General features: G+C 33.3%; 3 protein-coding genes across 3 annotated transcripts in view; all 3 read right to left on the bottom strand.

Moving 5' to 3' along the window:
- Positions 1-16,377: 16,377 nt before the first annotated feature.
- Positions 16,378-17,652, bottom strand: LOC145030815 (putative F-box protein PP2-B12). The gene is made up of 3 exons (XM_078979237.1): positions 17,347-17,652; positions 17,066-17,184; positions 16,378-16,981 (listed from the first exon to the last, which is right to left on the bottom strand). The coding sequence occupies exons 1-3, from the start codon at positions 17,599-17,601 to the stop codon at positions 16,504-16,506; spliced, it is 852 nt and encodes a 283-aa protein (XP_078835363.1). The 5' UTR covers positions 17,602-17,652; the 3' UTR covers positions 16,378-16,503.
- Positions 17,653-42,695: 25,043 nt separating this feature from the next.
- LOC145028818 (TMV resistance protein N-like) lies at positions 42,696-46,786 on the bottom strand. Its single transcript, XM_078977547.1, has 5 exons — positions 46,308-46,786; positions 45,058-46,159; positions 44,215-44,529; positions 43,953-44,098; positions 42,696-43,599 (listed from the first exon to the last, which is right to left on the bottom strand). Exons 1-5 carry the CDS (start codon positions 46,784-46,786, stop codon positions 42,786-42,788), a joined length of 2,856 nt encoding a protein of 951 aa, XP_078833673.1. The 3' UTR covers positions 42,696-42,785.
- A 25,174-nt stretch (positions 46,787-71,960) lies between these two features.
- The window catches only part of LOC145030814 (putative F-box protein PP2-B12), a 1,340-nt gene continuing 1,211 nt past the window's right edge, over positions 71,961-72,089 (bottom strand). Inside the window, exon 3 of the mRNA XM_078979236.1 lies at positions 71,961-72,089. This exon is cut by the window's right edge and continues 509 nt beyond it. The gene's annotated coding sequence lies outside the window, so the exon portion shown is untranslated.

Raw genomic sequence — 72,089 nt, 5'->3', positions numbered from 1 at the left:
TAACCGATATACTATACAGTGTGTAATATGAGTCATTATCGATGCATTTTTAAATAAACATATCAACCGGAAACCGTAATTAGTGCAAGCACGTTTCATCTAAAACTCTAATGACTCTTGTAGGTTTATTCTAGACACATTATGTCCAAAATATGAGGAAATGAAAAAAAATACTATTTGACATGACGACTTTTTTAGATGTTTTCCCGATATGCGGTGATTTTTTAGAGTTCTTTACCGAATATAATTGACCTACACAAACACAATGAAAGAATCCACAAGTTAAAATGTAAGAATGTAAACTATGAAACCCAAAGTTGAAAGAAAAATCTTGAAATATATATTTGAAATGGTACAATTCGAGGTCATGCTACTAAATAAAAACTTTTTAGTAAAGCGAATGTTATATAACTATGAAACATAAATAATGTCCTTTTAGGCTACAAACATTGACAAAATACATTACAGAGTCCATGATTCAAAGAACATCACTAAAATAAATGTTTAAAATTGTCCAATCAAGGAGCATACTACTAAATAGTTACTTTTTTGTATATCGAATGAAATATAACAAGCTGAGGAACATATATGGTGTTATTTTATACTAGTTTCTTTTGGAAACAACAAATATTATTAAAAATAGACCCCGTGACTGGCAAGTAACTATCGAGGGAGTAAAACAAAAATAGAGAACAAAGTATAGATGTTATTAGATACAAAAGGGAGACTTAGACCACTCATCCCATGAACAATAACCACCTTTACCCCTACATTTAACCCACAAGTACAATACATATTTTAATTTGCTCTACACCAAGTGAGGGGTTGATGAAAACCTGTCTGAACATCCGATCATTACGATATTTCCAAAGGTTCCAGAAAATACCGTAACAAATGGTATGTAGTCGGGCTTTCATTGGGACTTCTTCCCCAATTTGCAGCAAATCCAAACAAATCACCGATGTTGTTGAACGGATAATTTTGAAGGCCACACCAGTTTATAATTTTGTCTCTTACAACTTTAGCAAATGGACACGTCACCAAAATATGATCAACATCTTCTTCTTCATTGATACATGCACCACAAAAGGTAGTTTGGGTGTCCATACCTCTTGCTCTAAGGCTTACCATTAAAGCAATCTTTTGGTGGATATCTCACCATAGGAAACAGTTGACCTTGATTGGTGCTTCTTTGCTCCATTTGATTATGGGAATATTTTTGAGATATTCCAAGATGACACTCGAATTTCCTTCTCAAATCACATACTTTGAATAGCCTATATTTATCTAAGGAAGACACCCAAGTATCAATTCCATTGACCAGTGGCACCGAAGACAAATCGTACTAAAGGTTGTTGACATTTGTTGTGAGGCCAACGTCATGAGTGTTGGTGATTTTAGTGTCACCATGTCATTTTAAGTAACTGGAACTAACATGTGAGCTAAATGACTTCATGATTTGTACTCTAATACATGTACGGGGTTGTGCGGAGTGCACGCATGTATAAGATCGAGTTAGAAGCCAATTCAATGACTAGTCGGGGTTCCGGGGGCAGCGCCCCTTTGGCGGGGTCTAGGGGCAACGCTCCTAGCGGGGTCCAAAGCAACTAATGATGGCCCAACCCTAATGAAACCCTAATTGTGTTTAGTATATAAACAACTCTTTCTTTCCAGAAGGGGGACGTTCTTTAGCTCTCATTTTTCATCACACATTCAAAGAACCCTTTAGCATATTAGCTTATGTTTTCTGTGCCTAGAAACGTAAGTGTCCGCTTGGATTATCCTAGGCTGAATTTCTTGTAACCTAGGAATATGGTAGAAATATTAGTTCGGAAAGTGATATCACGATCCAAGCTAGTATCCAGAACTCCACCGCAAACCCTAATATTCCCAACATTAGAACTGATATTCACTATTTCTGGAGATGGGTGACTCAATCCGCGAGATGAACACTAAGTTTGCCAAGTTGGAGAAGTTTGAAGGCGTCGATTTCAGGCGTTGGAAGAAAAGGATGCACTTCATGCTGACCACTCTGAAAGCAGCATACGTGCTGACAACTCCAAGACCAGCAGAGCCTGAGGAAGTTGTTGTTGAGACGGCTGAAGAGACAAGAAAGAGACATAAGTGGGACAATGATGACTACATCTGCAAATGTCACATTTTGAACGGTATGTCTGATGCTTTATTTGATATCCATAGTGAAGCCTTGTGTGTAAGGAGTTGTGGGATACCCTTGAACTGAAATACATTACTGAGGATGCTTCTAGCAAGAAGTTTCTGGTTAGTGATTTTAATAATTATAAGATGGAAGATTCAAGGTCTGTCACTGAACAGTACAATGAACTCCTTGGCATATATGGACAGTTTATACTGCATAAAATGAATATGGATGAATCCATAGTTGTGTCCACTATCATTGACAAACTGCCTCCATTCTGGAAAGACTTCAAACATAACTTGAAACATCAAAAGGAGGAATGGTCATTGACAAAATTACTAGTCACATCCGTATTGAAGAATCTCTTTGTGCGAAGGAAGTGACAAATCTGAAAAATCCAAAGGAAAAGTTGAACCTGGACAACCCTCGGTTCATATGGTTGAAAACAAACCAAGGAACCAGAACCACAAAGGACATGGCAAACGCAAGTAGGAACATGTCCCAGGCAACTCCAACAAAAAGAGAAAGGATTTAATTTGTTGGAGGTGCAATCAAGTTGGGCATTGCAAGCATGATTGTTGTGTGAATTTGGGCAACAATGGTGATGGAAACAGTGGAGCCAATGGGAAAGTGAACGGGTCTTCGGCCCAAGTTAAAGGAGGTCAGTTTTTGACTAAGATTCTAATCAGAACTATGTTTACTATGTTTCATTTATCCCTTAATCATTCTATGTGTAGGATGATGATGTTGCTTGGTGGATCGACTCCGGAGCAACGAACCATGTATGTAAGGATAAACGGATGTTTGAAACATTAACTCCACTTGAAGATGGCTTGGTGCTGAAAATGGGAGACGATTCTTTTATTCCTATTTGTGGTTTAGGTGTCGTGTGTCTTGAATTTACTTCTGGAAAGACAATTTGGTTATTTGATGTTTTGTTTGTTCCCAAGATTCGCAAGAATCTTGTTAGCACTAGTTGTTTGAATTCTGATGGTTTTAAACAAGTTATTGAGTCGGATAAGTTTGTTTTGTCTAAGGGTGGAATGTTTGTTGGCTTTGGATATTTAAATAATAAAATGTTTCGTTTAAATACTGTTGACAAATTATTACCTGTTCAGAATTCTGCATTTGTATCTTCTGCTTCTAATGTTAATAAATCTATGCTTTGGCATGTAAGATTAGGTCATGTCAACTTTAGAAGGATGCATGAGATGTCAAAAGATGGATTAATTCCAGCCTTTGATATGACATCTGATAAATGTAAAACATGCATGCTTATAAAAGTGACAAAACAACCCTTTCCTAGTGTCACTGGAAATTCAGTTGTTTTGGAACTTGTACACAGTGACTTGTGTGGTTTTCATTCCACTGCTTCTTTAGGGAATAAAAAGTATGTAGTCACTTTTATTGATGACTGCACTCGGTTTTGCTATGTGTATTTGTTGCACTCTAAGGATGAAGCCTTAGATAAATTCAAAATATACAAAATCGAGGTGGAATTGCAATTGGGCATTCCGGTTAAATGTCTCAGAACTGATAGGGGAGGTGAATATATGGATCTCATATACTTCCAATCAGTGGGTATCATTCATGAGACTACAACACCTTACACGCCTCAACAGAATGTCATTGTTGAACACAAAAATCGAGTTTTAAAGAAAATGATAAACTCGATGCTGTCTTACTCGGGATTGAGTGAAGGATTCTGGGGAGAGGCCATGTTAACGGCCTGCTATTTGTTAAATAGGGTTCTAAATAAAAGAAACAAAACAGTCCCATATGAACTTTCGTTCAAGAAAAATCCAGATTTGAGTTATTTTTGGGTTTGGGATGTCGAGCAGTTCTAAAACTTACCGAGCCCAAAAAGAAAATTTTGGGAGAACGTGGAATTGATTACATATTCATTGGATATGCTGAACATTCCAAGGCATATAGGTTTTATGTAATAGAACCTAATGATTCGGTTTCAATTAACACTGTTATCAAATCGCGGGACGCAATTTTTGATGAGATGAGGTTTCATCGATTCAAAGGTCTAAGGATCTGACTTTTGATGCTAATAAAGAGAAAAATTCAGAAAGTCAAGATGGTGGTATCGTGCAAGAACCAAAAGATATTCGTAGAAGCAAAAGAGGTCAAGTTGCGAAAAATTTCGGATCCAACTTCCAATAGTACTTGGTGGAAGGTTCAAGGTATGAAATTAATCTTGAATACTCTTATTGCTACAGTATTGAAGATGATCCTAAGACTTATCAAGAGGCCATAGAGTCTCGTGATAGTGCCTTTTGGAAGGAAGTAATTGATGATGAAATGTCATCAATTCTTGAGAACAATACATGGGTGTTGTCTGATTTGCCTCTGGGTTCTAAACCTCTTGGTTGCAAATGGATTTTCAAAACAAAATGAATGTTAATGGGACTATTGACAAATTCAAATCCCGGTTAGTCATTCAAGGTTTTAGAAAAAAAACCGGTATTGACTATTTTGATATGTATGCTCTAGTTGCATGTATTTCTACTATTAGATTGTTGGTTACCTTGGCAAGTATCCACAATATGGTTATTCACCAAATGGATGTGAAAACAACCTTTTTAAATGGTGATCTTGACGAATAAGTTTACATGAAACAACCATAAGGTTTCATTATGCCCGGTAAAGAGCATATGGTTTGTAAACTTGTCAAATCTTTGTATGGGTTGAAACAAGCGCCTAAACAATGGCATCAAAAATTTGATGAGTTGATTTTGTCTTTTGGTTTTAAAACAAACCAATGTGATAAATGTGTTTATAGTAGATTTGATGATGCTAATAGAGTTGGAGTGATCATTTGCTTATATGTAGATGACATGTTGATTTTTGGTACCGACCAAAATCAAGTGGATGAAACAAAGAAATTGTTGTCATCCAAGTTTTCCATGAAAGATTTAGCAGAGGCTAATGTAATTCTTGGAATAAGAATTAAGAGGATGAACAAAGGATTGGTAATGACTCAAAGTCATTATATTGAGAAAATTCTCAAGCGGTTTAATTTTGCAGAGTGTTCTCCTGTGAGCAAGGTTGTCAAGATCGGGATCCTACCTAGGATTGTTTTGGGGTTTGAAAGATCGGGATCGTAAGATCGGGATCGAGATCCTAAGATCCCACAAAATATAATATACATTATATTTATAATATTTAATCATGAAATATATTTCAAACATTTAATTTTTCGTTTAAAAATTATAAAAACTTCAAAATATTAGTCATAAGTCACAATAAAAAATGATAATGATAGATTGGTAAAGAGTAAAAGACATAAAGTGGTAAAAAATAATCAAAGGAAGATAGGATCGGCTCGGATCTCGATCCTACGGTCTTACAATCCTACCTGCGATCCTACCCCAAATACGATCCTTTTATGATCCGGATCGTTTTTCATACCTAGGATCGTAGGATCGTAAGATCCTACGATTAGGATCGCGATTTTGACAACCATGCCTGTGAGTACTCCTATGGACCCAAGTGTGAAATTAATGCCAAATAATGGTATTTCCATTTCACAGTTGGAATACTCTAAGGCTATTGGTAGCTTGATGTATGCCATGACAAGTACCAAACCTGATATTGTGTTTGCTGTGGGTAAGTTGAGTAGGTACACTAGCAATCCTAGTGCTCAACATTGGTAAGCAGTGAATAGAGTGTTTAAGTATCTCAAGGGAACCATGAATTATGGTTTGTGTTATTTGGGGAGTCCTTCGGTTTTAGAAGGTCATTCATATGCAAGTTGGATTACCAACATGGAGGACTATTCCTCAACTTCTGGTTGGGTATTCTTGCTTGTGGGAGGTGCCATTTCTTGGGCTTCCAAGAAGCAATCTTGCATTACAAAATCGACAATGGAATCTGAGTTTGTTGCGTTAGCAGCTGCTGGTAAAGAAGCAGAGTGGCTAAGGAATTTGGTCTATGAGATTCCTTTGTGGTCTAAACCGATAGAACTTATTTCTATCCTTTGTGATAGTACTGCCGCTTTGGCTAAAGCATATAGCCAGGTTTATAATGGAAAGTCTAGACACCTAGGTGTTAGACATAATATGATTATAGAACTAATCATGAATGATGTGATTTCGGTTGAGTTTGTGAAATCGCAACAAAATTTGGCAGATCACTTGACTAAAGGTCTGACAAGAGACTTAGTGCACAAGTCTGTAATCAGAATGGGATTAAAGTCCATTTAATTCTATAATGATGAGACACTCAATTCCCTCCTAATATAATGTTAGGAGTTGAATTCAATGTGGAAAGCTCATACTTATAGATTGGAACACATGAAGTATTCATCTCAGGTATGTGTTCGGTTCTACAAGTTAGCCAAGTTGAAGTTTAACTTCTTAATAATTCCTTTGATAAATGTATGTGCAGATACATGGAAAGGAGTTACCTACGTGATTATGAAGTGTAGCCGCATTTCAAGAGGTTGTGGACTTGACCTTGATACGATCATGAGAGGATTGGGACACACGACTTTATAATAGTGTCAAGTTGTATTATGCTAGAAATTCAATAAACTAGTATGTATTTTACTTTCTGGTATTCAAATAGGTTGATGGGTTCAATTCTTAGAACACCCTGATTCTCGAGTATTTGCAAGTGTATGATACTAAGTAGAAATTCAATCGTTTCGATATTTTCATTATGTACTAGTTTGGTTTGTTGTTGATAAGGTTATGTTGGTTCAAGGGTTACACTAAAATGGGGGAGGATTGTTGGTGATTTTAGTGTCATCATGTCATTTTAAGTAACTGGAACTAACACGTGAGCTAAGGGGCTTCATGATTTGTATTATAATACATGTACGGGGTTGTACGGAGTGCGCACATGTATAAGATCGAGTCAGAAGTTGGTTCAACGACTAGTCGGGGGTCCGGGGGCAGCGCCCTCGGGTCTGGGGTTTCTAAAGGGGCAACGCCCCTAGTGGGGTCCAAGGGACAGAGCCCCTGGCTGGGGTCCCGTTGAAACCCTAATCTGGATTAATATTACTTGCTTCCAAAGAAACTAATGATGCCCCAACCCTAACGAAACCCTAATCGTGTTTAGTATATAAACAACTCTTTCTTTCCAGAAGGGGGATGTTCTTTAGCTCTTGTTTTTCATCACACATTCACAGAACCCTTTAGCATATTAGCTTATGTTTTTTTTGCCTAGAAACGTAAATGTCCGCTTGGATTATCCTAAACTGAATTTCTTGTAACCCAGATATAGGGTAGAAATATCAGTTCGGAAAGTGATATCACGATCCAAGCTGGTATCCAGATCTCCACCGCAAACCCTAATATTCCCAACAATGAGGACATGATCACCATTGAATTAAAAAAACGCTCAAAAAATCTTTCAGCCACCGTGCATTTTTTTCCTAATATCAAGAGCATAGAGAAAAGGATATTTGTTTTTTAGTTCTATCGATCCAATCCATTTATTTGACTAGAATTGGGATTTGTCTCCGGATTTAATTTGCAGTTTAGATATGCCATCGAGTTCCATTCCGTATTTATATAAATCCTTCTTTGTTGCCACAATGTTATTCCATAACCCGTTGATCTTTCTGTTTGCTAGATAATTGTGAGGTTTATCGTTCACATTATGGATGCTTTTTATAATTCTGCCCCAAGTGTGTCTCCCTCCGCCTTTAAACGCCACCACAATTTAGTAATTAAACCAATGTTTAACTCCCTGATTGGGCCCACACCTAATCCACCAGCTAATTTTGGAGTCGTGAGTTTAACCCAGGATACCCAGTGGATCTTCATCTTGTCTTCAAGTACCCCCCACACATTGATACTTTCTGCAAATTCATTCCAATGTTTCCATAACAGCCGTGGGTGCTATGAATAGAGAAAATGTGCTTTCATGCCGTTAGGGCTGTCAAATCGGGCAGTCATGTCGTGTTTTTATCTGACACGACACGACACGACAAGGTTTTGTATAACACGAACACGATACGATATGATGTCGTGTTTTTTTTCATTAACACGAAAACGAACCAATTAAAACACGACAATATGACATAACACGATAAAGATAATATTACATAATTATTAGTGTGTTTCATTCATACTTAAAGATATATAACACAATAAAAACGACAAACACGAAAAAACCCGACAACCACATGCTTAATCGTGTTAATTTTGTGTCGATTTATTAACACGAACACGAATTCGAATTTTGATTTCGTTCAAATTTCGTTTCGTTTCGTGTATTTTTGTCGTGTCGTGTCATAATTTGATACCCTACATGCCGCATCCGGTCTAAAGGTAAACTTTCATAAGTCGAGAGTGTTTGGAATTGACGCATCAATAAACGAGACCCTGAATTGGGCCAATATCTTTGGCTATGAAGTGGGATCCTTTCCCTTCAAATATCTTGGGTTCTAGTGAGTGTGAATATGAACCTTATAAAAAATTGGAAACTAATTATCGATAAGTTTCGTGCCAAAATGTCTTCTTCGAAGTCTAAAACACTGTCATTCGGTGGGTGAGGGGCACTAATCTCTTCGGTGCTAGGAAACTTAACCACCTATTTTATACTAGTAACGCTAAAAATACTCAATTTGGACATCGAACCTCGAAGAACAGTTATGAAATGTAGAAGTGATGCTATACAAATTAAAAAAATTCATCATATTTAAGTGCATTATGATACAAGGACATACAACAATAGTTTCATTAAATGATTGTTCATTTAAACATCACATAGGCACAACACATGGGGATATATACTTTTTAAAGTTGCAAATAAAAATGATGTGCGGTGTATCTGTGAAATCTGAAATGATCACATTTTGAACTAAAGTGGTCATTCCGATAAATAGTAAAAAATAAAATACCCATATATAGAATAATAACATGTAGTTACTTTTGTGATTGTCAACAAAATGTTTATTGGAAGAATGGTATCAATGTGAATATTTATTTAGGAGGTTGATTGTTTAAGAATAAATAGTTTAGAAGTAGGATTTAATAGGTATATCAGTATATGGTTAACTTGTTAAGAAAGAATACTAAATGAGAAGTGATAGTTATGGTTCATGAAAATTTGATAACTTGTTAAAAAAGAATGCTAAATGAGAAGTGATAGTTATGGTTTTTGACAAATTGATAACTACAGGGCAATCTATATTTTGGAATTCATATTTAACTGATCTCACTAACGGGCTGTTTGGTAGGATCTGAATTATTAAGAGATCTGAACTTCTAAGAGGGTCTAAAATTTTAAGAGCTGAATGTTTAACATGCTGTTTGGTTTGAACCTCTGAATTGTTGTGCTGAATTATTAAAATGATCATTTTACCTTTCTGTTTTAATTTTTATTGAATTCAAGTGTTTGTTTAGAAAATAACCTAATAAATTTCTTCAATACGTATTAAAAAATTTAAACACCATATAAAATCCAAATTTAGCATAAATCAAAATCAAACATAAATATTTTTAAATCCACAAAATCATACTAAAATCCAAATAAAATCCTACATATTTAATTTGGCCCCAATTGATTCGTAATCTGATCACGTAAATTATCCATGTATTCATTGCCTTGTAAATCTCATTCCATATCGTCTACGTTTTGGCCATCATTCTCTCCCCCTTGTAAACCCGACCATTAACTGTAATTTCTTGCAAACATGCTTCCAGAAATGCTCTTTCAATAGCTTCTACTTTCCAACTAATCATAGGCTTCTTTTGTGACATGTTGTAATTTCAATAACAAATCAGCATATAGCAACACAAATCAGCACATGATAGTACAAATCAGCACATAAAAACAAAAGTTAATGCATAAACAACAAAAGTTAACGCATAATCAACACATAACAACAAAAATCAATACATAAACAGCAAAAATTAGCACAAAAACAACACAAATCATCAAAATTAGCACAAATCAGCAAACAACAACACATAAACAGCAAAATCAGCAACTTATTTCAGCAAATGGACAAATATATTTCATCACATATCAATAAACACATTATTAACAAGTTTCACCAATAGATTTCAGTTATGAATCAACAAAATCAACAACTTATTTTCAGAAATCAACAACTTATAATCAACATCACAACATATTTTGGAAATCAACAAGAAATCAACCCATGATTTTGGAAATCAACAAGAACAATATATTTCAGCACATGATTTTGAAGAACAACAGGAAAAAAACGAAACAAAAGAAAAAAAATTGATGATGATGGGAGGAAAATAGGAGTCAATGATAAACCCGGTTGCAGGAGTCGGCTAAAGAACATCAGGAAAAAAAAGAGAAGAAAAGAGATGAAAAGCCAAACCTGATGATGCTGCTGAAGTCGGTGATGGTGAAGCAACGGCATGAGATGGTGCTAGGAAGGGTGGCTACAGCGGCAGGAGATGGCGCTTGGAAGGGAGGCGACGACGGCAGATGAAGATGGGAGGAATGCCTTCTTCGGTTGGAGACAGTATAACCCGGAAGCGAGAAAGCAAGCTAAAGCGAACAAAGAGAAGAGAGAGCTAGGGCGTCTTTTTTTTTTCTTTACAGATGGGCTTCTAAGTCTGATTCGGTAAGTGGTAAAATTCATATTAAGACCACAAAGTAAGAGGTAAACAAACAGTCTAAATCTTAACGATTCAGACCTGTCCCTTATTAAGTGGTATTAAGATGCAAACAAACGGGGCCTAAGGCTAGAGTGTGTATCTATCTTTCACCACTTACTTTAGAGTGACACATCAACTTTTCATTCATCACATTTCACTTACCAAAAAAAGGAAATGATCATCGTTCACTTTTTTTAAAAATAAAAATAATCTAAATTTAAGGTTTATAAATTCAAAAAATAAATATAATTCCTTATTGTCTAAATTTGATGTGCCTTCTTCTATAATTGCCTGACCTGCAGAGTGAACTCCTTCTATTTCGGTCTTGTATGGGTATTGCTAAACTTTTTTTGGACTAAGGATGTGCCAACCCGTTCACATGGAGGAGGCGGCGTTGGTCTTCGATAATGGTTTGCACGGGGCGATTTAGGATATTGTGGTTTGTGGTGACCATTTCTTTGGTGACATACAGTGGCGAATTGCTTCCCTACCTATCCTGTTTGGTGGTTTGGGTTTATACTCTGCAGTAGAGTCTACCTCATATGTTTTTGTTTCCTCAAGGGCGCAATCTTGGGTATTGCAAAACCACATCTTATGGGATAGCGACATTTATGGTACAAATATTGATTATGCTTATGCCTTAGCTTCTCTTCATAACAAGCATCTGGACATTGACCTTAGCAATTTTACTACTAAGGACACCCCCCCTAAATCCCAGAATACACTGGCGAGTGCCCTTTTCAGTAAAATTGTCCAAATATGGAAGTGCATTTCAACATGATGGCTCGGCAGAAATCTGTTTCCCAGTGTTTACGTGCACCACATGCTTAACATTTTCTTCTAGCTATCGCTATAGATGGGCTTGGCCAACATATGTCTCTTGTGGCATATCGTACCATCCTCAAATATCGACTCATGATTCCAATATTCCCAGTCGATAAGATATGTCCTATGTGCCGCAAGGCATGTTTGGACTCTTTTGGAGAGCATGGAATTCATTGCAAAGAACTCTCGGGGTTCAAATATAGGGACGATATGGTTAGGGATGTTTTGGTCGACATATTTAAGCATGTTGGGGTTTCTGCGAAGAAAAAGGCTCTTGTGAATTTCCTGACTAACCTGACAGAAGGAAGGTCAACCCTTAGACTGACAGACGTTCTGATTTTTGGATGGGTTGGAGGGAAACATGCATGTGTGGACATTACATGGGTATCTTCTCTCGTAGGCTTGAAGGTCGTAGGTTTCACGGCGGGACAAGCTGCATTAAAAGCTGCTACATGCAAGGTCACCAACACATGAGAAATCGTGCATGGAAAATCAACACATGTTCATACCATTTGCATTTGATACGTTTGGTTTCCTTGCGGTGGGGCTTCTTATTAGAGTACAACAGATCATGCATATCAATTTTATATCCCCTAGATCTATGGATGTAGTCTTCAAAAGAATTGGTTTTACCATACAAAAAAGCTTAGCGGCGCAAGTTGTTGACCATTTGCCTTCTCATTCGTTCTACGATGATAACTAAGATGTATTAATTACAAAAGATTTGTTTAAAAAAAATAAATTAAAAATACTTCATTACTTAAAAAAATCAAAAAAAAAAAAACTAGAAAACAACGAAGATTAAAAAACACAACCTAGATTAAAAAAACGATCTAGAAAACATAATTAAAAATTACATAATATCCGAATTTGAAAAAGAACGTCACTCTGAATCCTTTCCTGACTCCTCGACATCATCCTCACCTTTATCATCCAAATCCTCACCCGAGTCCTCGATGAACATATCTGAATCTTCATCTGATTTGTTAAACAAATTATCATGTCAATACTATGTCTGGGGCTGTATGCGAGTTGTGTATATGTGCTCCACCAAATCCGCACGAAGGGCGTGATGAATGTCATGGTCATGTATTTCTCTTCTATTTGCCATATACTCTTGCATACCAAGAACTACTCCTTCGACGTTTGGTAAAACTTTGTTTTTGTTGTACCAACATATCGTTATTCGTTCATCTTCTAGAATCATATTATGTAATATGATACACGTGTACATTATGTGTTGCAACCTTTTCACTTCATATGATTGTACCCCAGCTTGTAGTACTTACCAACGCCTTTTGAGTACACCAAATTTTCTCTCCATGTCCTTCCTAGCTAACTCTAGTGTTTTCTTAAACTTTTTTCTTTTTGTTGTTCGGACATATGAACGATTTCACAAAAACAAATAAGGTAGGATATATGTCGTTAGTAAGATAGTACCCACACTTATATGATACCTCATTTGCTTCAAACGATACATCGTGCGACTTTCCAAGGTAAATGTCGTTAAATACTGGCGACTGTTCTATAACATTGATGTCGTTGTTTGCACTAGATGGACCAAAGAATTCATGTCATATCCAAATATCATGTGATGTTATTGCTTCTAGAATAATCGCCAACTCTCTATGATCGTCTCGCATGTATTGACCAAGCCATTCATTTGGGCACAATGCCCAAGACCAGTGCATGCAATTGATACTACCTAGCATTGCCGGGAACCCATGCTTATTTTCATGCACCATGTATAATTGGTGGACATCGTTGATGGTTGGTTTGCGCAAATATTAGTGTCCGTAAACCAAAGTAATATCTTTCGCAAACTTGTACGCACTATCCCGCGTGTTACACTCGAACATCCTCAAATAATCGTCCCATTTGTGTGCTCCTATGTCGTATGCTAACTGGCGAATTGTGGCTATGTATTTTTGAACGTGAACGTGAACTTTGACCTTGTCAGTTTCGGAAATATACCACTGTTTTTCCATGACAAAATCGACAAATAATGTCTCTACTTAAACCATCGAATCGGAGGACGAAGATGACGATGAAGACATTGTGTTTAAGTGAGTCTTTTGAGAGAATATATAAAATAAATGTGAAAATTATGTTAGGTTTGTTTGGTATTTATAGAGTGGTACATGTATTAAATTGTTTTGAAAATTTCTAGTTTATAGCCTTTAAAGGCATAAAAAAAGAAATTATTTATTTATTTAATGTAACCGTTGGAAGAAGAAAAAGAAAAATTAAAATTCAGCCAATGAGGTGAAGAAAGAGGTGTGGGGTAGCCTCCCTTCCCGCACCCCTAAACCGCGGTGGCATAATAGTGTTCCGGTCGTGTTTCCAGTTCCTCACACCTCTTCCCGCCATATACCCTCCAACCTAATAAGTGTGAATTATAATAAAATAAAATTTAATTAAGGAATATGAATATTTGATTTTACCAAATTTTAACAATAAATATAAAGGTTTTTAAAATCTGTTTTAACCTAATTTAATAAAAGCCTACTTATTAAGAAGCATAATTATTTAATATATTATAATTATTGAATATTGTCAGTGCTTTACGATTTTTCAATGGAAACCATGACTTTTCGAATAGATCTTATAAAGAAGGGTAAATTATACAAATAATCCCTGTGATTTTGGGGCAATCTACGAGCTTAATCCCTAAGATTTTTTTTTAACCCGGATAGTTCATAGAATGTATTTTTGTTGCATGTTGGATCGTTGATAGACCTAAAATGACTATATTACCCTTTTGCTTTATTTTTTTATTTCTTAATTGTTTAATAATAAGGTGGTCCCATCCCATCACAGCCCACCCATTCTCGTCCTTCTCACTACCCCTATGGTTTCCAATCTCATGACAAACCTCTGACCAGACAACCACTAGGAACTATCCCTTCCTCCGGCAAGCTTAAATACAAAACCAAATTCAATCACATTTTCAATCACACTGTCTTATGATGAAACCCATAAATTGAGAAATCAAAATTGAAATTGAAATCAGAATACCACTATGATCACCTGGTGTTATAGTTTTTGCATCTGAAACCACAAAAACTAAAATGTTTGAAACCCAATAAATAATGAATCCTAGAAATTGACTATGGTCTCAAAGACAAAGATAAATCTTCGTGAAGATGAAGAAGATCAATGATGTGAAATGGATGTTTGAAACCCAAAAACCTAGTTCCATGTGAGAGAAGAACATTAATGATGACGAAACCCATATGAGAAGAAGATCTACAAAGAAGATGATATCTGAAACAACATCGGATGGATCTGGTTCGTCGAAAGGTGACTGTAAGTACCACTGGTGAAACAAATGATGCAATCAATCAACCGCCCGATGCAAATCGATTTCCAAAACCAAATCGATGAGGTTAAATTCAACCACTAAACTAAAACTCAATCTCAAACTGAAATCAAACTCAAAAATTGACTCTGAAACTCAAAATAAACCTCAAACTAAATTCAAACTTGAAAACAAACGTAATGGGTGATAGATGGTTTGTTTGGGACACCGACAAAGGAAAAGGGCGGCGTTCGGAGGATGCTTCACCTCCGCCTTCTCCGACGAACGGCGAACATCATCAATATGCTCTTATATTTTTGTTGGTGAACCGGTTGGCCTTGAAGGAAGAACATGAGGGAACCACCATCATTAGACGCCTATGGCGGTGGTCGATGAAGGAAGACCACATGGATAAACCTTTAACGAAAAAGACAATAGGCGGGACTTGGGAGAAAATGTGTGAGGGGGAATTAAGGACGTGCGATCACTAGCTTTAGTTTAGGATTTTTTTTAATAAGTATTTTATATAATAATAGATCGGAAAAGTAAAAGGGAAAATAAAATAAGGGTAATACAATTATTTCAGTGACCCAAACGTGCAGCAAAAATACATTTTAGGAACCATCCGAACCGTCCAAGCTAAAAAAAAAATGTTAGAGGCCAAATGCGCACATTGTCCCAAAACACAGGGACTATTCGTATAATTTACCCTGTAAAGAAATTGATGTGTACGGTGTACCGTCCAAATTATTGATCCTGAGTAGGGCTGTAAACGAACTGAACATTCGGCGAACCGTTCGTAAACTATTCGGCGGGAAGTTCGTTTATGTTCGTTTATTTAATAAATGAACGAACATGAACAAAAATTATCGTTCGTTTAGTTAAATGAACGAACATCAACAATAGTCTCGTTCGTTCATTTATGTTCGTGAACGTTCGTTTATGATGTTCATTTATGTTCGTTCGTTTAAGTTTATTTATATTCATCTATATTCAATTATTTTTTATTATATTGCTATATTATATGTTCGTTTATGTTCATATAAGTTCAATTGTGTTTTTTTATCTTTGTTCGTTTATGTTTGTTCGTTTATATTCGTTTAGCATGTTCACGAACATAAATAAACGAACATGAACAAAATAATTTGTTAAACGAATGAACATGAACAAGAAAATCTCGTTCGTTTATCCGTTCATGTTCGTTTGTTGTTCGGCTAACTTAAACGGACAAACATGAACAAGCCTTTATTCGTGTTCGTTTGGTTCGTTTACAGCCCTAATCCTGAGAGAGATAACTACAACTTCTATTTTAATTTCTCCAAAGAAAAATACATTTAACTTTTTCCCTATCCTGCATGGCATCCGTGATCAGTCTCAATCTTGACAGGTGTTTCTTATTTCTAGAAGTATTTCGAATTTTTTTAATGTAAATCTAGAGTTTTTAGAACTATTTACAAAATTTACAAAGAGTAATAATAAAACTTCAAATATAATTCTAAAAAAATTCATTCTTACTTATATATTTTATAATTAGGGAAATATCAAATCAATAAGATACAAACAATACTTTACGAAAAAGTAAATTGCTTTCCAACTAGTTTCTTATTTACAGTTCTTTACTTCTTTGGCCTGAACTCGATACCTTGAATAACAAGACCAGTCTTCCAATTCCCTCCGTTGACCTCCGCCACACTCAACTCCATCTCCGCCGCATCACCACCGCCATTAAAGTACTCCCCGATCTCAATCTCAAACCATCCATCTTCTCTTTGTTTCGGACCATTCTCTTTAGAAGGCGAAGGCACATCCCAATTCGCAAATCCTCCTTTGCTAAACATCCCAATCCCTCTCCTTGATCGGAGTCCTCGTCTCCGCCCTGCTTCAGGGTCGAGATACACCATCCGGGTTTGACTCCGGTCGCCGTGAAAACCAATACAGACCTCCACCGGTTGGTACTCAAACCCATAAGCTTTCGGTGTTGTTTTGAACACGAGAAGAGCAACGTAAGTTGTATCAGGGGAGAAGATTGAAGTATCGATTTTACCGATGATTTCAAGTAAACTCACACTGATCAGTTCTGCTACCTCTCTGAATCTGTAATTCGAGATTCGAGGAGTTAAAAGAGGGAAAAGGATTTTTGAGGTGTTGATATCTTATAAGCGAGTAGCATAATATTACCTTGATTCTGTTGTTGGCGTCCATATCCAACAATTTGGGGAATCGGAAGAAGCGATTGATAGCTGTCTCGCAGCCAACATGTAACATTTCTTCCCGCTACTTTTATCCAACCAAAAACTCTGTTGAAATTGGATTCAGATAATCAGATCGATACATTTCATACGAGATCTCAGAACTTAATTTGTTTTAATCATTTTTCGTGTTTACGAGGATTTGTAGAAGAATATGAAATTAACGAAGAGTCAAATGAAATGAAATAGGATAATTATTCAGAAGTTTACTTTGTTTCCTTCGTCTATGATGACTGGATGATCGCAGAGACGCAGATAAATCTCCTTCTTCGATGCGACTGAACCACCGTCCCCCGTCTCCGGCAGGTACTCCGGCGGCGTGAAACTCTCCCAAACGCTGTCCCACCGTGCCGCGGAACGGAAAACGGAATTGACGGAGGACAACCGGGAAGCATCTCGAGGGCTGGTGAGTGCCAATGCTTCAGCTACGAATCCTTCCGGCAACCTCTCGAAGAAATCCTCCATAGCTATTTCAGCTTTTGACCAAAGTTTCAGAGATTAGTGTTTATAACGTGGGTGGGGATCTATGTTTATACTTAGACACGTAACGTCAATGGATGACGTGTTTAAAATAAAATATGGTTCATCTGAAAATTTATTATTTATTTATAATTTATAATTTATAATTTATAATTTATAATTTATAATTTATAAAGTATATGGGTGGTATGTATAATCTTTAAAAATGGGGTTTGAAATTTCATTTTATATATTTTCGTGCTTGTTTTATGTGTATGGTCTTTCTTTAACAATGATATATATTTAAACCGTTATCTCCGATATGTGGCTTCATATCATTATATGTGATTGTCACGTAGATATTATTAATTTATTATACATGATTATTGCCATCCACCAACAACTAGCGTTACACTTATGGTTGTTATGTATTTATTATTCCACGACATTTTGTAATTCTTCCAATTTTTAATAGTTAGTTGACAAATATAACCTTTTAATGGGGAACCAAAGAGAATTAAAGAAGGTATTGTTGACCTAGATTGGATAAAGGAAAAGAAAGAGTTTGAAAGAAACAAAGTATATATTGCAACAAGAAGAACAATATATTGCAAGAAATTGATGGGTTTTGAAAAATAAGAAGGATGAAAATGGATTATGATCCGAAATCAGATCGTTTTGGATTATAATCAACTAGAATTTTTTTTTTCCGCAGTAATAAGAATTAACAAGAATCGATGCAATCAGATTTTTGTTATGGCTTATGCAGCTCACATGAAATTTTTATTATGGGTCATTAACCTCCATTTTTCATAGATTTTATTTTAATAGGCTACTGTTATGAAGTATCAAAACAAAAAATTATGGTGTTAACCAAGCTCCACATGTCTGATATGAAACTCTTTCAAAATAAACTGATAATTCAATGTTAATGCAACTCATTTAACCACACTTATATAAAAGATTTGTTGTTGGTACAAATATATGTTGATGTTATTGTTTAATTCTCAACCCATGCTCTGATCTAAACCCTAATTATCCAAAAAATTATCATGGTGGATCAATTTCATCAATGATGACCGATTATATGTATGTTGAAGAACACCAAGTAAGCCATTCAAAAAACGTAGTTTACAAAGTATTAAGAAAGAAATAAAATTTGTGGAAAATGAATATTATATTCCAATACGGTGAGTTCTCTACTTGTCCAAGAAGTGGACCACATTTATATACATATTTAAAGCATAATACCGTTATGAAGAGTAAATTTATAGCTTTTTTTTTTTACTCTTTTGCCTCTTTTGTTTTATCTCTTGTCATTTCCCTAAGTTTTTGTTTGTGACTTTATTGGTTCAATTCTTTCACTCGCTTTAAACAATTTCCATTTCTTTTATTTTACATAGAAGGTCTTTGGGTTTTGTTAAATATAACTTTTTTTTTTTTTTTTTTTTTTTTTTTTTTTTTTTTTTGTCTATTTTTGTTTTTTGATACATATTAAAGATTTTTGTAGTGTTCCCTGTGACAGAATTGATTTATTTTAAATAAATGGTCTTTTAGGTTTTGCTGAATTCGACATTTTTGATCCATTTTTGTTTTTTTATATATCTTAAAGATTTTTTTTATGGAAATGGTTTAATTTACATGAATGGCCCCTAGATTTTGTTGAACTTGACACTTTTGATCTGATTTTTGTTTAAAAAAACGGTTTTGAGCGAAGCCCGAATCACCTACTAGTTGAAGATTATATACGCACTAATAAAAAAGTTCATATTTTGCTGTTGGCTTGAACAAAATTTGGTTATATGATGACATGATTAGTATTAACAAATAGATATTGATAACATTAGTAATCATCATTGATTTGTAGCATAATACTGGAAATGTGATTATACAATAACATGATTAGCATTTAAAAATATATATTGATAACATCATCACATAAATTGACAAAAGAGATCAATAATATAGATAATTTTATCCCTTCATCCATTGTCTTCAATGATTTATAGCATCTCCTGATATGTTTTGATAAGTTTTTGAATGAGACGCATGCATTTGAGAACGGTGAGGTCTGAATCTTGGGATTCTAATAACAATTGTTACAAGAGAGATTATCATCACATGTACGAAATTCAAGCACCAATATGTCCATAAAAAATGATTAGTAGGTTATAGTGGTTGACACAGAAAAAAAGTGTCAAATTTAGTTGGTTTTCATTGACGAAACTGAAATATAGTGGTTAAACCACAAAAATTACCAAAATATAATGATACATCCAAAAATTATGACCCAAAAATTTTATTTTTAATTTAAGTAAAAATAGTATTTCAAAAACATTGTTCATACATCACGATCAAATAAATATGTCAATCATCATATAAATCAGAGTATGTCCCATAAACAGAATCCATATGGTGTATGCGATGCAGTCAACCTGAACTCTTCCCCTTGGAACCGGAGTACCTAAAACATAAACTAAAAACCATAAGCACAAAGCTAAGTGAGTTCCCCAAGATACCGTATACAAAACATATCATATAACGGACCACACCCACACTCGCATAACGAGCCCCACCTAATGAGATACGGGTCCCGCTCAAACTCGCAATACGGGCCCCGCCCAAATAAACATATATATACAAGTAACACACATACATGAAGTATATCAACATAACCACTCAAGGATCGACCTAGGTCTCTTAGACCCGCTAAACCCAATGAGGAAACTCACCTTGAAAAGCTGAATAAAACGAATGATCCCTAACTGCTGGTCCTACAACTTCCCGAGTTATCAATTGCCAAATAAAAGCTAATTAACATTTGGGATCTACATCATAACCTGTTGGGCTATACATAGTGGTTTATGCTTTGTTTTGAAAGTATTGTATGGTTTTCGGTGGGCTTAATGTGTTTTCGGTGGGCCTTTTATGTTTGGGCTTTAGGGGTGTGTGTGTGTGTGTGTGTGTATATATATATATATATATATATATAGTGTGTGTGTGTGTGTATAGTCTTTTAAGGCTAATGTGTTTTTGGAGAGCTGGAGTTATTCACGGCTAGAGAGTGATTAAATGTACTTGACAATTATTAAATAGAATTGTGTGCATTCATTTGAAACGTGTTCTTGATATATTTTATTCCTTGTTTCGTATCATTGTTTGATTAACATTTTGCATTAATCAAACTATTGCGTTGGTACCTTGATAGATCCGAGTACACGGACTTACAAGTAGTATTAGAGCCTTAAAATCAAATTAAGGCTGTTTTGGTATCAATTGATTTCAAAACAATAATTTACTTGTGGTGTTTTTGGGTTGTGTTGGGAAAAAAGAATTTGCTATTCTTCGTGCTCATCATTTCCTTAGTGTTCTTCACTTATTTTGGAGGATATTGCATTGCAAAATCATTTTTGGCAATTTACCAAATTTGAGATTCATTGAATAAGGAAATTCGATCAAAACCTCGATGACTTTGGCTAGGTCTCATCGTTTTTGGTGGCTAATAAACGTTCTCGGTAATAAGGAAGAGTTCTCAGCCAAGACATGTAGTTCTCGGCCAACTATTTTCACTCAAACACTTGACTTTCATGGTTTTTGGTCAAACTAGTTGACTTTCAAGGTTTTCGGTCAAAGAGCATTTATCATGGTTTTCGGTCAAAATCAATCTACACAATCATATTCCTCTTTTTGTTGTTAATAATGAGTTCTTACAACAATACTAAAGAGGTTAGTAAAGCCTCGTGTTCTCAGTTGTGTGAAGGTAAAATAAATAAATATCGTGAACAAAATGAATTTTTAGTTAGAGAGGTTTTTCACCTTAAAAATGAAATATATGAAATTAAGAAAGTAAATAAACCGCTTAAAGAAAAACTAGAAGCACAAACTAAATATTTAAGCAGGCTTAAAGAAGAATACAACACTAAATGTGTTCACTATCGTTTTTCCGAAGAGAAAATTGCAAACTTAACTGCCAAACTTGATGCATTAAAGGTTAAATTTAAGGATGCTGACTTTAATTTTAAGAAATTCGATGTGTCAAGTGAGATTGTTGAGTCAATGATAGAAAAATAATTAAAGTGGAAAGACAAACAGGGTGAGGGTCTAGGGTATCATAGTGTACCACCTCCCTTCAATGATAACTATACTCTACCTCCTGAAACCAAAGAGATAGAGACACCTGCACAATATGGCCAGCCCCCTGTAACTGCCTCAATTAAGAATGAACAATATGCCCCAACTGTGAGTATTAATGTGAACAATACTATTGTTTCTACTTCATGTGCAGATAAAGTAACAGTGTATGATGGATGCGAGAAAAACAAAGATAATGCTAGTTTTAATGAAAACTATTCAAAAACTAACTCTTTATATTCTGTTGCATCAAAGGCTTGTGATAACACTGTTAACAATCTTAGGCCACATAAAGTTGTGAAACAATGTGTTTGTACTTGTAGAAATTCAGTTGGATGGGCACGAAGTTTTGAGCGTATTCTTCTTAAAAGACAAACCTGTTTTAACCGTGGAATTCCTGGTCACATTGCTATAAATTGTCCAAATCGTGCATATATCCCATATTTTTTCCAAGGTAAGAGGAATGTATCATGAGGAAGATCTTTCAAGAGAAACTCATCAATATCACGTGATGCTGACTGGAATACTGCCAAGACCAAAAATCAGACTCTTAAGAACAAAAAGGTCATGTTTGACAAGATATCTAATTTGAGAAATAGTTTAGTCAAACCAAGATCAGTAAGGTCAAAGTCATCTTAGCGATCGGTCTCAAGCTCCAAAACTAGTGCTGAAACATTCATTTGTTTAAACAAGAAAATTGTTAAACCTAACTACAGATGTGTAGCAAAAGTTTCCACTCCCAAATCACCTAAAAATTCTAACATCTCTTCATTTTATATGTTTGATAAACCGGGTATGACTTAGGAACGTGTATCATGCGTAGATGGCAAAGTTCAACCTAGTTTCAAAATGAACTGAGTTCCAAAACCAAGTAATCCTGCACTCTGTGTCAGAGCATGTATGGAAGAATATCATCATACTTCGGTATGTTGATAGTGGTTGTTCCATGCACATGATAAGGGACATCTCTCTTCTGTAGGCCATTCAGAATTTTAATGGAGAGTATGTGTCCTTTGCGGGAAAGGAAAAGGAAAGATCACAAATAGGGATTTCTTCAATTGCTGAATTACGGTTTGAATTTTCTGACTCTTCTATTCTTTGTGACAATAATGTTGATTTTCAATCATCCGAAATCCTATTTTTTTTTTTCTAAAATCAAACTCATGCTTGTGGGATTTGTTAAGATGATACGTTTCGAAGACTGAAATTTATTTTTATTTTAATTTAGTATTTCTTATTTTCTTCCATATTTTAGTAAAAGAAATTTTGTGACAATCTCTTGGGAAGTGATATGAGTTAGTGGCAAAGGGCAAACGAAATATGTGTAAAGCGGTAAAGCTGAATTGTCTAAACTCTGTGTTCAATGTGTTGGTAGGCATAAAAGACTGAGACTAATGGACTAGACAATGTGGACTTATTTGAACCTAGAAAACTTCATTTGGACTGACAATACGACGCTTGGATAGATTTAACAGTAAAATAGACAAGGAGGCCTATGACTTAAATTTAAGCTAACTATCATTTGGATCTGTGGATCAACACTTCATTGGCGTATGGATTTGTGTCCTTAATTCTTGTATTGACAGGGGATGACTAAGGGGTTCTAATAAATTGGGTCTGTTAGAATCATTATTCTTTCTATCTTAGTCAGCTATATGTTGTCCCCTCTGTGTGATCGGAAGATACTGTAACTCTCGTATTTCGGGGCTAAGCATTAATGATGGTGTAGTAGTATAGGTCAACCTTTGTAACTCATTTTGAAGTATTAAAGAGGAATTATATGAATATTATGTGAATTATGTGCTTATTTGCTTAATTGTTATGATTAATGAATTAAGGATAAAAATAAGTGTCAAAAATAAATATTAAATAAAGTCGATATCTAAGGATAAAGTTGTAGTGGTTGAAACAAGGGTTCCAGAAGTATAAAGAATACCAAAATTTGAGTTATAACGAAGAAGTTATGACCTATCGAAGTTTCGCGATAGAACCAACACGACTCTGTATGACGTAAAAAGTGAATTTACGATAATGTGCTCTTTGGTAATACTGATCTAAACAAAATTCGTAGTGTTTGTTAAACCGAAAGCATGCATAAAAAGAATGTCTAAATCTGACTTCGTATGAGGAAGTTATGATTTTTTAAGTTTCGACTTAGCAGTATGCAGCCAAAAACTTGAATTTTAGATCAAGTGATTTTTAGCTGAAACAATCTAGACAAGAATCAAAGATTTCGTTGATAGTAGTTCAACGGAAAAAAGACAGACAAAATCGGACAACAGATGAAGAAGTTATCTATTTTTAACGGACTTTTACTGTCCGAGCCTGTTAAAAATATAACTTTAAAAATAAAGTCAAAATTAGCCAACGGGTTCTAAAAGAAAGTTGTAGAGCTTAATTTCACCTATACGTGGATATAAAGAACATCAAAAATGGAGTTCATATGTGAAAGTTATGAATTTTTGAAGTTTTGGGCACAAACTTCGAGGTTGGTCCGGGGGAGTACGCCCAACGTAATCGTGTGAGTGTCCACGATCCGAGATTCACCATGTAGCCCTACTCCATCGCATGAATGCCACGTGTCATAGCCTTGATGAGTTCAAGCTAATCCGCCCAGTACGCCCAGCATACGAGCGTACGCCAAGCATACTCATTAAAGAGGCGTTACGCCCCGAGTACTTGAGCACTAGGCCCAACATACTAAGGAGCTTCAGCCTCCTATAAATAGGAACCGAGGCCATCCGGATTTGTGTTACAATTTTTTGCTTCTTTCACCCTATACTTTCTTTAATATTGCAAGAAATACCCCTCAAAGTCCTAGTATCATTACTAACACCTGAAGTAAGTTCCGAAGCCCCGAAGATCCCGAGAAAAAGAGTTTTCGAGTCGAAACTTTACCCGCGTGAAGCCTGGCTTTTGGGAAACATCTCGGTTTTATTGGAAACGATTGTTTTAAGAGACAAGGTGTTGTCCAATCATCGTCTTATCAAGTGAGTGTATAGTCACTTTCACCATACACATAGATATGAAGTATTTTATATAAAATACATGTTATGTGTAGGTATGCTGTTTGTTGATTTGAGATGATGTTGAATGAATGTCTTATACATGTTTAAAATGGTTTAAACTGTATATGTATTTTATATCTACAAATATATTGGGTAAAACATGGGTTGATAAAGAATGAAGGATGAAAGATGATATTGATGTTGTTGGCAGTTGCGCCTAATGAATAACATTGGCAGCTGTGCCTAATAGAAAATAAAGGATGTTATCGTCTTGTCAGCTATGCCTAAATGATGTTATCGACAGCTGCGTCTAATAAATAACATTGGCAGATGTGCTAATTAGAAAATAAATTATGTTGTTGGTAGTTGCGCCTAATATATAACATTGGCAGTTGTGGCATAGGCACAGATGGACTTCGTGCCTATTCCTTAGGTTAATCCTTAGGAATGAATGAATAAGGAATAGCTGATTATTTAGGGTGAATCCTTAAGAGTAAAGAAGATGATGGGGAATTGGGTTGATTGTTTGATGTTTAAACATAATAAATTTATTTATTGTGGGCTGATCAGTTTATTGTTGATTGATGAAATTAATAAATTTATCGTTGGTTGATAAAAATGAATGAATTTATTATTTATGGGTTGAAAACGCTATATGCTCACTAGGCTCCCAAGCCTGACCCACTAGTTTCTTGTATTACAGGTAGTAGCAAGAGCATAGTTGGATGACTTGACGAGAGATTTTGGATTATAGGCCAGTAGATGTAAATATCTTTTGTAAGGCCTATATTGTACTGTTTATACTTTTGATCTATATAAAACATGACATCCCGAGGTTTTAATAAAATGAAACGCATTTCTTCGAAAATGCTTTGATAAATCTTTATCATGTTTTGTCTTGGGGACAAATTCCACAACACCTTTTGAAAGATTACTCTGATTTTATTTTAAAAAGCATAAATGAAATCGGTCTTTTCTGGCTGAGAGATTTGGGGATGTCACACTTGGTACCAAAGCATTAGTTTAAGCGAACTAGGAATTTGTAGGATTTCTAGACGTAAACTTAGAATGCTAGGTGATGATCGTGAGATGAGTGTCTACCATATTTTAGATACGAGCACTAGATTATTTTAGGAAAAATGCCTAAAATGATTTTACGTGCTAAATGTTATATGTTTGTCATATATGATATGATTTGTTCGAATCTATGGTGTGTTGTCGACCAGATCTGGAAACTTTATGTGTTTAGGATTCTAAGCGTACGACTATGATATTAGAACTAGCATGTAAACGTTTCGGAGTGATAATGAAGATTTGAACGTCTATAGTGAATAAAGATCTAAATTCGCCTAAATTGGTGTATAGATCAAAATGGAAAGAACCCGAAGTGGAGTCGGAAATGCCAATGTAAATGGCAATCAGCAGCCTCAACCCAAAGTGATTGAACAAGTGCCTGTAGTAGCAGCTGCACCTGAGCCAATTACAATGGCTAGAGGTACAAGCCATGATTCGGACTATGATGGCCGAACAGAGGGAAGAGATGAGGCAAATATTGCAAGAAAATAGAAATGAAACCACAATGCCTATTGAACAACCCGAGCTGAATGAAGGACAGTCAGAATGAGGGATCTATAGTGGGACTGTTGGTCAAGCCAACCCACTGATAGTTAGATGAAACAACCAGAATAGAGGAAATGATGGACGTGGATGCAAATACAAGGATTTCATGGCATCCAAACCATCATGTCTATATGGAAGCCCGACACCGGTGCATGTTATGGAGTGAATCTCCGAAAAAGAGACAATGTTCAAGAGTTGCAAATGCAACAATATATAGAAGACCGCTCTTGCGATTATTTTGTTAAAGTTGGGTGTTCTAAGCTGGTGGAAGCTACTAGCTGATTTGGTGCCCAAAGAAGAAGCTAGCAAGATGTCTTGGGAAGATTTTGTGGTGCAAATAAAAATGCAATACTGCACTGAGCAGGATCTTCTAGAAATCAACAATGAGTTTTAGAACTTAAAGAAAGGGAGAATGAGCATCACTGAATACGCTGTTAGTTTTAAAGAAAAGATGAAGCTTGTTCCTTATTTAGTTCCAACTGAACTCTCCAAGGTTAAGAAGTCTACCCACGGATTATGAGCGGACTTTGGTCCAATGGTCAAACAAGCAACCACTCTAAAAGCCGCCATCTGGCCTGCTAAGAATGTTGAGAGCTAGATAAGAAAGAAGGGTCTAGAGAGGGCGAAGGCTGGTGAGAAAAGGAAGTTCAATGGATCTTCGAGGTCTAATGAGAAGAGAAAATTCACGAAAGTCTGGAGGAGGAGGAGAAGGAGGAAGTGAAACAAGATGGTGTGAAAAGTGTAAAAAGAAACTTGTTGGGAAATGTGGCGAGGACGTTACATGTTTCAAGTGTGGGAAGTATGAGCATTATGCTATTGAGTGTACATTCAACAAAAGGGTGTGTTACAGATGTAATTAAGAAGGGCACTACAAGCATGACTTCCCAAAGAGGGAATGAGCTACAAAGCTAAATTCACAACTAAAGCAAAGGGCATTCCACATGATCCTCGATGAAGCATATAACAACATGAGGAATCAAGGATGAGGACTTCATATCCGAAGATCAAGTTATCAAGTAGGAATGTGAATAGTAACATGTGGTATAGCCTATTAGAGGCATAGTATAGGTTAAACTTGAACATCTGTGTAATCGTGTCAAGAAGTAATATAAAACTTGGTTTTGTTATCTGGTGTGTTAAGTGATTATTTGATTTTCTTGTATGGTGACTTGGAAAATTGCGAGACAATACTTGGGACAAGTATGAGTAGGTGTGAATAGTAGTAGAGGCCTATACTGCTGGAAACACAAGACTCACACTTGGATCAGGGAAAGTCACAAGGTTACCAACATTACTGGATATCTCATGGATCCATTTGCTACTCATCAATATTTAAAATCCATGATTGTAGATTTGAACAACTGCAGGATTTCTCAAGCCCTCCGTGCTAATCCAGTCATCCACTATAACACCCGATTCCTGGTATCTATTTAATTCAAAATTTTATTCACTTTTGTATAGAAACTCGACGAGTTGGAGGCCCCAAACTCATCGAGTAGGAACGTAATTGAATGCGGGTGGTAAAGTCTACTCGACGAGTTGAGAGCTTCAACTCGACAAGTAGGATTAGAAAAATGAAACACTAATTTTCAGGGTTTTGTACCCTATTTAAACACCTTAACCTCTATAGGATGGTCTTATTTACAGCCTCCATTATCCCAAACCCTAGCCACGAAACCTTACTTCACTTTTGAGAGTTTTGAGCCATTCTTGGTGCATTCTTTGTGGTTTTGAAGAAGTAGCTACTTCACTACAAGAAAAAAGGGCATTTGTGACTAAAATATTAAAGACTGATTAATTAGTCTTGGACACCATGTATCTGGGATTGATTAATTAGTATCAGATACTATCTAGGACTGATTTTAATATGTGAATCATTAGAGACCGACCAAACTTATTCGACACTAATATTCAGTCCCTAATTTGTTTGCATGATTTAGGTTTGATGGGAAACACATTGGGGACAAAATTTTAGTCTCAAACAGTTTAGTGCCAACTTTAACTTTGGAGGGAAAGTTATCTGGGACTGAATCTCACTCATTGATAGACTTTGTGCTAATTTTGGTTGTGTATGGAACTTATTAGCGACTGAAGTTCAATTATTGATACAACTGCATCGTTTTGTCATTTGGATAAGAAACTTTTTAACGACTGAATTTCAAACCCTAATAAACATGCATTATTTGACATTCGAATGAGCACTTATAATTTGACTGGATTTTAATATCTAAAACTGATTATTTAATCATATATGAGATATATTAGAGAATGATGAATCAATCTTGAATACTATTTTGAATGAAGCTTATTAGGGACTAAAGTTTAGTCTTAGATAGACTAGCTATTTTTGACTTCCAAGGGAAATCAATATGGACAGAAGATTAAATAATATCTATAAAAGATAATTATTATGTATAGGGTTAAATATATATGAATAATTATGTAAAAGAATTTATTATCAATGATATAGCGTTAATATATATATATATATATATATATATATATATATATATATATATATATATATATGAATAATTATGTAAAAGAAGTTATTATCCAAGATAGACTAAGCAAGCAAACCGAAAAACGAAAATCATACTTAAGATTAAGAAACACATGTTAGTGAGTTGGTATTATTTATCCTATAACCTGATTAAATTCGGTCCCGAACATATAATCGTTATCTATATGTGGCTGACACCCCCACCTGCGACTGTTAGCTACAATCATGGCAAGACAACTTTCTTAAGTATAAAAGTAATATTATTCGATGTTCGATGAAGTGTCATGTGGGATATATATCGGTCCACATCTTCAATTCTAGGGTCTCATGGTAATACTATTTGGAAAATCTTAACCTAACTGCCTAGAGGGACACCTTGAAGTAGTTGTATAATTCGATTCGATAAAGATTATAAAATTTTAGGATAGAAAATATATCCTAAAAGAAAGAAAGATCTCTAAGGAAAGAATATTCAAAAATATTAGGATAGATAGTACTTCCTAAGGATAAGAATCATGAAACGAGAATAGAATTCTATAGATGTTCTAAAATTAAAAACCTAGGAAATAAGGAACTTATGAAAGAATAATATATTCATAAACAAAAATCCTAAAAGTTTTCATAGAGTTTATCGATATTTATAAAACCTGTGAAATCACCAATATCAAGTTCACATTTTTAAAAATCGAATGTGTTCCGAAGATGAAGGGAAGCTTAACGCAAGGAAGAGCAAGATGCACGAAGATAGATAGGTTTTAGTTTAGTCAATGTAGTTGAAATTTTTAATAAAATACTGAAATTTTATGTTCTGGGATTGGTAACAAAGGTCAGCCCCCGACGCTTCCGTGACTAGCCGAGGGTGTGAGAAATAAGGTTGTAGGTAACATATTTCCAAGTTTTTTATGTTGAAATCATAACTAGGTGATTAAATTTGAAGATTTGATCATAAACCCTAAAATTTAGATATTGTTAAATGATGAAGTTGTTGACGAATTATTGAAAAATGGATGTTAATTACTTGCTTGTTTATGTAAATTCCTAAGTAAAATCTTGAAATACTTTGATTGTGTAAATTGGATTAAGTAGAAGACTTTTTGAAGGAGCATACTTGGATTTGGTGCAAATTAATGGTTAGGGTGTTAAGATATTCTTAAAGGATTTTTACTTTGGGCTTTGGTATTTAAGTTGACAAAATGGTGAATGGATTTGATATCTAGGGTTATAATATTCAAGGATTGATACGTAAATTTGACAGTTTATGGAATGAGAGCAGTGACGGGATTACAATAGTTGTAATAATTATTTCTAGGTGAGTAACTATACACTTTTTCTAAATGATTGATATCTAGATATGTGATAATTATTGTATTATATGGAAAGTATAATCGTTAAATTATTGGTATTTATTGTTGTGGAGTAAAATTATATTTGTAGCTGAAAATGATGGTAAATAATGGTGATTTGTTGTATTTAACGTATATAGTTAAAATTATAGCTAGTAGGTGTTAAATAATAATGAGGATGTCTAATAGTTTTGTTATCTTTATGGTATCAACTGAATATATATATATATATATATATATATATATATATATATATATATATATATATATATATATATATATATATATATATATATATATATATATATATATATATATATATATATATATAGAGAGAGAGAGAGAGAGAGAGAGAGAGAGAGAAATGGAGGATTAAATGAGAACACCAAAAATGTTGATAACACGAGAATAAATCAAGTACATTAAAATTACTAAATCTAAGGCTATCATTAATCATTAATTTAAAAATAAAATTAAATGATTTTAAATTGTTTTTAAATGAAAAAAAATAGAAAAGGGTATTCAAGTAATTTTATGATGTCATCCATTTTGAATATATCAGGTAAGTGATACAATTAAAAGAAACTATTCCAATGTTTTAGTAATCACATATAAGCTCTTATCTTTTGGAGGATTCGATCACATCTACACCTGCAATGAAAAATAATCTCAAAATTAAACATTTATACAATAGTTGATTGTTACTGTTCTTCCGTAAACACTTTTGTGTATTCTAGAGTATGTGTAAGGTTGAAGGTGAAGGAATGTCGTTGATTATGAACCGAAGTGGAAGAAGTAAGCTTTCTAATCTATTATGAATGGGGTATAATTAGAAAAGGAGTATAATCGTCGGTTTCATTTTTCTAATTCTTTACATTTTAAACGATACTAAAACCCCTAGAAGTAGGTTTTTTGATTTTTTTTTGTTATATCATCTTGTATGAAGTGTAGTGATGCAAAATCATAAATGAATATTGTTTAAAAGATTAAATTTCGAAAAAAAAATGATATTGTCTCTGAACGTGTTGAAATTGATAATCGTAGCTGTTTTTCAATTTTTCAATCATCTGATATCAAATGTACTTATGAATAATCGTTTATGGTTATGTTTGAAAGTTGGTTTTGTCGATGAATGTGTATTCGTAGTTGACTTTCAATTTAAGCACGATTGTGAAAACCCTAAAATTAGGGTTTTTTAAATTTTCTTTTAAACTCTGTTGTTGAAGTTCAAAGGAAGTAGTTGATGATTACCAGAACAGGAATAATTAATTTTACTAATCAAGTTTGAATGGTGTTTAAGTGCAAAAGAATGACATTGATAACATCTGTTATGTGTTTTATATGCATTAATGATTTTTAATTTAAAAATGATTTTTGTCATCGACATATGAAAGGAACTAAATGGATTCAATATTGAATAAGTTTAAAGTATGATTGTTTGTAGTTTTAGTATTATTCCTTGTTTAGGTTGTATTTAGTTTTGATTGTTAAAGACATTTTCTCCTGTGATTGTGTACTTGATTGAGTAAATATGTGCTTATGATCCTATAAATGATGTAGTAACTAATGAATAATGGTGTATGTGACCAAATGGATTACACCGTTTCTTAAGTGTTGATAATCATTGTTGGTTACGTTTAACAAATGTATATATACTTTGATATTCAGTTGTAATTGTTACATACATTGGTGATTAAGCAATGAAAGTAAGCGATTTTTAATAGTGTTTAAGTATACTAGCATTACATTGATAACATCTATTATGCCTTTTGTATTCGTTTATAATTTATTTATTCAATAATATGTATTTAATATTGATTGATGGGAAAGTATGATTTTATATAGTATTATTCATTCAGTAGGTTGATTTTAGTTTTGATTTTTGTAGACATTACTTTGTCATTGAGTATTTGTTTGATTGAATATGTGTTTATTAGTGTTCATGTATAATTGATTTAGTTATTAATGATTCATTGGTATGGAAGATGAAGAATCCAATCCAATGCTTATTGATATGGAAGATGAAGATCATCAAGGAAACGAAATAGGACAACCTCATATTAAAAGACAAATACAAAAGAAATATTCAACACCTAAGAAGAAAATTAAAAAACAAACAGGTAGTAATGATGATTACATGAGATTGAAAATGTTAATTAACAATTCTAATTTATATTGATTGTGTTACTTATTATCTTGACATGTTTCGATGAACACGTAAACTGCACACCGGATAATTTGATACAAAGGGAAAATGGAACGTGAACAAAAAAAAAATTGTTTGACATTTGTAAAAGAAAGGGCCTTAAAGTTGTAGTTTTGAACTCAGACTCAAGTAATTAATTAGTTAAAAATTAAATTTATTTGAAGTTTATTTTGGTATTTAGTTATAATCGTTTATATTGTTTTATATGTATTAACAGAAGAAACTATGAAAACCAAAGTGAAGCTGAAGATTATATTATCTACATCTTAACAGGTTGGAATAAAATGTTGACACGACAACAGAAAATGAAATACATAGGGAAAATGATTATACCCCCCCCCCCCTTAAAAGCATTTAAAATAGTTTAAAAGATTGATTATAGGAGTATGAACTCACCTTATATGGGTGAGTCAATTGCAGATTCGTGTAAGGATGAAAAGTTCCATAAGTGAATTCCTGAGAGACAAACGAGTCCTAAATGACATATAATGGCATATATATAGGCATGGAATTAGTGTTTTAAACAACTAACATGCTAGGAAACACCCTCAAGGACTAGAAAACACTTGAACTAAGTGTTATAATCACATGTTATTGACTAAAAGGGGTGTACGACCACACAAGGGAGTGTACAACCAAGGGGTGTACGATTAAGGAGTGTACGACCGTACAATCATGGTAAAACATGCAAAAGAGGTTGTTTGATCCATGAGGAAACTAGTGTGTCAAGTGTACAACAAGATGATGAACAAAGCTCTCATTTTTGGAAGGTCTTGAGGTGTGCATGACCATGCAAGGGTGTACGACCATACACTCTTGTTGTTCATGCATAATGGTCATTTCTAGGGTGTTAAATCAAGAGTTTCTAATGTATACTAATTGTATGGAAGGATACTTACGATTTGGAAGCTTTAAGAGGGTTCACGGACACCAAGAACAAGTGTACGTTCTTGGTGTTCTTGGTGAAAGATGACGATCTTGAAGATCTAGACAAAAGGAGGTGATTTCACGGATGAAATCAAGAGACTTTACTAGATTATGAAAGGTATTAACTAATAAATGGAAGAATCACTTACAATTTGATGGGAAATCGAAGTGATCTTGATGATACTTGAGAGATAAATAAGAGTTCTTGAGTTGAAAGTATAACAAATGGAGAACAATAAAGGAGATCTATAATTATGAGCATGAGTTCACGGCCACCTTGGGTGTACGGCCGTACACTCCTCTTGAAGGAGTGTATGGATTGAATATAACTCGATGAACTTAAGATAACATAACCCTACACCCAGTCCTTAAGTGTACTAGGCTTAGAACTCATAAAATGATCCTTAATAATGCTAAAAGATAGTAGAAACGAGTCTGACTCTCGATTGATTGGCTGGACTTACAAGACAAAATTTTTTGGGTTGTCACACCATCCTATCAAATTGCACTGGTGAAGGCAACCCGAAAGGACCATGCTACTATCGGGTCAAGTACATACCAATTATGGTTATGGGCTTAGACACTTAATCCAATATAAAGTTCATCGGAAACGGACTTAGAACGAAGAAGTTATAGTACTTCAAAGTTGTTGGCAGAATTGGTCCCTGAATGGAAAAGTTTGCATTTTAGCCCATGCATTCAAGGTGGCAGCCAGGTGAGTACGCCCAGCATAAGCTGGGGTATGCCCAACATAGGGGTGTAAAGTGGATGCAGGTGTTGGAGGCGTACGCCTAGCGTACGATCATAATTTATAAACCCTAATTTTAGGGCTATGCCACTATAAAAGGAATAATATGCCTCATTGGTCAGCCTCCATTAGATCTTTAGGCAGTCACCATGAAACCCTAATCCTCACATGACTGTTCTTGGAGCTTTGGAGGCCATTAGGGGCATTATGGTGTTGTGCATCTATTTCCCAAGCAAGTGAAGAGCAAAGCAAAGTGGTGGTTCAAAGGAGAAGTTGTAGATCCGAAATTGTTGCTTCATTTCAGATCATCTTGAGGTATAAAGACTTAAACTTGTCCCTCAAATGCTCAGATCTATTATGATGAGTTTTTGGACCTTTTTGGTCCTAAGGATGGAGCTTTATGGTTGAAATCTGATTCTTAGGCTTAGAGTTGCCACTCTTAGTGTTAAAAGAGTCTATAAGGTAGAAAGTTGCCATCTTGGAGGTCTTTATTGGTTCATGCATGAGTTAAGACCATTTCCATGGAAGTAGTTTATCATTTTTGGAGTTTGAGCTTATATGGGTCATGCAAAGTCATCAAGTAAGAAACTTTATGGTTTAAGACGTTAAAGAGGACTTGGATCTGTAATTGTAGTTTCTGTAGTAGATTATTAAGCACTTTTTGGAAAAGTGGCTTAATAGAGGAGTATGCTAGGTGTACATGCAAGTACGCGCAACGTATACCACCTTCAGCCAGTACGCTTAGCGTACAAAGGAGTATTCCCCGCGTACTCATCAATGATGGGCTTGGAGTTTTTTGGGCCTTGGGTGGGCCAGGTAGTGGACTTTGGGCCTTTGGTCCTTAGTGGACCATCAGAATGCCAACTACTTGGACTAGAATAATTGGTTGGGTCTTAAAATAAATCCATGTAGATGTTTGGGCCCAATTTGGAAAATTGGGCCATATATTGGGCCTTGGTTGACTTTGGGGCTTTTAGGCCTTCAGGGTGTGAGTTTGGGCCTTGGTTTTGAACCAAGCCAGGTTAGGGATAAAATGGTCCATTTACCCCAAGTGTAGATTATGGTTTGTATTGTAACCAAATTATTAATTGGGTTTCGTTTGATGATTGATAGTTTGGGAACCTATCAACCAGAAGCTAGAGTTTATCCACGAGACATCAGCAGTGCGAGGTGAGTCTTCGCACCATACCAATGGGTCTAAGACGCCAAGGTCGGCCCATTTTATGATAGTTGGTATACTTGTTGTGTGGAGGTGTGTGGCATATTTATGTAGTGATATGTGGTAGAGATAGCCTTTACCGCCAATGGTAGAGATAGCCTTTATGGCCAAGGGTAGAGATAGCCTTTGTGGCTAATAGTAGAGATAGCCTTTAAGAATAATGTAAGAGATAGCCTTTATGGCTAAGGGTAGAGATAGCCATTATGGCTAGGTGTAGAGATAGCCTTGTGGCTAATGGTAGAGATAACTTTTATAGCTGATTGATATGTGATATATGGTAGAGGTAGCTTTTATAGCTAATTGACATGTATTATGTGGTAGAGATAACTTTTATAGTTGATTGATATGTGATATGTGGTAGAGGTAGCTTTTATAGCTAATTGATATGTATTATGTGGTAGAGGTAGCTTTTATAGCTAACATTATATGATATGTGATATGTGGATTGTGTGTGTGGTATGCTCTGGGGAACTCACTAAGCTTCGTGCTTACATCTTTCTTTATGGTTTCAGGTATCATTATTTTGGAAAGGAAGGGCTCAGCTTGGCCGCAGTGAACACACCCATATTTCCACAATATATGATTTTGGGACAAACTCTTATCAATGTTTTACTTAATGATGATTTGAAATGTTTAGGACAAATGGTATCAATGTTTTAGCTATACTAAAAATGAAATTTTTACCCTTGATTTTTGAGTCGTTAAAAGTCTCCCACACAAGATGATCAACTTGCTAAGTTGAGGACAAAATAGTTATACAAAATCATCACTCATGAATATAATGTGCATAAGGATTATATGCTTCAAAAGGTTGATGAATTCCACAAGATTCCTCCAAGACAACGCTCTGAACTATTGAGTATTGCAAAGGAACAAATTCACACAAGATTTGATGGTTTCTTTTGGATATCTTTAAAACAATGGTTTTGCATGTTAAGAATATTAACTTTGCTTGTAGAACGTACAATGGTTCCTTTTGGTTTGCTAATTTAGTAATGGAATGATAAGTAATATTTTCAACTTTTTATTTATAGTTAGGATTTTACATTAATTTTTGAATAATTAAATAAGAAATATATTATGTCAAACCATTATGATGAACATGATTGATATCATGTGCAAATTATTGTTAGTTTATGATGTGTTGTTTTAAAGTACATTGAATAATGTTATTCATTTGTGATTATAATATTTATCCAGTTATGATTCTTACTAACAAACATTTGTTAATATGATATACTACTAACTAAATACAATAAATCTTTTTATAACTGAAATGAGTATATCAATAGTCTACAATGATTGATGTTAATATTATATTTTCCAGAATGGAAAAATCAATCTATTGTAAACCAAAACTGCTTTGACATAATAACAGAGTATTTCACAATTTTTATAGCATTAATCTATTATGATTCATTGATGTATTTTTAATAGTATTCATTATTGAATATAACAAAGGGTTAAAAGCTGAATGTTGTTAAACTTATGACTAAAATATATCTAAAAACAAACATGAAATAGTATATCAACAATCAAACATGTAAAATAAATCAATAAATGATATGAAAGTGTTTTAAAATAACAAAATGAATCATAGAAACATCTTATTGTTCATAAATATAATAGAAATAAGAAAATCAATTGGGCAAATCTATCAACCATTTTAAGGTAGTTTTGACTCTTGTGCAAGTCTGACTTTACAAGTCCTCCAATTATGGTTAACATATTGATTGCAACCTGTGCAAATTCTAGTTTTTTCTTTGCAGTTGCAATAGCTTTATCAGTGGCACTAACCATTCTTTTTTTAGTTCCACTCCCTTTGGTACGTATTTATGAAGGTGGATGCATATTTATTTCTTCAGAAATATTGCGTATTCCTAGCCTTCGAATAATTTCTTCTTCTTCATTATCAGATGATGATTGGTTTGAACAACCAAATTCCATTGTTGCCTGCTTCAAGATACGTGTGTTCTAAACAAAAGCCAACAATTTCTACTTACTTCTTTTGAAATGATCCAAGCAATATTCAGTATTACTGTAAGCCTATGTTAGAAGTTTAAATGTGTCATCTTTTGTTTCCATGGCAACATGTTTCATGGCTGGAAATTGCATCCATTCTCCATCTTCTGAGAATATACTACTCTGGAATCTCTTCAATATGTTTTTTTTTTCAAGACAACAAAAATATGTCGACACAAAATGCCAGTTCGTATAAAATGATTGCATGAACATTAACTTCTTTTTCAGGCAATTTTAGTTCAACCTACATTGTAGATGAATAATAATGTATGTCAGTAAGTGGTTGAATTAACATATTAGTTGGTGGTTATTACATAATATTTAAACAAGTACTATTTATTTAAATTCAAATGATATTATATACTTGTGTAATCATCAATGAATATGGTGTCAAATATGAATAATACCTTGTAGTTTATCTTCAACTGTTTGCTCTTATCCGTTTGTCTAATCATAACAACTTGCCACCCATCAATCATTTCAACGCTGTCAATTGAACAGTACTAGGCTTCTTTAAATGTTTCATTTTTGACCTCATAGAAAACGGTTTTAGTGTAAACTGCAACTACATGTTCTAGTAATCCAGTTGGAAGCGTTATTTCATGTTTTGAATTTTTTGTATCATGTTCTAGTTTCTGTTGACCATTTTGTTTCTCCAATTGCGGTGTCGTAGTTCATGATGAAATTAATAAGAAAATTACTTGAGTTAGAGTATTCATTAAAACACGAGTTTACATTTTCAGACCTTGAAGTAGTTTTCATCAGACCATGTAGTGGCATGTCTTTAAAATAGGCTGGAATCCAAAGCTTTCGATCCTTGTACATGTCTTTGAACCATCTTTTGTCTGGTAGTTTGAATTTTCTCATAAGAAGTTTCCAACTTGATTCAAAGACTTTAGGCTCTATATAGACATTCCAAACAAGCTTAGTAAAACGCTTTCGAAAATCAGTGTTTTTTAGAAAATCCATTGAAACCTAAAAAAACATTACAAGATGATAAGATGATCTATGAATAAACAGGATCTATGCTAATCATTTTTGAGAAAACATAAACTATTGAAATCATTGTTGAATAAAACATGTTATGTGTTAACTATGAATTAAATATACACACCTTAGCTTGTAGTATTTTCATAATGTGCCACATACATAATTGGTGATTAGAATTAGGAAATATTACTTCTACCTCCTGTAGAACCGCTGGATCTTGGTCCATTAACACTAATTGAGGGTGTTTTCCATGTGCTTTCAAAAAAGCTTCAAGCAACCAATGATAAGATTCTATTTACTCGTTGCTTAACAAACCTGCTCCAATGTTTATTGAACGTTTGTGGTTATCAATGGCTGTAAACAACACAAAAATCATTCCATACATGTATTAAAAAGTTAATTAAAAACAAATTCAACAGTTATTATAAACTAAAAAAACAACAATATTCATATTTAAAGTAAAAAATATAAAACTATAAGATCATACTTATTTGTTCGGAATGTAGCATCAAATGAGATCACATCTCTAAACTCCTTGTAATATAACTTATCGGTTTCATCCGCCCAAAACATTGCGTTTAGCACACTATCAACAAATTTATACTAAAATTTGTAGTTAGGTAACTCATCTTTCCTCATGTTTATTTTATCAACAACCAGCTGTGCATCCTTGTCACCTATAATGTTTCCCATCTTCCTTCTAAAATTTTTATAATCAATTACTTTAGGGCCAACATTTTCATAACCTCCTTGCAAACTAGCTTGTAACTTATGTGCCTTTGTTGCACCAATGTTAGATGTTGAGGAACGCACTATAAACTCCTTGTCTTTATAATGAAGTCGTCGTGCACATTTGGAATACCATCTTTCTTCTTTAGTATCTATGGGGTGGTTGTGCTTCTCTTCGAACTCAAATATTTTACAAGCATTAGTTCCCATATGTAGTCGTTCAAACTTTATTAATTCCTTGCAGTTTGTGATTATGAAGTTTGAGTTTCGTTTATTCCTTCTAGTTCCCTCAGGATCCAAAGTGTATGTTGATCTGTTAGGCATTTTACCCATTTTGTTCCACACTACATACCTTTTTTAATGGTTTTGTCACCAAACCTCGTTATTGTATTTAACCTGGCACCAAAACCTGCTTTATCTGCATATAATTTATACATTTCAACCACCTCCTCTAATGATTGATAAGTAGCATCTACATCTGGCATAAATTCTTTAGGAACAATAGGTTTCCACAGCTTGGTTTTCCTACCAGGCGAGTCAATAGCATTACTATTGAAGGATTCCTGTTCAGAATCAGATCCATTTGTCCCTGCTTTTTAGACAACAAAACCAATAATAAGACATAATATGAATTTAGATTAATTCTGTATTCATGAACTAAACAAATTTTGAGCATAATCAAAATGTGTTTAACAGTAATCAAATTTGAAGTATTTAATCATTTGAAAATATGTACAACTTGGTTAAAATATTTTCTTCATATATGATTATCATATATATCCAAAATAATTGCTTAATCATCAATGTATGTAACAATTACAACTTAATACCAAAGTATATACACGTTTGTTAAACACAACTAACAATGATTACCAACACTTAATAATCAATGTAAACCATTCGGTCAAATACACTATTATTCATTAGTTACTACATCAATTGTAGATGATTAATCATAAACATATATTGTAACGACCCAAATTTTAAAGAAAAATTTTCACTTTTAACTAATAAAACACAATTATATAAACCGTGAAATCCCAACACAATTGTTTTTAAATCATCAATTCATTAAAACTTATTCAAATCATCAGTGTCCTCAATTCCTATCAGTGAAAGAGAGAGAAAGAATACATGCCGCGCCATCATGCCTTGCCCTTGCCCTTGGGATCAGATGTACCTGAAATAAAACAACAACTTGTAAGTGAAATACTTATTGATTTCCCTAGAGCATACCCCACACCACACATACTGACCCCCTGTTAGCTAAATAAAGCTACACACATCACGTAAACCATGCATACAACATATAAGGATGTCGTGGGCTCGTCCCCAGGGTCTTACTCCAGGATGCCATGGGATTATCCCCAGGGACTTACACCTAAGTGCCATGGGCTCTCCCATGGTCTTTGATAGGAAAGCCATGTGCTCTCCTCATGGTCTTACATCCAAGTGCCATGGGCTCTCCCGTGGTCTTTCATGCAAAACACACAATTATATAGCATATCATACACAAAATATCTAACATATATATATCATGGTCACATAATGGGCCGACCTTGGTGCCTTAGACCCATTGGTATAGTGAGGAGACTCACCTCTCATTGCTGAAATACAAACACTGCTCTCCTAACAGCCTGAAACCTCCCGTGCTGAAAGATAACAATAAATTAAAGTCAAGATCTTACGTAGTCAAAAGAAACCCAAACTTCAAACCTTTCATGAGGCCCATTTATCCTTCCCTAACTAATAGGCCCAAAGTCTAAGTTCAATCTCATTAATGGGCCTCTTGGCCCATTAAATCCCAACCAGTATACCCAAGGCCCAAAATAGATGTAATGACCTGTAATTCACAAAATGCAACGAAGTCCAATAACCAAGTGCAGCCCAATAGCTCCAAAAACCTAAAACAGGCCCAAGCCCATCTGAGACACGTACGCTCAGCGTACCTCCTGGTACGCGTGGTGTACTGGGTCTCGGGAACTTACGTGCAGCGTACTCAGATCTACGCTCGGCGTACTAACATGTTAGGCATTTTTCCATTAAGTGCTTAATGCTTGATTATTATACATCCAGAAGTCAGATCTAGGCCTATTTAGACGACACAAGGCATAAAGTTGGCAACTTTATGCCTTTACATGTCCCAAATGATCCCAACACCCTTATTAAGACCATTTTGAATCTCTTAACCCATGCATGAGGTCAAAACTCCCACCAAAACTACATTTTTATGTTGAGAAAGGACTAAGGGACCTTAGATTTGTCATCTCCATCCTTTGGAGTTACTTACTCACAAGAAAAGGGGCCAAAACCAACTAAAGGGACAAGACTAAAAACCCTAGCTAGATCTAGTGATTGAAATGGAAAGGTATAAGCTTTATACCTCCAGGAGCTCCTCAAGGTCGACAATAAACAGATTCTTGAAGCCAAGTGACACTCCAACTCTCTTGGCAACTTCTTCTTCTTGGATGAACACTAAGAGAACCACAAATGTACTCTTAAAGCTCAAGCTATGCTCACAAATGATATTAGGATTTTTCAGGGCGTTTGAAGGTGAATGAGGCAGATAAGGGTGAGGTTTAAAGGAGTTAAGGGTGTTTATATAGGTCTCAAGTCCAGTTTTTAGTGTTTGAACATGTTGGCACGTATGCCCAGCGTACGTGTTGCTCCTCCACATTCCTTCTCACCAAGTACGCTAAGTGTACTCATAAGTACGCCCAGTGTACTTAAGGGTCTCTTATGCCAAAATCAAGATAGTTCAAGGGCTATAAAGTCATACCTGAGTTGGGTGTTACACCTATTTACTCAATCAAGTACAAGCATTATAATACAATAACAGAAAAAACAACATTATATAAACGTAAAGAATTCATCATATATATCCAAATTCATTGCTGATTGTAATACACGATTTCTATGTAAATGATATTGATTATGTTACCTTCACTCACGTTATCAGAGTATTGATTTCTTCCACTAGATTGATCATCCGATTGGTAGTAATCGTCTTCATAATATTAATTATTGTCGATTGATTGATCCCTATATTGATCATCATCATCGGTATCGTTGCTACTATAATCAAACCACTCCGACAGTGTTAATTTGGCTTAACAAACGTATAGGTTGTTATCTTCAACGATAATCGATGTTATTGATGCAATTGTCGATGGACTAAGTAAGAACCGTAAATTAGATAGAAACTGTATCCTTAAATCAATGATAATTATGAAATATCCCTTAATTGTAGGTACATAATAATGGATAATAAATGGATTATTAATTATATTATATGAATTATTAATTAGATTAAATACAAAATTACTTATGTGCCATAATTCAATGATTTGTTGATAAGTGTTCTTGCGTTCTCAATCTTTTAGGATATTTCATTTGACTGTACTCATATATATATATATATATATATATATATATATATATATATATATATATATATATATATATATATATATATAACTTTGGACGGTGTATATACAAAGTCATGTAATGTAGAATTTATAAACTTTGGATGACATATATAAAGTGATGTAATGTGGGACTTATAAATTTTGGACCGTGTCATGTAAGGTGAGATATGTAAATTTTGGACAGTGTATATCCAAAGTGGTGTAACACAATTAAAATATACAGAAACACAATTATTAAAAATCATGGTGATCACTATGTATAAAGGTTCTTTGTGGCTTCAGAGATACTTTATACTTATAATGGTTCTTCTCAAAATCATCTGTGACGCATGGTAGAGGGAACTTGTTTTGGGTTATTCGTTTTTCTTCTCGAGACATAGTTGTATATAGATGAATCTTCTGATCCAAATCCAATGATTTTCAGACTTTTCAACGAAGAAATACCATACGGAAGATGAGTTATACCAGTACCTTGTACATTTAACTTCTTTAAACATGTTAATTCACCTAGTTTCTCGGGCAGTTTCTCTAGTTGATCACAGTAGCGAAGGTTAAACTCTCTTAGACTTGTCAATTTACAGATGCTACTCGGTACATCTCTTATCTTGCAAAACGCTAGACTTAGTTCCTCCAATGATTCTAATAGGCCAATATTCTCGGGTAACTTCTTTAGAACCTTACAATATGCAAGGAGCAGAGTTTTCAGATGTTTCAACTTACAAATGCTGTTAGGGAGATATTTGACAGGTGTAGACCTTAAATTTAGCAATTCTAAACATTCTATATGGCCAAGATCTTCCGGCAATTCCTTTATTGCAGAGCTTTCAAGGTCAAAGTCTTTTAGACATCGTAAACTACATATGCTTTGTGGGAGACTCTTGAGGTTTTTACACCAACTAAGGTCTAGACAAACAAGGTTTTGAAGATTTCCAATTGATGAGGGTAGTTCTTTGAAGTCGTTCCTTGAAAAGTTAAGCTCCAATAAACTATAGTTGTAGTGCCCAGGAAGTATATCTGGGAGCTTCGATAGATATAAATAACTTAGATCAAGAACTTGAAGTGATTCCAGCTGTTTGATAAATGAAAGAGATTCGAATCCCCTGCAATGATTTATGTTTAAGTAGACAAGACTTCTAAGACATCCAACGGGCGTGTGAGGGTTTACCAAATAATAACATTTTCCAAGATTTAATTTCTCGAGATTGGGAAATAGGCCACAATCAAGGATCATTAAATACGAATGACTGAAGTCAAGGAATCTGAGGTTTTGAAGGACCTATCATATATATATGCAAAGAAAGAAAAAGAGATTAGTATTGCAGTAAAAAGCAACCAATAGGATGTATAGTAGTAAAATGAATCATGCAGAATTAACTCCGTTAGATATAAACTACTAAGATCAATAACCTGAAGTGATTCCAGCTGCTTGACAAATGAAATATAATCGAGTCCATGGCAATGACTTAAGTTTAAGTAAACAAGCCTTCTTAGAGATCCAATCGGGGTGTGAAGTTCAACCAAATGCTTACATTTTTCAAGTTTTAACTTCTCCAGATTCGGAAGTAAGCCACAATCAAGGGTCTTCAATTTTGAGTAACTGAAGTCTAGGAATTTGAGGTTATTAAGAACCTATCAAAAGGAAGAAAATTAAAAAAAAAAAACATCAATAAGATTGCAGTTACTATTAACCAATAGATATATATAAGTAAAATGAGTTAGGCAAAAGAAAGAATCAACCATTCTACCTTTCCTTCTCCTTCTTCCCATAGTTGTTCCATTCTGCTGTAAGGCATTTCTAGTGAAACCAGATTATCTGCTTGAAATGTTCTTGGTAAACAGAAATGAGGATATCCTTGCCAACACAAAAAGCGTAAGGCATTTGGGAAGTTTCTGCCAACTTTAACCTTGGTAAACAAATCATGGGTCTCAGAAACCATGTGAAGAAATCTAAGCTTCTTCATGTTTTCGAAACCAATTGTAAGAATATTATTCGAACGGAGGTTCTTCTCTCTACCCCATGGAAATGTGTTGGTTGCTAGAGCTCTTGTGGCTTCCGTAACCTGTAATCCATGAATAGCTAGTGACCATGAAACTTTGGTCATAACTCATAACTAATGAAGGGAAAATGACTTACGAGGCTAACAAAGTTTCCAAACCATTCAAAAAATCCAATCATGTTTTGTCTGTTTAGAAAAACCTAACAAACAAACTTAACATTTGTATAAAAAAGTTCAACTATGTTACATATTTATTCAATTCTATGGAAATCATTGTATTGGGAAAATGACTTGTAAAACCAACGATGTTTTAAAACCGTTTGAAAAAACTCAAGCATGTTTTATCTGTTCAAAAAAATCCAATGAATTTAACATTTTGAACAGACAAAAAATGATTGGGACTTTTTGAACGGTTTAGAACCTTCGTTTGGTTTTTCTAGACAAAAGTTAACTTTGTTGGGTTTTCTTGAACAGACAACACATTATTGAGTTTTTTGAATTGTTTGAAAACTTAATTGGGCATGTAAGTCATTTCCCCAACTAATGAAAGCTTGTTAAGTTTTTCCAAATGTAAGTAAGCTTCATCCTTACCAAGTCATTGGCCAATACATCTTCAATCTCCTTTCGAATCCACAATCTACTATGTCTAAGGGGCTCATCAGGATGTAGACGACGAACAATATTTCGGCCGATTTCTGCTATATGATCATGCATTCCTAACCTTTGATAAGGAGAAATAGTCATGAGAGATTTTTGCTCAATAACTCTCAAGCCATTCCTAGCATGAAATCCACAACTTTCAAGTGCTCTAATTGCATCGTCTTTCAGCCAACCTTTCAATAAGCATGCAACATCCAGGAATATTTCCTTATAATCATCCTCGAGGCCGGTATAACTTATTTCCAACTTTTCTTGAGTTTCCTTCAATGGAATTGTTTTTAGTCTATTGAGTGCATCTTTCCATTCAAGCTCATCTTTACCACAAAGAAATGAACCCAAAACTCTAATCGTTAAGGGAAGACCAGCAGCATAATGTACAACTTTGAGAGATAGATCGTTGTACCTTCGAATTGGAATATCTCTACCAAATGCATACCTACTAAAGAGGCAAATTGCTTCTTTATGTGATAACAGGCTGACATCATGAATCCACATAACTCTGTATGCTACAAGCACTTGTTCATCTCTTGTAGTAATGATAATTCTACTTCCGGATTTCAACCAATTAACCCCACCAGCTAATGCATCCATCTGGTCTATATCATCCACGTCATCTAGAATAAGAAGAACTTTTTTACCACTCAACATCTTTTTCATCATGCTTTTACCATCATGAACACTCCCTACAGTGATTCTTTTATCATTCAAAACATTGGAAAGTACTTGTTCTTGCAACGATTGCAACCCGGATAATGAGGCTTTTGCAACTTCTCTCACGTTCTCAACAAAACTTTTGCCTTCAAACTGAAAGTGTATTTTGTCAAAAATAGCTCTAGCCAAAGTGGTCTTTCCACCACCTGCAATCCCCTTGATCCCAATGATACGAACATCTTCAGCACCAGTTTCCAAAGATGAAACAATATCATTTATCCGGCTCTCCATGCCTACTAATTTTTCATCAACATTCAAATTACTGAAACGTAACTCCACTGAAATCTTTTCAACAATTTTATTGATGAGTTTAGCTTCATGCCTGTAGAATATCCCACATGAATAATTAGGTAACGATATATCATACAACTTACAATCATAGTTTTACAAAACAAATTTTGATGAAACTTTTGCATAACAGTTTCCGAAAAGACAAGAATAATATTGCTGAAACATGATAAAAGAATTACCCATCATCAGTTTTCCTCAAATCCCACCCAGCCAGATTTGATGCTTCTTCCAGAACCTCTTTCCACTTCTTGACTTCTCCTTTCTTTTTATGTTTGGCAAAAGCTTTTCCAACACCCCCAAGTTGTTTACGGATTTCAGAGGGCTCCACATCGTAGAACACAGGGTAAGCAATCTGCTCGGGATTTTTTTGACATTCCATTATCTTCACAAGCTCATCCAAGCACCAAGAGGAAGATACGTAGTTCTTTGAGAAAATAATGATGTAGAATTTTGAGTCTTGAATGGATTTCAAGAGCTCAACATTAATCTTTTTCCCTTTCTCCAGACTTTCATCATCCTTGTAAGTGTGAATTCCTTGACGTTGAAGAGCAACATAAAGATGATCAACAAAGCTTTTACGTGTGTCTTCACCACTAAAGCTCAAGAACACATCATACTTGTAGCTATGCTGAATGAAGAATGTTGAAGAAGATGCCATTGAAGGTATGCTTGACAAATCCTACTAAATCAAAAGAAAGATTGAGCAGAGACAATGGATAATATGCAACTCTGTAGATGTGGATTGAGGTCAACGTGATGACTTTTCCAGGAAAAGGTATAGAATATGGTGGTTCCTCGAGCGTATGGAATCTTACCATATTTTACATTTAATATCTTTTAGTGTCTAGGTTTGTCGGTTCCTAGGATAATGCCATAAACATGGAAGTTATTGTTTATGATAATGTTCCCTCAAAATATGGTCATCGATGGAGACATTTTTGCCCCTTAATTTAGTGATCGTACTTGCTTGATTATTATTCCTTACATCATCATTCATCATCGCAGGGCTGTCTTTTGACCATTATACCCCTCTAAATAGTCTAATATCGTAATACATCTTCGGCGATGTAATTCCTGATATGGTTTTGACCCTTTTACAACTCAAGTTACATGGAAACAAAGGTTGATCATATTACATGCGATGCCAGTTTTTTTGGAATGCTTTCAGATGTCTTCGAGATCTTCGAATTGCTGCAATCTTGGTGTGGTTTTAAGCTTCGTTGGCGATAATCATCATTCTTAGAGGCTGTTTGGCCAGTGAAATTTAAAAATTATGAATTTTTAACATGTTTCGTAGGTTGTGTTGAATTATAAAAATAATCATCCCACCTTGTGTATTATTTTTTTTATTTAATTCAATGTTTATGTTTATAAATAATCCAACGAACTTCATAAATAATTATTAAAAACATTTACACGCTATACAAAATCACAAATTGAATACTAATCAAACGTTACTAATATGAAAGCACAACACCAATAATCTTGTTATTTAGTAATTGTCCACCATTATTGATTATTCCTAATACTAAGATAAAAGAACAACACCGATAAATTTACAAAATCAAATCATATATTCAGTTAGAATATAATAAATTATAATAGATCGATTTATTAAAAAACACAATAAAAAAATATTAATGGCAAGAACGAGTAATTTTGTACTTAAAAAAAGTTATTAATATTTTAAAGCACATTAATTAAAATAAACTATTAAAAGTAATTAATAAAAAAAAAAAAAAACCAAAAGACCATACATGCATCTCCTTCGCTATAACATGTAAGAGATCATCATTAAGCCTCAAATGATTTCATGACATGCAACATGAAGTTTCGTTGGGTGTTCTTCCTGTGATACTCAAAGAATCTTCTGTTAGTGGCATTTTGCTCCATCTTTGGCATGCTGACGCTTCCTTTTTCCTGAGAGCTTTAAGTGGTGCACTCAACATGGATCAAGATAATATGCACAGAGTCTTGGATTTATGCTTCTAACCATCTTATCAAAGGAATGAAAGATTATAATAGCCTTGTACCTCTGTTTCTTTTTATTACATTATTGTACTTAATTAAAACTTCTCAATTATAGCATTATCGTCAAAATACAAAGCAATTTTCACCTCTATAATTGGATAGATTTTTCGAAAAACAATGTCCTAAATAGAAAAAAGATCGAATGTATAATGATGTAGTTGGGTAGATTTTTCAAAGGACAATGTCTTATGTAGAAAATGTGGAAGTCATAATGCTGTATTAGAAAAAATGATAGTAACTAGCAAGATGCTATAATAAACAAAAACATGAAGGACTAATCACAGAAATGACCAAATTGGCATGGTTCACATAAGAAAATGACTACCTTTTTGACCTTGTAAATAAAATGACCACCAGTTTCGGCAAGGTTCACATAAGAAAATGACTACCTTTTCATGAATGGACTCCCTTTTGTTAATTTTTTTTATTATCCCAAAAATATTAGTATGTTGCTTTTTCATCCTTTTAGTCCTATATATGTAATTAGTAACCACATCAATTCCGATAATATACTATATTCACTATTGTTATTGTGGCCTTTCAGGTTTTGTTCAAGAATGTAAATGTTGATTTGATGAAAGTAAGTCCATCATCCCTTCTTATGGACAAAGTGAGAGAAGTTGAAGGAAACCCTAATTGCCACCAAAAAGGAAGTTGAAGGAAACCCTTCTTATGATACTATCTAAAATAACATTTAGAAAGTGTGTGAATTGTGCTAGGATGCCACCAGAAAAGAAGTTGAGATAAAAGGATTTCCCTGGAGCAAACTTTGAAGAATTATTGGCTAAAATGACATATGGAATTAGAAGAACAAGAAAGGTATACCATCATCTCGACTTTCTTTTCAGTCTTGATTCTTAGTCCTACTATATATATATATATATATATATATATATATATATATATATATATATATATATATATATAATGAATGCATAATTATAACATTCATAGTTAGTCTCTTGTTGCTACCTATATAAATTATAGTGAAGTTGTGATTTTTGACGAATATGATTTCTGGTAGGAGGAAGGGATCAAAGAGGAAAATTAGTCCAGAAATTACACGAAAATTAGGTGATGCATAGTTGTAACATTCATAGTCAGTCTCTTGTTTCTCTCTCTCTCTCTCTCTCTATATATATATATATATATATATATATATATATATATATATATATATATATATATATATATATATATGCTTTTCATCAACATAATTGCTTCTTCTTTATATGGCTAGTTCTCCTCTGTTGACCATGGGGTAAGAAAGTTGTCTCTTCTGTCAAAGGTTAGAATTGCGAATTACAATCAAGACTTGTGATTAGTTATATATGTTGGACAGTAGATTATTTGACATTTTTTTTTTCAACAGGTGTTAGCAGTGACTGTGAGATTCATTCAAAAGGATGCAGAGGAGAAGCAAACATCATTCAACCCCAGACAATATTTCAAGTTATTCGTTGATTGGTTGCTTGACCTTAGTACCCTTGATCCGGTTTTTGAAGGTGCAAACTTTCAGGTGTGTATTCACTTTTCTCTTTTCTCTATCATGTCATCTTGTATTGTATTGCATGTTAAGTTACCGATTTGCCCTATGCAGGTTCTGACAGCTCTAGCAACCTCCTTCCATGCCCTGCTGCCTCTCAAAGTTCATGCATTCAGGTTATTCTCTTAGAAAAGAAATTGTCAAAGGAGATTGCCAAATGAGAATTTAGTCATGGGTTTCTTTTAATGTTGTACATGTTTTATTTTCTATATTAAATATTATGAAATATTAGCAATGTGTTACATTTACTTACTATTGGAATGATTATGTGTATTTGACATATTAATGCAATGAGTTATCTTTAGTGTTTATGGTATTTTATATTGTATTATGAGACTTTTAATGTTTTATTTAATTTAAAAATTAGTAATCTATCAAAAATATATAATTCTAAAAACATTTAAAGTTACGACACGCAAACATGTGTGTCGTGTTACTTTATGACAAGGGTTTCATTGATACGCATTGCATTAGGCCTGGCAATCGTGTCGTGTTCGGGTTGACGTGTCGCAGGTTGGCGGGTTGGCGGGTCAAAATATGTCAGCACAAACACTACCCATTTAAATATACAGGTCACGGGTTAGCGGGTCATGTGTTGGCGGGTTTGGAATATAAACCCATATATGACCCGCCAACTCATTTATTTATACGGATTCATAGGTTGGCTGGTTTGTGGGTCAAATTTGGGTTCGTGGGTTCGAATTTTAGACATTTAAGTCTTAAACATCCAAATGAAAATTATAAACATTCATAGAAACATGTTACAGACTTAGCCTTATAGGTTACGACTTACGACCTTAGACCATTCACCACGACTCAAAATGTCAAAACAGTCAAATTGTCTATGAATCAATGGTATATATTATATAATACTTATTAAATATTTATACTTGATACATAAATACATTTAAAAATAAAATAACTTTTTTATTAAGAATATAAACGGGTTGGCGGGTCAACCCGTTTATTTTTTGAGAAACCCATATATGACCCGTTTAATAAACAGGTTGGCGGGTTAGCGGGTTGGTGGGTTGAAAAACTCAACCCAAACTCATTTATTTCGTGTCGTGTCGCGGGTCGTGTCGAGAATTGACAGCCCTACATTGCATGTCATAAACACGCGCGTCGTAAGGTTACGACACATAAATGCATGTCGTCTTCCTTTATGACAGGGCCAGTTAAGATACGCATTGTGTGTCATAACTGTGCGTCGTAAATGCATGTCATAAATGCGCGTCGTTAATAAATGATGCGCAAAAGTGCATCGTAAATGCATGTCATAAACTATTGAATAAAACATGTTATGTGTTAACTATGAATTAAATATACACACCTTAGCTTGTAGTATTTTCATAATGTTCCACATACATAATCGGTGATTAGAATTAGGAAATATTACTTCTACCGCCTGTAGAACCGCTGGATCTTGGTCCGTTAACACTAATTGAGGGTGTTTCCCATGTGCTTTCAAAAAAGCTTCAAGCAACCAACGATAAGATTCTATTGATTCGTTGCTTAACAAACCTGCTCCAATGTTTATTGAACGTTTGTGCTTATCAATGGCTGTAAACGGAACAAAAATATTCCATACCTATATTAAAAAGTTAATTAAAAACAAATTCAACAGTTATTATGAAAGCACAACACCAATAATCTTGTTATTTAGTAATTGTCCACCATTATTGATTATTCCTAATACTAAGATAAAAGAACAACACCGATAAATTTACAAAATCAAATCATATATTCAGTTAGAATATAATAAATTATAATAGATCGATTTATTAAAAAACACAATAAAAAAATATTAATGGCAAGAACGAGTAATTTTGTACTTAAAAAAAGTTATTAATATTTTAAAGCACATTAATTAAAATAAACTATTAAAAGTAATTAATAAAAAAAAAAAAAACCAAAAGACCATACATGCATCTCCTTCGCTATAACATGTAAGAGATCATCATTAAGCCTCAAATGATTTCATGACATGCAACATGAAGTTTCGTTGGGTGTTCTTCCTGTGATACTCAAAGAATCTTCTGTTAGTGGCATTTTGCTCCATCTTTGGCATGCTGGCGCTTCCTTTTTCCTGAGAGCTTTAAGTGGTGCACTCAACATGGATCAAGATAATATGCACAGAGTCTTGGATTTATGCTTCTAACCATCTTATCAAAGGAATGAAAGATTATAATAGCCTTGTACCTCTGTTTCTTTTTATTACATTATTGTACTTAATTAAAACTTCTCAATTATAGCATTATCGTCAAAATACAAAGCAATTTTCACCTCTATAATTGGATAGATTTTTCGAAAAACAATGTCCTAAATAGAAAAAAGATCGAATGTATAATGATGTAGTTGGGTAGATTTTTCAAAGGACAATGTCTTATGTAGAAAATGTGGAAGTCATAATGCTGTATTAGAAAAAATGATAGTAACTAGCAAGATGCTATAATAAACAAAAACATGAAGGACTAATCACAGAAATGACCAAATTGGCATGGTTCACATAAGAAAATGACTACCTTTTTGACCTTGTAAATAAAATGACCACCAGTTTCGGCAAGGTTCACATAAGAAAATGACTACCTTTTCATGAATGGACTCCCTTTTGTTAATTTTTTTTATTATCCCAAAAATATTAGTATGTTGCTTTTTCATCCTTTTAGTCCTATATATGTAATTAGTAACCACATCAATTCTGATAATATACTATATTCACTATTGTTATTGTGGCCTTTCAGGTTTTGTTCAAGAATGTAAATGTTGATTTGATGAAAGTAAGTCCATCATCCCTTCTTATGGACAAAGTGAGAGAAGTTGAAGGAAACCCTAATTGCCACCAAAAAGGAAGTTGAAGGAAACCCTTCTTATGATACTATCTAAAATAACATTTAGAAAGTGTGTGAATTGTGCTAGGATGCCACCAGAAAAGAAGTTGAGATAAAAGGATTTCCCTGGAGCAAACTTTGAAGAATTATTGGCTAAAATGACATATGGAATTAGAAGAACAAGAAAGGTATACCATCATCTCGACTTTCTTTTCAGTCTTGATTCTTAGTCCTACTATATATATATATATATATATATATATATATATATATATATATATATATATATATATATATATATATATATATAATGAATGAATAATTATAACATTCATAGTTAGTCTCTTGTTGCTACCTATATAAATTATAGTGAAGTTGTGATTTTTGACGAATATGATTTCTGGTAGGAGGAAGGGATCAAAGAGGAAAATTAGTCCAGAAATTACACGAAAATTAGGTGATGCATAGTTGTAACATTCATAGTCAGTCTCTTGTTTCTCTCTCTCTCTCTCTCTCTCTCTATATATATATATATATATATATATATATATATATATATATATATATATATATATATATATATATATATATATATATGCTTTTCATCAACATAATTGCTTCTTCTTTATATGGCTAGTTCTCCTCTGTTGACCATGGGGTAAGAAAGTTGTCTCTTCTGTCAAAGGTTAGAATTGCGAATTACAATCAAGACTTGTGATTAGTTATATATGTTGGACAGGAGATTATTTGACATTTTTTTTTTCAACAGGTGTTAGCAGTGACTGTGAGATTTATTCAAAAGGATGCAGAGGAGAAGCAAACATCATTCAACCCCAGACAATATTTCAAGTTATTCGTTGATTGGTTGCTTGACCTTAGTACCCTTGATCCGGTTTTTGAAGGTGCAAACTTTCAGGTGTGTATTCACTTTTCTCTTTTCTCTATCATGTCATCTTGTATTGTATTGCATGTTAAGTTACCGATTTGCCCTATGCAGGTTCTGACAGCTCTAGCAACCTCCTTCCATGCCCTGCTGCCTCTCAAAGTTCATGCATTCAGGTTATTCTCTTAGAAAAGAAATTATCAAAGGAGATTGCCAAATGAGAATTTAGTCATGGGTTTCTTTTAATGTTGTACATGTTTTATTTTCTATATTAAATATTATGAAATATTAGCAATGTGTTACATTTACTTACTATTGGAATGATTATGTGTATTTGACATATTAATGCAATGAGTTATCTTTAGTGTTTATGGTATTTTATATTGTATTATGAGACTTTTAATGTTTTATTTAATTTAAAAATTAGTAATCTATCAAAAATATATAATTCTAAAAACATTTAAAGTTACGACACGCAAACATGTGTGTCGTGTTACTTTATGACAAGGGTTTCATTGATACGCATTGCATTAGGCCTGGCAATCGTGTCGTGTTCGGGTTGACGTGTCGCAGGTTGGCGGGTTGGCGGGTCAAAATATGTCAGCACAAACACTACCCATTTAAATATACAGGTCACGGGTTAGCGGGTCATGTGTTGGCGGGTTTGGAATATAAACCCATATATGACCCGCCAACTCATTTATTTATACGGATTCATAGGTTGGCTGGTTTGTGGGTCAAATTTGGGTTCGTGGGTTCGAATTTTAGACATTTAAGTCTTAAACATCCAAATGAAAATTATAAACATTCATAGAAACATGTTACAGACTTAGCCTTATAGGTTACGACTTACGACCTTAGACCATTCACCACGACTCAAAATGTCAAAACAGTCAAATTGTCTATGAATCAATGGTATATATTATATAATACTTATTAAATATTTATACTTGATACATAAATACATTTAAAAATAAAATAACTTTTTTATTAAGAATATAAACGGGTTGGCGGGTCAACCCGTTTATTTTTTGAGAAACCCATATATGACCCGTTTAATAAACAGGTTGGCGGGTTAGCGGGTTGGTGGGTTGAAAAACTCAACCCAAACTCATTTATTTCGTGTCGTGTCGCGGGTCGTGTCGAGAATTGACAGCCCTACATTGCATGTCATAAACACGCGCGTCGTAAGGTTACGACACATAAATGCATGTCGTCTTCCTTTATGACAGGGCCAGTTAAGATACGCATTGTGTGTCATAACTGTGCGTCGTAAATGCATGTCATAAATGCGCGTCGTTAATAAATGATGCGCAAAAGTGCATCGTAAATGCATGTCATAAACTGTTGAATAAAACATGTTATGTGTTAACTATGAATTAAATATACACACCTTAGCTTGTAGTATTTTCATAATGTTCCACATACATAATCGGTGATTAGAATTAGGAAATATTACTTCTACCGCCTGTAGAACCGCTGGATCTTGGTCCGTTAACACTAATTGAGGGTGTTTCCCATGTGCTTTCAAAAAAGCTTCAAGCAACCAACGATAAGATTCTATTGATTCGTTGCTTAACAAACCTGCTCCAATGTTTATTGAACGTTTGTGCTTATCAATGGCTGTAAACGGAACAAAAATATTCCATACCTATATTAAAAAGTTAATTAAAAACAAATTCAACAGTTATTATGAAAGCACAACACCAATAATCTTGTTATTTAGTAATTGTCCACCATTATTGATTATTCCTAATACTAAGATAAAAGAACAACACCGATAAATTTACAAAATCAAATCATATATTCAGTTAGAATATAATAAATTATAATAGATCGATTTATTAAAAAACACAATAAAAAAATATTAATGGCAAGAACGAGTAATTTTGTACTTAAAAAAAGTTATTAATATTTTAAAGCACATTAATTAAAATAAACTATTAAAAGTAATTAATAAAAAAAAAAAAAACCAAAAGACCATACATGCATCTCCTTCGCTATAACATGTAAGAGATCATCATTAAGCCTCAAATGATTTCATGACATGCAACATGAAGTTTCGTTGGGTGTTCTTCCTGTGATACTCAAAGAATCTTCTGTTAGTGGCATTTTGCTCCATCTTTGGCATGCTGACGCTTCCTTTTTCCTGAGAGCTTTAAGTGGTGCACTCAACATGGATCAAGATAATATGCACAGAGTCTTGGATTTATGCTTCTAACCATCTTATCAAAGGAATGAAAGATTATAATAGCCTTGTACCTCTGTTTCTTTTTATTACATTATTGTACTTAATTAAAACTTCTCAATTATAGCATTATCGTCAAAATACAAAGCAATTTTCACCTCTATAATTGGATAGATTTTTCGAAAAACAATGTCCTAAATAGAAAAAAGATCGAATGTATAATGATGTAGTTGGGTAGATTTTTCAAAGGACAATGTCTTATGTAGAAAATGTGGAAGTCATAATGCTGTATTAGAAAAAATGATAGTAACTAGCAAGATGCTATAATAAACAAAAACATGAAGGACTAATCACAGAAATGACCAAATTGGCATGGTTCACATAAGAAAATGACTACCTTTTTGACCTTGTAAATAAAATGACCACCAGTTTCGGCAAGGTTCACATAAGAAAATGACTACCTTTTCATGAATGGACTCCCTTTTGTTAATTTTTTTTATTATCCCAAAAATATTAGTATGTTGCTTTTTCATCCTTTTAGTCCTATATATGTAATTAGTAACCACATCAATTCCGATAATATACTATATTCACTATTGTTATTGTGGCCTTTCAGGTTTTGTTCAAGAATGTAAATGTTGATTTGATGAAAGTAAGTCCATCATCCCTTCTTATGGACAAAGTGAGAGAAGTTGAAGGAAACCCTAATTGCCACCAAAAAGGAAGTTGAAGGAAACCCTTCTTATGATACTATCTAAAATAACATTTAGAAAGTGTGTGAATTGTGCTAGGATGCCACCAGAAAAGAAGTTGAGATAAAAGGATTTCCCTGGAGCAAACTTTGAAGAATTATTGGCTAAAATGACATATGGAATTAGAAGAACAAGAAAGGTATACCATCATCTCGACTTTCTTTTCAGTCTTGATTCTTAGTCCTACTATATATATATATATATATATATATATATATATATATATATATATATATATATAATGAATGCATAATTATAACATTCATAGTTAGTCTCTTGTTGCTACCTATATAAATTATAGTGAAGTTGTGATTTTTGACGAATATGATTTCTGGTAGGAGGAAGGGATCAAAGAGGAAAATTAGTCCAGAAATTACACGAAAATTAGGTGATGCATAGTTGTAACATTCATAGTCAGTCTCTTGTTTCTATATATATATATATATATATATATATATATATATATATATATATATATATATATATATATATATATATATATATATATATATATATATATATGCTTTTCATCAACATAATTGCTTCTTCTTTATATGGCTAGTTCTCCTCTGTTGACCATGGGGTAAGAAAGTTGTCTCTTCTGTCAAAGGTTAGAATTGCGAATTACAATCAAGACTTGTGATTAGTTATATATGTTGGACAGTAGATTATTTGACATTTTTTTTCAACAGGTGTTAGCAGTGACTGTGAGATTCATTCAAAAGGATGCAGAGGAGAAGCAAACATCATTCAACCCCAGACAATATTTCAAGTTATTCGTTGATTGGTTGCTTGACCTTAGTACCCTTGATCCGGTTTTTGAAGGTGCAAACTTTCAGGTGTGTATTCACTTTTCTCTTTTCTCTATCATGTCATCTTGTATTGTATTGCATGTTAAGTTACCGATTTGCCCTATGCAGGTTCTGACAGCTCTAGCAACCTCCTTCCATGCCCTGCTGCCTCTCAAAGTTCATGCATTCAGGTTATTCTCTTAGAAAAGAAATTGTCAAAGGAGATTGCCAAATGAGAATTTAGTCATGGGTTTCTTTTAATGTTGTACATGTTTTATTTTCTATATTAAATATTATGAAATATTAGCAATGTGTTACATTTACTTACTATTGGAATGATTATGTGTATTTGACATATTAATGCAATGAGTTATCTTTAGTGTTTATGGTATTTTATATTGTATTATGAGACTTTTAATGTTTTATTTAATTTAAAAATTAGTAATCTATCAAAAATATATAATTCTAAAAACATTTAAAGTTACGACACGCAAACATGTGTGTCGTGTTACTTTATGACAAGGGTTTCATTGATACGCATTGCATTAGGCCTGGCAATCGTGTCGTGTTCGGGTTGACGTGTCGCAGGTTGGCGGGTTGGCGGGTCAAAATATGTCAGCACAAACACTACCCATTTAAATATACAGGTCACGGGTTAGCGGGTCATGTGTTGGCGGGTTTGGAATATAAACCCATATATGACCCGCCAACTCATTTATTTATACGGATTCATAGGTTGGCTGGTTTGTGGGTCAAATTTGGGTTCGTGGGTTCGAATTTTAGACATTTAAGTCTTAAACATCCAAATGAAAATTATAAACATTCATAGAAACATGTTACAGACTTAGCCTTATAGGTTACGACTTACGACCTTAGACCATTCACCACGACTCAAAATGTCAAAACAGTCAAATTGTCTATGAATCAATGGTATATATTATATAATACTTATTAAATATTTATACTTGATACATAAATACATTTAAAAATAAAATAACTTTTTTATTAAGAATATAAACGGGTTGGCGGGTCAACCCGTTTATTTTTTGAGAAACCCATATATGACCCGTTTAATAAACAGGTTGGCGGGTTAGCGGGTTGGTGGGTTGAAAAACTCAACCCAAACTCATTTATTTCGTGTCGTGTCGCGGGTCGTGTCGAGAATTGACAGCCCTACATTGCATGTCATAAACACGCGCGTCGTAAGGTTACGACACATAAATGCATGTCGTCTTCCTTTATGACAGGGCCAGTTAAGATACGCATTGTGTGTCATAACTGTGCGTCGTAAATGCATGTCATAAATGCGCGTCGTTAATAAATGATGCGCAAAAGTGCATCGTAAATGCATGTCATAAACTGTTGAATAAAACATGTTATGTGTTAACTATGAATTAAATATACACACCTTAGCTTGTAGTATTTTCATAATGTTCCACATACATAATCGGTGATTAGAATTAGGAAATATTACTTCTACCGCCTGTAGAACCGCTGGATCTTGGTCCGTTAACACTAATTGAGGGTGTTTCCCATGTGCTTTCAAAAAAGCTTCAAGCAACCAACGATAAGATTCTATTGATTCGTTGCTTAACAAACCTGCTCCAATGTTTATTGAACGTTTGTGCTTATCAATGGCTGTAAACGGAACAAAAATATTCCATACCTATATTAAAAAGTTAATTAAAAACAAATTCAACAGTTATTATGAAAGCACAACACCAATAATCTTGTTATTTAGTAATTGTCCACCATTATTGATTATTCCTAATACTAAGATAAAAGAACAACACCGATAAATTTACAAAATCAAATCATATATTCAGTTAGAATATAATAAATTATAATAGATCGATTTATTAAAAAACACAATAAAAAAATATTAATGGCAAGAACGAGTAATTTTGTACTTAAAAAAAGTTATTAATATTTTAAAGCACATTAATTAAAATAAACTATTAAAAGTAATTAATAAAAAAAAAAAAAACCAAAAGACCATACATGCATCTCCTTCGCTATAACATGTAAGAGATCATCATTAAGCCTCAAATGATTTCATGACATGCAACATGAAGTTTCGTTGGGTGTTCTTCCTGTGATACTCAAAGAATCTTCTGTTAGTGGCATTTTGCTCCATCTTTGGCATGCTGACGCTTCCTTTTTCCTGAGAGCTTTAAGTGGTGCACTCAACATGGATCAAGATAATATGCACAGAGTCTTGGATTTATGCTTCTAACCATCTTATCAAAGGAATGAAAGATTATAATAGCCTTGTACCTCTGTTTCTTTTTATTACATTATTGTACTTAATTAAAACTTCTCAATTATAGCATTATCGTCAAAATACAAAGCAATTTTCACCTCTATAATTGGATAGATTTTTCGAAAAACAATGTCCTAAATAGAAAAAAGATCGAATGTATAATGATGTAGTTGGGTAGATTTTTCAAAGGACAATGTCTTATGTAGAAAATGTGGAAGTCATAATGCTGTATTAGAAAAAATGATAGTAACTAGCAAGATGCTATAATAAACAAAAACATGAAGGACTAATCACAGAAATGACCAAATTGGCATGGTTCACATAAGAAAATGACTACCTTTTTGACCTTGTAAATAAAATGACCACCAGTTTCGGCAAGGTTCACATAAGAAAATGACTACCTTTTCATGAATGGACTCCCTTTTGTTAATTTTTTTTATTATCCCAAAAATATTAGTATGTTGCTTTTTCATCCTTTTAGTCCTATATATGTAATTAGTAACCACATCAATTCCGATAATATACTATATTCACTATTGTTATTGTGGCCTTTCAGGTTTTGTTCAAGAATGTAAATGTTGATTTGATGAAAGTAAGTCCATCATCCCTTCTTATGGACAAAGTGAGAGAAGTTGAAGGAAACCCTAATTGCCACCAAAAAGGAAGTTGAAGGAAACCCTTCTTATGATACTATCTAAAATAACATTTAGAAAGTGTGTGAATTGTGCTAGGATGCCACCAGAAAAGAAGTTGAGATAAAAGGATTTCCCTGGAGCAAACTTTGAAGAATTATTGGCTAAAATGACATATGGAATTAGAAGAACAAGAAAGGTATACCATCATCTCGACTTTCTTTTCAGTCTTGATTCTTAGTCCTACTATATATATATATATATATATATATATATATATATATATATATATATATATATATATATATATATATAATGAATGCATAATTATAACATTCATAGTTAGTCTCTTGTTGCTACCTATATAAATTATAGTGAAGTTGTGATTTTTGACGAATATGATTTCTGGTAGGAGGAAGGGATCAAAGAGGAAAATTAGTCCAGAAATTACACGAAAATTAGGTGATGCATAGTTGTAACATTCATAGTCAGTCTCTTGTTTCTATATATATATATATATATATATATATATATATATATATATATATATATATATATATATATATATATATATATATATATGCTTTTCATCAACATAATTGCTTCTTCTTTATATGGCTAGTTCTCCTCTGTTGACCATGGGGTAAGAAAGTTGTCTCTTCTGTCAAAGGTTAGAATTGCGAATTACAATCAAGACTTGTGATTAGTTATATATGTTGGACAGTAGATTATTTGACATTTTTTTTCAACAGGTGTTAGCAGTGACTGTGAGATTCATTCAAAAGGATGCAGAGGAGAAGCAAACATCATTCAACCCCAGACAATATTTCAAGTTATTCGTTGATTGGTTGCTTGACCTTAGTACCCTTGATCCGGTTTTTGAAGGTGCAAACTTTCAGGTGTGTATTCACTTTTCTCTTTTCTCTATCATGTCATCTTGTATTGTATTGCATGTTAAGTTACCGATTTGCCCTATGCAGGTTCTGACAGCTCTAGCAACCTCCTTCCATGCCCTGCTGCCTCTCAAAGTTCATGCATTCAGGTTATTCTCTTAGAAAAGAAATTGTCAAAGGAGATTGCCAAATGAGAATTTAGTCATGGGTTTCTTTTAATGTTGTACATGTTTTATTTTCTATATTAAATATTATGAAATATTAGCAATGTGTTACATTTACTTACTATTGGAATGATTATGTGTATTTGACATATTAATGCAATGAGTTATCTTTAGTGTTTATGGTATTTTATATTGTATTATGAGACTTTTAATGTTTTATTTAATTTAAAAATTAGTAATCTATCAAAAATATATAATTCTAAAAACATTTAAAGTTACGACACGCAAACATGTGTGTCGTGTTACTTTATGACAAGGGTTTCATTGATACGCATTGCATTAGGCCTGGCAATCGTGTCGTGTTCGGGTTGACGTGTCGCAGGTTGGCGGGTTGGCGGGTCAAAATATGTCAGCACAAACACTACCCATTTAAATATACAGGTCACGGGTTAGCGGGTCATGTGTTGGCGGGTTTGGAATATAAACCCATATATGACCCGCCAACTCATTTATTTATACGGATTCATAGGTTGGCTGGTTTGTGGGTCAAATTTGGGTTCGTGGGTTCGAATTTTAGACATTTAAGTCTTAAACATCCAAATGAAAATTATAAACATTCATAGAAACATGTTACAGACTTAGCCTTATAGGTTACGACTTACGACCTTAGACCATTCACCACGACTCAAAATGTCAAAACAGTCAAATTGTCTATGAATCAATGGTATATATTATATAATACTTATTAAATATTTATACTTGATACATAAATACATTTAAAAATAAAATAACTTTTTTATTAAGAATATAAACGGGTTGGCGGGTCAACCCGTTTATTTTTTGAGAAACCCATATATGACCCGTTTAATAAACAGGTTGGCGGGTTAGCGGGTTGGTGGGTTGAAAAACTCAACCCAAACTCATTTATTTCGTGTCGTGTCGCGGGTCGTGTCGAGAATTGACAGCCCTACATTGCATGTCATAAACACGCGCGTCGTAAGGTTACGACACATAAATGCATGTCGTCTTCCTTTATGACAGGGCCAGTTAAGATACGCATTGTGTGTCATAACTGTGCGTCGTAAATGCATGTCATAAATGCGCGTCGTTAATAAATGATGCGCAAAAGTGCATCGTAAATGCATGTCATAAACTGTTGAATAAAACATGTTATGTGTTAACTATGAATTAAATATACACACCTTAGCTTGTAGTATTTTCATAATGTTCCACATACATAATCGGTGATTAGAATTAGGAAATATTACTTCTACCGCCTGTAGAACCGCTGGATCTTGGTCCGTTAACACTAATTGAGGGTGTTTCCCATGTGCTTTCAAAAAAGCTTCAAGCAACCAACGATAAGATTCTATTGATTCGTTGCTTAACAAACCTGCTCCAATGTTTATTGAACGTTTGTGCTTATCAATGGCTGTAAACGGAACAAAAATATTCCATACCTATATTAAAAAGTTAATTAAAAACAAATTCAACAGTTATTATAAACAAAAAAAAACAGTATTCATATTTTAAGTAAAAAGTATAAAACTATAAGATCATACTTATTTGTTCGGAATGTAGCATCAAATGAGATCACATCTCCAAACTTAATGTAATATAACTTATCGGTTTCATCGGCCCAAAACACTGTGTTTAGCACACTATCAACACATTTATACTCAAATGTATAGTTAGGTAACTCATCATTCCACATGTTTATTTTATCAACAACCAGTTGTGCATCCTTGTCACCTATAATGTTTCCCATCTTCCTTCTAAAAATTTTATAATCAATTACTTTAGGGCCAACATTTTCATAACCTCCTTGCAAACTAGCTTGTAACTTATGTGCTTTTGTTGCACCAATGTTAGATGTTGAGGAACGCACTATAAACTCCTTTTCTATATAACGAAGTCATCGTGCACATTTGGAATACCATCTTTCTTCTTTAGTATCTAGGGGGTGGCTTCGAACTAAAATATTTTACAAGCATTAGTTCCCATATGTAGTCATTCAAAATTTATCAATGCCTTGCAGTTTGTGATTCTGAAGTTTGAGTTTCGTTTATTCCTTCAAGTTCCCTCAGGATCCAAAGTTTATGTTGATCTGTTAGGTATTTTACCCATTTTGGTCCACACTACATACCTTTTTTTAATGGTTTTGTCACCAAACCTCGTTACTGTATTTAACCTGACACCAAAACCTGCTTTATCTACATATAATTTATACATTTCAACCACCTCCTCTAATGATTGATAAGTAGCATCTACATCTGGCATAAATTCTTTAGGAACAATAGGTTTCCACAGCTTGGTTTTCCTTACCAGGCGAGTCAACAGCATTACTATTGAATGATTCATCTTCAGAATTAGATCCATTTGTACCTATTTTTTAGACAACAAAACCAATAATAAGACATAATATGAATTTAGATTAATTATGTATTCATGAACTAAACAAAATTTTGAGCATAATCAAAATGTGTTTAACAGTAATCAAATTTGAAGTATTTCATTATTTGAAAATATGTACAACTTGGTTGAAATATTTTCTATATGATTATCATATATATCCAAAATAATTGCTTAATCATCAATGTATGTAACAATTACAACCTAATACCAAAGTATATACACGTTTGTTAAACACAACTAACAATGATTACCAACACTTAATAATCAATGTAAACCATTTGGTCACATACACTATTATTCATTAGTTACTACATCAATCGTAGATGATTAATCATAAACACATATTGTAATGACCCAAATTTAAAAAAAAAATCACTTTTAATTAATAAAACACAATTATATAAACCGTGAAATCCCAACACAATTGTTTTCAAATCATCAATTCATTAAAACTTATTCAAATCATCAGAGTGTCCTCAATTCCTATCAGTGAAAGAGAGAGAAAGAATACACGTCGTGCCATCACACCTTGCCCTTGCTCTTGGGCTCAGATGTACCTGAAACAAAACAATAACCTGTAAGCGAAATGCTCAGATGTACTAAACATCAATGTTTTAAAATTCATCATCAGTTTCTCTATTACAGACATCAATAAGGAATTTCGATATTTCAACATTAATTTTCAGCAATTCATCTTCAATTTATCTACTACCGAAGGATTATCATAGAGGATTGATTACTTATTGATTTTATATAATTTCATATCAGAAAATCGATTTTCAACAATTCATCATCAAAGAATTTTGTTATTACTGAAGGATTATAAGCAAGTTTCGATTTTCAACAATTTACTAATCTATCATAAACTTTGCTATTACATAAGATTATCAACTCATTGGCAATTGATTTACAACAATTTATGATAAAAATGGGAATGATAATGATACTAAACAGAATGGCTAAAATATTATACTAGAAGTTAATATACAAAATAGAATAGCTAGAATATTATACTAGAAGTTAATATACAAAATAAAATTACATATTTTACTACACAAATCAAAATTAAAAGAACAATATACTATACAAAATCAGAATGACTAGAATATTGTACTAAACATCAATGTTTAACAATTCATCTTCACTTTCTCTATTATAGACATCTATAAGTAATTTCGAGATTACATCGGTTTTCAACAATTCATCATCAATTTCTCTATTACTTAAGGATTATCATAAATAATTGATTTTAGACATTGATTTTTTGTAATCTCATATAAAAACATCGATTTTCAGTAATTCATCATCAAAAATTTTTGCTATTACTAAAGGATTAAAAACAACGATCGATTTTCTGCTATTTATCATAAATTTTGCTATTACATAAGGATTATCAACAACTCATAATCAATCGATTTCATTAATTCAACATAAAAATGAGAATGACTACCATACTAACTCTAATATACAAAACCAGAGGGACTAGAATATTCTACTAGAAGCTAATACACAAAACCAAAAAACTAGAAATTTTTACTACACAAATCAAAATGATTAGAATAATATGTTATTCAAAATCAAAATGACTAGAATATTGTACTAAACATCAATGTTTAACAATTCATGATCATTTTTTCTCTTACATACACTAATAAGGAATTTCTAGATTTCAACATTTATTTTCAACAATTCATCATCAATTCTATATTATCAAAGGATTATCGTACATGATCGATTTTCAATAATTATTCATCAATTTTTCTATTATAAAATAAATATCAACAAGAATCAATGAAAAACTCATCAACAATTTCGATATTTAGCAATTCATCATCAAAATTAGAATGGATAGAATACTAACTCTAGCATACAAAACTCATAATTACTATAAAAGTATACTAGAAGCTCATATACAAAACAAAACAGAATGATTAGATATTGTACTATACAAAATCAGAACTAGTAGAATATTGTTTTGAAAGCTAAAGATTGAGTTTGTTTTTTTGGAAAATAGCTTTATGTCCTTTATTTTTTAATTAACTACTTCTCTTTGGTTCTTTAGACTAGACTTTAGTACATGTTATTTTAATCACTCTATCTACTTCATATAATGACATTGGTGATTCATCTTTTATATTGAGAAGGGGAATTGGAATCAGATTCTCTCGAACAAGACATTGTTGAAAGGTGAAATCAAAGCCTTTGATGGGTATGAGTTCTAAAGTCGATTCTTAAAACTAGAATGAAACAATCTGAATAATTAAGGTTTATGATTTTGAATGGTCGTCGATTCTTTCTATTTAGAAGGATAGGGTTTATGTGAATTTAAAGGATGATATATTATGGAAAGAAAGAACCTGTATATATAATTTTGATTCGTTAGCGATCTTCTAGGTTTGATCTTCAGTTTTTGTAAACAAGAAACTGAAATTAACTCTCTTTGATTCACTTTGATTCAATTGGGAGAATGGTTAACAGCGAGGATAAGATCTATGTATTGATTTGATATACTAGGGTTATTCGACTTAGAATCTGTACAACCCAAATTATTCATCGGTTCAATTACACAATCCGAAATTTGAATAGTTTAAATTAATACCTATTTTGTGAAGGAATGGTTGATAATCGAGATTGAATAAGAAGGTTGAAGTTATGAATTTGAAGTAATAAGAATTTGTTGATAATCGAGATTAACCGAGGATATTCTGATCGTTTTTGGCTACGTGAATCAGGTAGGATTTTTTTCGAGTATGAATCAGAGGATGAATTCAAGCTAGAATCAGAATAAAGAGCTCGAATTTGCAATCGATTTAGGGTTAATCTAAAACAAATTTGTGATGGAAGGGTTTCCGATTGATGAAAGGGTTTTGGGAAATGAAAATCATATGAATGCGTTTGTGAATATGCCAGGTTACGTTTCTACCCCTCTATGTTTTCTAGTTAATTACAAAGTTTGTGTTATTTACACAAACTGCCACCCCCAGTATTTTGTTTTTTTGATTAAATCTAAACCACATATATGTTTTGATCAAGGGCTAAGATTTCGTCTTCATGTCTCACAAAATATAGGTGGTCTCAAATGAACCCAACCCTATATATATATATATATATATATATATATATATATATATATACATATACATATACATATATATATATATATATATATATATATATATATATATATATATATATATATATATATATTAGGTGATATAATAGAAATGACATATGAAAATTATTTAAATGAAAATATTACAATAAGCATTATATAATTATAAATAGTTAATAACAAGTAATTAATAAAAAATAGAAAGAGAAATTATGACAAATTGATATAAAATGTGTCAAATTTAGAGTGACACAGTGGGATAAACAGGCACTTTTTTTTTTGCTTCTTGTAAAAATTGTTGGCTATTTCAATATATAAAGTAAATTAAATGAATCATTCAGGCGTCAAAGTGTACGTTTAGTTTATATTTTTTAAAATTAATTGGGACAGTCCATTTTTTGATTAAAAGTTACATATGTTATCCATCGTTTGATCAATATCAACTCAAAACAAATAAATCATTGTCCAAGTTAATTTTTGAAAATAAGGAGTAAACGTATCTTTTAACATTTGTACGAGAGACAATTCATGTAATTTACTCTCTCTCTCTCTCTCTATCTCTCTCTCTCTCTCTCTATATATATATATATATATATATATATATATATATATATATATATATATATATATATATAAAGGTTGGGTTCAACAATGAACTATTTTAAACCATAGAACCAAAGAACCATTATATATGGTTGGATTAGAAAAATAAAGGGGCAGGATTTAGGTTGTAAACTATAAATTAAAACATAGTTGTAGCTGACTGTAAAAGTAAACGGAACTTCAGGGTCAATTTTGTAAAACTAAAACATTTTAGGCTTTAGACGTTTAACAGCGTTAGTTCAACTGCATCTTGTAAGTCATAATGATTTTACCCTCACTGAAAGCGATCATTTACTTCACCATACTCCGACAATCGATGATCGATTCTGACGATATCAATCGGGAATCTTGCCACAAAGTTCGAAAAATAAATCTTGAAGGTATATTCAACTACTATTCACTCATACTCCGATTATCTCATTTAATGATTCCAAATAAAAATGTCCGATTTCTAAAATTTCAACACCTAAAATCTAAATTACTTGTTATAGTATATATTCGATCAATATATGAACAACGTTCTATTTACAAAATCGTTTTTTAGCTTTTAAACAAAATTCAAACCCTCGGATGATCAACTTTTGTGAATTTCTATAAAAATCAAAAACCTAATGAGTTAAATTTCTTAAAATCGTTTAGGAAATCATCAATATCTAAGTTATTTGCTAAAATTTGTGAATCGAAATCATTTATGAGCTTATTCATTAAATCGAAGACCTAATTTCATATTCTGAATCACTGTTGTAGATCATAGAATCGCAAAATCACATTCAAAATTTGTGATTGATATGTTTAAAACATTATGATTGTTATATTTAACAAATTATGATAGTTTTCTTAATATTTATATTTAGATGCATCAATTAATCATTAACTTGGAATTTATATGTATAAATCATAACTTTCATATCATGAAAACACATGTTTAACTTAAATTTTTTTAAACAGAAAATGAAGAGAAGAAGAACGAAAAAAGAGTCTATACATGATGACATTCAAATTCATTCAGCTCATCCTGCATAGCCTTGATCCAGTCAACTTCTTTCAAGGCATCATAGACATTCTTTGGTTTAATCATTGAAATGAAGTTTACAAACATGCATAAGTTTTTTATGACTCTTCTACGAGTGAGAATCCCATAATTTACATCTCTAATGATTTGAGATTCAGGATGATCTCAAAGAATTCTTAGATTAGAACATTCATTAGTAATACTTTAAGCAGAGTCTTCCTGAATGGATGGATCAGCTTCTTCACGGATGACAGGCTGATCTTCGAAGATAGGTTGTGATCTGATAAATTGATCAACATTTGGAACAACGGGCTCAATATCATTTGGAAAGAGATCAAGAAAAGTGTCTGAAAGATTGTAAGTAAGTTCATTTAGGATTGATGAAGGATGATCAACTCAATCATGAATGAACGAGTCTTCATTGAAGGTAGCATGGACTATTTCCTCAACACTTTCCCTTGAATGATTGAATACCTTGAAAACCTTGGATACGTTGGAATAACCAAGAAAACTCCTTCATCATCTTTAGCTTCAAACTTCGAGCGGTGCTCTCTTTGATTCAAGATGTAACAAACACATCCAAACACATGAAAGTGTGAGATATTTGGCTTTCTTCCCTTCAGTAACTCCTAAGAAGTTTTCTCATTAGGCTTAACAATAATGGATCGATTTTGAGTATAACATGATGTGTTAACAACTTTAGCCTAAAATGATAGAGGAAGACCAGCTTCAACAACCATAGTTCTTTCGACTTCAATGAGAGTTCGATTCCTTCTTTCTACATACCATTTTGCTGGGGAGTTCTAACAGCAGAGAAGTTTTGAGAGATACCTGAGTTAGGGCAAAAGTCTTCCAGATAAGTGTTCCTGAATCCAGTTCCGTGATCACTACGTAATTTCCTTACTTTATGATCATAGAGAACTTCCCACTGGTTGATGAGAGCAATGATTTCATCTGCGCATAAACTCTTCTTTCTTAAAAAGACTACCCACTTAAATCTTGAAAATTTATCCACAATTACTAGAGTGTATTTCTTTCCAGCTCTTGACTCAACCAGAATTGGTCTAAAAAGATCCATGTGAAGAAGATGAAGAGATTTGATAATGAAAGTGCATGACTTAGGTTTGAAAGAGGACTTGGTTTTCTTTCCCTTTTTCACACGTTGAGCACAGCTTATCCTTGACAAGATGCATTTTTGGAATCTCCTTTACAAGTTGATTCCCAAAGATCTTAGATATGTTCTTAAAATTGAAATGTGATAACCTCTTGTGCCACATCTAATTTAAATGAGACTGATTACAAGAAAAAAAACTGTAACGGAGGGATTTGTCAATAGAAAACATATCCAACACATAAATGTCATTATGTTTGTTTGCAGTCAAAACAGTGACATTCTTTTGATCAACGTCCTTTCCTTCTCTCTTGTTGTAAAGGACTTCATAGCCAGCATCAAATAGTTGACTGATTGAGATGAGGTTGTGCTGAAGAACCTTCACATAAGAGACATTCTGGAATACTAATGAGTTGCACTTGATAGATCCATGACCCTTTGTAACTCCCTTACCATTATATCAATATGTCACAGTATGACTATCTTTTTTTATGAAATCTTCCACTCTCTCTAAAGATCATCCAACTTGCCTTGGTATTCATGATCGGTTAGAGGTATTACACTTGTGATACTAAACTCTTAAGGGTTGAAGATTCTTGATACAATTGAAAGGTAATCATATAAAATTGTTTTAGTTATTATTTTTGATTTTTGTATGCTAGAATTAGGGTTACAAGCTTAGGATGATTTGCACGTACAATTAGAGAAACCTAGATCCAAAATTTTAGGGTTTGCATGTACACCATAGGATTGATGTAATGCTTAAAACCCATCACTTTCAACTTTATGTCCTTTATATGGTATTGAACAGGAATCGGTGGATGACTTGCTAGTTAGATGCTTGATGACGATTGATGCTAGATACTATATCCTAAAATGGTGTGGAATTCAGGTCTCCTAATTCGATAGTGTGACTAAAATCCTAAATTGTGCGACTACATGGGGAACTGTCCTAGAAAATGGTAAAAGTCACTGTAGTGTTCTATGCGCTTCTATGGTTCACTTGGAAGGCACAAAACAATAAGATTTTCAAGGTGATTAATACAAATTTTGTAAGGATTGATGACAAGGTCATTTTTGAGTTGTATTCTAGGTTCAAATACAAATTCTAGAATATGTGCGGTAGATAGATTGATCGGAGTATCTCTCCTTTTTGTTAATTTTTGTTAAATTACTGTAATGTTACACTTTCTCACTGTTACCCTTGTACTATTGCTCACGTTTAGTTACTTGCTAATCGCATAGTTTTTTAAAATTATTTGTTGATTTGCTGTTTCTAAAAACATACTGATTAAAAGTTGATGCGGAAGATTTGATTAAAATTTAATGTGGAAGAGTCAAATGAGAGGCAAAATTAGTACCACATAAAAATTATGGATTGATGGATTAAAAGTTGCTGCGGAAAAATTGATTAAAAGTTAATTAGTTGTGATACTCATGTATTACATGGATTTTTTTTAAAGTTAAATATAAACATCAAAATATTTGAGAATATTGAAATTATGAGAAAATAAGAAAAATAATGATTTATTATAATGGAAATATATTTTATCTTTTAAATTTAAACAAATAATTTAAATAAAAAAATATTGAGTTTTTTATTTTAATAATTTTGAAATTAAAAAGTAATTTTATTAATGAAATTAATATCAATTTATTACTACACTTATTGCAGTTATTATATTTAAATATTATATGAAATTTTATAAAATAGAAAAAAATGTAAGAAAAAAATTAATTCAAAAATAACCACAAAATTATATTTAACAAATTGAATTAAAATGTAAAAAATAATTTAAAATAAAATATTAAAAAAAAAAAAAAAAACCTTCGTTTGTTAGGGAATATTAGAAAAGATGGGGAATGGTCAACTTTCAAATTAGTGAGTGGATTGATTAAAATTTGAAGCTGAGAATAAACCCCCAAATCAATAATCTTAGCTCTGATGTGTGGTGTATAACACCCCTCAATGTGTTTGTACTAATTAGTACGTCTCTTTTTCCCTTCAACAATCAGATCAGTCTTCCAATTTTTTGGGCCTGATTTTCAATATCGTCTTTTAGCCGTTTAAAAAGAAACATGTTTTACACCTTTCCTTCATGGCACAGTCTCAATCATGACAGGCGTTTCTTGATTCTAGAAAGATTTCGGAAATTTAATGTAAATCCAAATGGTTAGTGGTGTGTCTTTCTAGTTTTTACTCGTATGTATAAATTTTATATTCAGAAAAAATTCCAAGCAATATTCCATACATTACAATTTCTAAATTAAAGCCATATCATATCCCTAAAAAAAAAAAAAAAATCATTGTTTACCAATAAACCAAACCTCATTTGATATGCATCTTTTCGGGTCCAAATAGATCTTTCTGTCTGAATGGACCGAAAAAACTATTTGATTTGCACAAAAAAAAAGATCTTTCCCGGTTATATATATCTTTCTCAGAAAGCCTTAAAATTATATATTTCTGACTAAATGAACTTGAAAAACAATTGTACACAAACGCCACCTCTTTTGGATTATTAATTTTTTTAAATAACTTTTTTAAAATTATTTTTTATTGAATTATTACTTTTTTTTTCATCATAACACAATCAATCAGATATACAATCAAACAGTATGGTTTCTTTTCCAGTCAGAAAACTTTCCCAAACAGCATTTTACCAGACATTACCATACCAGACAGAAACTATCAAATCGAACCTAACTGCTTTCTAATTTCCAACACAACAAC

Source organism: Lactuca saligna, chromosome 2 (genome assembly GCF_052625555.1).
Source record: "Lactuca saligna cultivar CGN05327 chromosome 2, ASM5262555v1, whole genome shotgun sequence".
NCBI classification, from domain to species: Eukaryota; Viridiplantae; Streptophyta; class Magnoliopsida; order Asterales; family Asteraceae; genus Lactuca; species Lactuca saligna.
The sequence above is the reverse complement of the archived record's forward strand: the minus strand, read 5'-3'. Positions and strand labels throughout refer to the sequence as shown.

Excerpts from the sequence above, each read along its gene's own strand:
- LOC145030815 (XM_078979237.1), bottom strand. The coding sequence starts at position 17,601 with ATGGAGGATTTCTTCGAGAGGTTGCCGGAAGGATTCGTAGCTGAAGCA. Across the intron at positions 17,185-17,346 it reads TCATAGACGAAGGAAACAAA|AGTTTTTGGTTGGATAAAAG; the intron begins GTAAACTTCTGA and ends CAATTTCAACAG. Across the intron at positions 16,982-17,065 it reads ACGCCAACAACAGAATCAAG|ATTCAGAGAGGTAGCAGAAC; the intron begins GTAATATTATGC and ends CTCGAATTACAG.
- LOC145028818 (XM_078977547.1), bottom strand. The coding sequence starts at position 46,786 with ATGGCATCTTCTTCAACATTCTTCATTCAGCATAGCTACAAGTATGAT. Across the intron at positions 44,099-44,214 it reads GGGAAGAAGGAGAAGGAAAG|GTTCTTAATAACCTCAAATT; the intron begins GTAGAATGGTTG and ends TCCTTTTGATAG. Across the intron at positions 43,600-43,952 it reads CCGATTGGATCTCTAAGAAG|TCTTGTCTACTTAAACATAA; the intron begins GCTTGTTTACTT and ends ATGTCTTAGAAG.